At 43.2% G+C, this 72,089-nt stretch overlaps 1 protein-coding gene across 1 annotated transcript; it reads left to right on the forward strand.

The window, feature by feature from the left end:
• Positions 1-11,422: 11,422 nt before the first annotated feature.
• Positions 11,423-46,667, forward strand: LOC133571917 (uncharacterized). Its single transcript, XM_061924447.1, has 15 exons — positions 11,423-11,480; positions 11,542-11,625; positions 11,693-11,743; positions 11,864-11,896; positions 12,020-12,055; positions 12,126-12,182; positions 12,251-12,322; positions 21,292-21,336; positions 25,779-25,841; positions 25,903-25,965; positions 33,832-33,897; positions 45,751-45,813; positions 45,964-46,020; positions 46,079-46,207; positions 46,339-46,667. The coding sequence occupies exons 1-15, from the start codon at positions 11,423-11,425 to the stop codon at positions 46,617-46,619; spliced, it is 1,158 nt and encodes a 385-aa protein (XP_061780431.1). The 3' UTR covers positions 46,620-46,667.
• The last annotated feature ends 25,422 nt before the right edge of the window (positions 46,668-72,089 follow it).

Below are 72,089 nucleotides of genomic sequence, written 5' to 3' on the forward strand. Positions count from 1 at the left end.
TACCTCCAAATTCTTCAGGACAACCTAAAATGATCAGACCGGAAGTTGGGTCTTGGGCGCAGTTGGGCGTTCCAACAGGACAATGACCCCAAACACACGTCAAAAGTGGTAAAGGAATGTCTAAATCAGGCTAGAATTTAGATTTTACAATGACTTTCCCAAAGTCCTGACTTAAATGTGTGGACAATGCTAAAGAAACAAGTCCATGTCAGAAAACAAACAAATTTAGCTGAACTGCACCAATTTTTTCAAGAGGAGTGGTCAAAAATTCAACCAGAAGCTTACCAGAAGTTTGAGGATGGCTACCAAAAGCGCCTTATTGCAGTGAAACTTGCCAAGGAACATGTAAGCAAATATTAACATTGCTGTATGTATACTTTTGACCCAGCAGATTTGGTCACATTTTCAGGAGAACCATAATAAATTCATTTAAAAGAAAAAACTTCATGAATGATTTTTGTGACCAACAAGTATGTGCTCCAATCACTCTATCACAAAAAAAAAAAAGAGTTAATTATTGGAAATTCAAGACAGCCATGACATTATGTTCTTTACAAGTGGATGTAAACTTACGATTGTGACTGTAGGTATATATGTATATAAGCAGTGTTGGGACTAACGCGTTACAAAGTCGTTAGTTTCGGCGGTAACTAGTAATCTAACGCGTTATTTTTTTATATTCAATAACTCAGTTACCGTCAGAGGTGGGACCAAGTCATTGTTTTGCAAGTCACAAGTAAGTCTCAAGTCTTTGCCCTCAAGTCCGAGTCAAGTCCCGAGTCAAGACAGGCAAGCCCCGAGTCAAGTCCAAAGTCAAGACTGGAAAGTCTCAAGTCAAGTCCTAAGTCCTGCATTTTGAGTTTCGAGTCCTTTCAAGTCCTTTTAACCACAGACTAATATATTAACACAGATTGTGTATGCTTTTCAAACGCTGTATTTATTTATTAAAACAAGTGCATTTTAAATTGCAGGAAAGAAAATTGTGCTGACATTGCACTTTATAATAGCACTATTAACCAGTCATTTTAAACATTAACTCATTCCTTTACAGAACAAACACATTGAAAAATAAAGTGCAAATGTACTTATTTGTACAAAAGTGTTAACATTGAAAAAACATGACATATACGTGAACATAACAAAAAAGTTGTACTTTTTATATGTCAGGGCCCTATGCTGCATTGCATTTGCAAAAGACCAAATTAGCCAAGAGTCTGTCAGTCATTTGTGCACGATGGGGGCGTAGTATGATGCCACCATGGCTGAAAACTCGCTCCACTGGAGCACTGGAGGCAGGCACTGCCAAGACTCTCATGGCCACTCGGAACAGTGAAGGAAGAGTCTTCATGTTCAATGCCCAGAACAAAAGGAGGGGAGAGTTTTTTTTGGGTTGGTGCACTACTTGTACGTGTATCTTGTGTTTTTTATGTTGATTTAATTTAAAAAAAAAAAAATTCTTGTGCGGCCCGATACCAATCGATCCACGGACCAGTACCGGGCCGCGGCCCGGTGGTTGGGGACCACTGAGGTAAACAACCAACAGTATGTCAGAAAGCTAGTTAAAACGGTACACATATTCATAATATAGTATACATTTTAACTGACCTTTATTTTACTATTTTTGTCTTTTTTTTAGGTGGCTAAAATACGCGGTGCTGCTGACCGCCGTCTAACGTTACGTGTGATATATTGACTAACGTAACCCTGCTTAAAAAAATCACTGAACAAAAAGTATGAATAAGGTAGTGAACTGCAACAGATTCCCGTGTTTGCAATAACGTTATAACGTTAGCAGTGAGTTTACAGCCTCACTGATTTAACTACACAGCAAATAAAAGTCACGTTACTTAGCCAATAAACGTTATCTTACATTCAAAACTTACCGTTCTTTGTGCAACTTCAAATGCCGGACGAAGTTGGAAGTTGTTGCCTCTCCATCAGTAATTTTCGAACCGCATGTGTTGCATACTGCAAACCGTTTTGTGTTGACCACCTCGTAATTTTTATACCCAAACGAAATTATTTTAGGTATCATTTTTTGTTCACTGGCGTGTGGTTTGGACATGTCTTCTTCGTTGGTTGTCCTGCAATTTGATTGGATGAATGCTGTGTGATGAAAACAAAGTAGATCTAATTTGATTGGCTGTTGTACTGAGACCACACCAGCTGACACACGCAACGCTGATAGACAAGTACACAATGAAAAATACGGAGCGCTCCCGAATAACTTTTTCATCTTTGGGTTTTGGGGAAAGTAGCAAGTCATGTCAAGTCATGTCAATTCAAAAGGCTCAAGTCCAAGTGAAGTCACAAGTCATTGATGTTAAAGTCTAAGTCGAGTTGCAAGTCTTTTTACATTTTGTCAAGTCGAGTCTAAAGTCATCAAATTCATGACTCGAGTCTGACTCGAGTCCAAGTCATGTGACTCGAGTCCACACCTCTGCATCTTTTACTCCATACTAACAGCGTGTCGACCCAGACACATGTTGTATGAGGCTTCTGCAAACACACGCAAGTTGTTGCAAGACATACTTGAGAAACAGCCATACATGTCACACTGAGGGTGGTCATATTTTATTTTATTTATTTTTTAACACTGTTACAAATACGCGCCACACTGTGAACCCACACTAAACAAGAATGACAAACACATCTCGGGAGAACATCCGCACCTAAACACAACATAAACACAACAGAATTAATACCTGTTTGTTCTGTTGTGTTTATGTTTTTGTTTTGTAGCCCTAACTCTTCCGGGCTACAAACCCCCACCCCCCCGCTACCACCACCCCCCCCCCCCCCCCCCCCCCCCCCCCCCCCCCCCCCGGTAGCTTCCAAAGCACTCCGGCGAAGGACCGAGCGACAATACAAAAGTGTGGTGCACTGGACCCCAGCGGTGATACTCCGACAGAGAGTCGCTGGGCGAATCAGACGTGTAACACGTTAGTGGTGATGTTAGCCTGTTCGGGGCTAATTGTGCTACCATAACTGTAAACTCCACAAATTCATGAATAAAGACATTTAATGATGTATGAAATGATCGTACACCGAGATATTGGTCGCACACCGAGGCATACAATATTTGGCTCCATTGCCAAATATTGTGCTCCATTGTGAAAATAACACAAATAGAGGCTTTCGTGAATCGAGGTTCCACTTTATTTAGATTAGGGCTAAGGTTAAGGTTTTCATTGTATATTAGTTTGACCCCCCACCCCTTTTAAAGGGATGGGCAATATGTGCACTCTAGAGATGCGCGGTTTGCGGACACAACCGCGGAGTCCGCGGATTATCCGCGGATCGGGCGGATGAAATTAAAAAAACTAAGATTTTATCCGCTTGCGGGTCGGGTCGGGCGGATTAATTTTTTTTTTTTTTTTTTTTTTTTTGCGGGTGGCAGTTAAACCAATTCGGAAATATATATACATAGTTAAATGTTGTTACCCACATACGAAAAACGAGCAGGCACCTGCTGCATATGCCACAACAGAAGAAAAAAAAAGAAAAGAGATGGACACTTTTACGCAGCGGAGAAGGGACGCCTCGCCGGGGTCCGGGACCGAGGCCCCTTCCCCCGAGAGGGCCCCACCGGGAGCCGTAGCTGAGGCGATCCGCGAGAAGGGCCCGACGCACGTCCAGGGTCACTACCGCGCCCACCGCACCGACACCCCGCCTCGTCCGCTTTCGCCGCGGCCGGCGTCACGCGCAGCAGGTAAGCAGCTTACCTGCCCGCCACCCCCGTGGCCGGGGGCTCGTAACATGGGTCACTCCGCGTGCTCCGCCCGCGCAGCTTGCCTGCTTGCCACCCCTGTTGCCGGGGGCGCGTAACAGGGGTCACTCCGCGCGTAGTGCGCTCATGAAAGGGGTGGGGCTCACCCTGGTTGATATAGAGAGCAGGACGGTGGCCATGGAAGTTGGAACCCGCTAAGGAGTGTGTAACAACCCACCTGCCGAATCAACTAGCCCTGAAAATGGATGGCGCTGGAGCGTGGGCCCATATCTGGCCGTCGCCGGCAGCGAGACGCGCTTGGAGGTGCGCTCAGCGCGGCTCCCATATGATTGCGCACTGGTGTGCGTCTGGGTCGTGACAGCGTGGCACGCGAATGTCTGTGCATTGGATCAGTCTCCTTTCTTTAACAGGCAAAAGCTTTATAACCTCACCATACCTGCCAACTTTTAAATCAGAAAAACCTAGTAGCCAGGGTCCAAGGGCCGCAGGCCCCGGTAGGTCCAGGACAAAGTCCTGGTGGAGGGTTCAGGGCTTCGCCCCCCGACGCAAAATGACTATTAGCATTCAGACAGGTTAAAATGTTGCTAAAACCATCACTTTTCTATCAGTCACAGTGACTTTTCAAAACAAAAATATTACAGCAAAAATCATATGGGTTGATTGACATGTTTATTCTGTAAGCTAACTTCAATAGTTTGAAATTATTTTGACAGTTAATGCCAGTTATCCTGTCAACCTTTCACAAGACTTCAATTTGTTAATTGAAAGTATAAATAGTATAAACACTTTTTACAGTATGTCGTGCTGTGAAATACAGCCGACAGGATTGTGCATGCATGGTGCAGGAGAACAAAGGACTTCTTTCATTTAAGGTTTGTGATAAACCATCAAACTCATTCGTTAAAAGGACTCTATAGTAATATAAAGCGAATTTTTCTGGACATTATCATGCAAGAAAAGTTTATTTTTGGGATCGCGATCACCGCGTAATGATTTTTAAAGGTTGCATTACATTATTAACTGTCCCATGTGATCAGCCAGTGCGATTGGAAGTCCATGCTCAATTATTGCCTCCGTAAATAAAACTTCGGCATTTATCACATCCAAAGAATCTGTTTGGGCGACGAAAAACGTTGAAAGTTTTCCACTTGTATCGCTAGCAACGGCATTAGACTTGTGTTTTTTTGTCCCAACGTGGTCTTTTACATCGCTAATTCCTCCGTGTCCGATCGAAAAATCTTGTCTGCACAAGGTGCAATTCGCGTAGTTTTCACCCTTTTTTTAATTTTTTTATTAATATTAGATATATAACAACGGGCGGATGGTGGGCGGGTGCAGTTCTGATCAAACGTTACATCGGGTGGATGGCGGATGGTTGACGACTTTCTGCCGCGGTTGCGGATGAAATAATTGCCTATCCGCGCATCTCTAGTGCACTCGTATAGTCAGGAGGAGATGTCTCGTTAAGCGGGAAAAATGTATCTGGTTTGAACCAGGTTTCGCTGAGACCAATGACGTTAAGATTGTTGTCTTTAATGACCTCATTGACTAATAACGTTTTGGGAGACAATGATCTGATGTTTAAAAAGCCCATATTATAGGTAGTGGGCTGTTTTGAGGATGTTTTGTTAATGTTATCCGTAGTAGTGATATTAATAACGTTACGTTTATTTTGTGTAGCGCGCCTTAAATTATTTGGATCACATCTAGGAATTGATATGATGGGGATATTTAGATTTATTGCTTGGTGCTGTGATAGATTGACGGTGTCATAATTTGCCACCTCAGTAGAATGCATGTTATGCACCTCTGGCACAGTCACTACAGAAAAAACATGATGTGAGTTGTGTATTATTCTACGAGAAATGCTGTGTGCAGGAGTTTTCCAGCCTGGCACTGGTTAGTTCTGGCTTAACTAACTCCTCACCCGGACTAACAGACACTGTAATTGCCTGTGTCCGAACTTGCTCTAGTGTAGTTAGTCAAATGTGACTCAAATAGTGAGCTATGTTTCTAGCTAGAGTGATGGCACTTTCCTGGTTAGGGTGAAGGCCGTCCCTCCTCAGCAAGCTCAGTTTTCTCCTGAAAGAGGGCCAATTATCAAAAAATGTTAGTCCCTGTTCTCTACAAAAACTAGCCAGCCACTTATTAAGCGAGACTAATCTGCTATACCTCTAATCATTGCCTCACGCAGGCAGGGGGCTAGAGACAAGTACTCGCTGCCTGGACATCTTTTTAGCGAGATTACAAGTCCTAGCAATGTTACTCTTTGTAATCTCTGATTGTCTCATCCTAGTGTCATTGGAGCCAACGTGTACAACTTTGTTGGCGTAACTAGTGATGCGATTAGCCTGTTGTTCATGTTTACTCGGCCTGTTGCGAGTTAGCTCCCTAAGACTATCTTCAATGTCGGGTGCTCTAGCCCCGGGAATCCACTTAATTATGGCTGGTTTGCTAAACTGTATGTTTTGGGCGGTTTAGCGGGTCTATTTGTTCAACTTTGGCCCTATATTCCTCCGAAAGCCCCAGGTTATCAGCAACGTGAAACCCCAGATAGCTCACTTGCTTTCTGGCGAATTGGCATTTCTTGAGATTCAATTTAAGTCCGTCTGCGTTTAATCTTTCAACCACTTTTTGTAGTCTGTCTAGGTGTTCTTCTTCTGTGTGATCTGCTATAAAAACATCGTCAATGTAGACGGTCGCGTCAAATTTCCATCACGGCTGATTGAAAAACATTTGGGGAGTTCTTGTACCCTGTGGGAGTCTCTCCCAAACGTACGACTTTCCCTTGTGGGTGAATGCGGTCTTGGCTTGCGATGCTTGGCCTGCCTCATTGAAAAGAACCCATTAGCTAGGTCGATACAGGATTTGAAGGGTTTCAGCCGCAAAGTCTTTAAGGTTCCCTGCGGGTTGATCAGGCTTGCCTTGTGGGCAAGGGTTCTGCGGTTGAGCACCTTAAAGTTGATAACTGGTCTCCAACCGCCACCCGTCGCTTCAGGTTTCTTTACAACTTGGATCGGACTATTGGTCTGGGGGTGTAATTCTTCTCTCAACACTCCCAGCGCCAACAGTTCCAGGACGATCACCTCCATTTCTTTCACTGCATCGGGGTTGAGGGGACATTGCCGCACAGGAGGATGCATTTCCCCCCACTATGGAGTGGACATATTTTCTCCCAAATCCCCACAGTCATTCTTGAACTTGGCTACCTTGGCTTGGGAAATGATCTGTTTCAGTCTCTCTTTACCTTCTGGGGATACATCGCTGTCAGCCAGCATCTCTTCCGTCACTGCCGGGATGTCGACCGCCTTGTACCAGATTATTTCCCCTGGTGCTGTGGGTAGTCCTTGCTTGCAGAATTGGCAGTCACTTCTCCCAATTTCTTTTGTTTCTCTTCTGATGTATAGTCTCAAGGTCCATCACCGAAATCAGGTCGTTAGGACCTAGGATCAATATGATCCCTTTCCAGATTGCATAGGGGACTTCAGTAATGGACCCATCACGAAGTTAAAGTTAAGTTAAAGTTAAAGTACCAATGATTGTCACACACACACTAGGTGTGGCGAAATTATTCTCTGCATTTGACCCATCACCCTTGATCACCCCCTGGGAGGTGAGGGGAGCAGTGGGCAGCAGCGGTGGCTGCGCCCGGGAATCATTTTGGTGATTTAACCCCCAATTCCAACCCTTGATGCTGAGTGCCAAGCAGGGAGGTAATGGGTCCCATTTTTATAGTCTTTGGTATGACTCGGCCGGGGTTTTGAACTCCCAACCTACCGATCTCAGGACGGACACTCTAACCACTAGGCCACTGAGTAGGTTGAACGGTGAGGTGTCCTGCTGGTAAAAGGCTTCTACGGGTCATGGACACCTCTGCCCCGGTGTCTACTAGGTAGGGGACTCCATCAATGTTGGTAAAGATATTGTTCCCCACCCTGTAGGCATGTTCCAGGGTGACCCGTGCCTTGGTGGCCATCAGTTCTCCAACCCTCCGCTGGCAATTCTTCTTGCTTCACGGAGTGCACTTTTTTGTAAACTTGTTGTATTCTTCAGGTGACAGGTTCTTCGGTGGTGCTCTGGCTTGGTCTGATGGTGGGCGGGGCCTGTCCCCGGGAGGCGGACGGCTTGCAGCCCGCTGGGGCCGCTCCAAGCGAGGTGGCCCCCGCTGCGGCCGAAATTGCGATCCGCTCCAGTCCCGGAAGGCAGAGGAACTCTCAAGGTCATTGGTGGCACTTTCTCCGCTAGCTCAGCTCGCCTCTTTACTTCATACTGCCGCTTAATGTCCCATTTACGCACCACCTCGTCCATCTGCTCAGTTGTGGTGGTGCTGGGGTCCATTGTCACAAAGTCCATCTCATCCCTCATTCCCTTGGTTAATCTCCGGAGAGTTTTCACCCCTTGGGCCATCGGAACCGATTTCTTTAACGTGTACCAAACGTGCTTCAGCGGTTGTCCTTTCTCGAGCTGCTTTCTTGCCATGTCTAATTTAGAGTCCTCATCATCGGTCCCCTCTATCACCATTCGCCGATAGTGCTCTTCGACCGTGGCCTCAGTACTTGGCCCGTGGTACAAATAAGCCATAGTCTTTGCGCTTCATCGTTGCACGTAGCATTCTTGACCAAGGACCAGCTGCTTTTCAGATATTCTTGCACGTCTTGGTCTTTGTCTCTGGCCGGCACCAAGTGTTTCACCTTTTTCAGTTCAGTGTACACCGCATTAGAGCCGGACGGGTCGGAGGAGGGGGTTTAGCGGATTGTGGAGGATCAGCTTCCTTTTCCTCCTCACTGACCGATATCTCCTGTCCCTTCGCCTCCAGCTCTTTAGCCTCTTTGTACGCTGCCTTCTTCAGCCGCCGTAGCATGACATCATGAGTGATAGCCAAAAAGGATGCTCGAAAGTTACCAGTCAGGGTTTTAGCTGCCATAAGGGAGTCGTATGAGGAGTAATTAGAAAGTTGGCCCACTCACCACGGCTCGCCTTAACTTTTAAAGTCATTTCTTTGTCCAGTTCGCCCTTCCAAGCGTCTGGCACGTAATAGTCTGTCTGCCCTACCTCAGCCATATAGGCTTTTCTTCCATCTTTTGTCTCTATTGCCCCAAGGCTGGGGTCCCTGGCCATCTTTTGTGTAGTCTTTTCCACAGAAAAGGTGGGGACCGCTTTCTTAGCTCCTGCCTACTTCTCATTTGATTATCCTGTTTCAACACCCTTGCGTTACTGATTAACATACATGATTACTTGTGATTACTATCATTGATAACACTCAGAATTATATAAGTGATTATATATCTGGTTTTCCCTAGGCCCTGTGGTTCCGCCATGCGCTTGCCGTTACAAGTGGTGAGACTAGCCTTTCTAAGGACCGTAGGGCTGGGAGGGGGTTTCTACCTATTTTGACACAGTTTAGAGGTTTTTTCTCCTTAAGTCTCTCACCCAGACAGGAGAGTGGTCCTCGAAAGGGACTGGCACACCTACATGCCAGAGAAAACTGGTTTGTAATCACATAATCTTGGTGTGTTAAACCTATTTTATAGATCATATTAAGGTATTTATAAGTTTATTTTGAGCCTAATGATTGAAGAAAACAGACAAATCTATGGCATGGCATCATACTGACTGATGGATCACTTGTGCTACAACACACATGTCACTCCAACATGAAGTCCTACATCCTTCATGACTTTGTGGATTATTTGCAATCTTTGGAGTTGTGTCCAGTTAAAGACCACAGATGAGTCCAGTTAGAAACCAAAGATGAGTCCACTTAGAGACCACAGGTAAGTCCAATTAGAGACCACAGGTGAGTCCAGTTAGAGACCACAAGTGAGTTCAGTTAGACCATGTAAGACCACAGTCCAGTCCAGATAAAACCACAAGTGAGTTCAGTTAGACACCACTGGTGAATCCAGTTAGAGACCTCGTAAGAGCACAGAATAGTCCAGGTAGAGACCGTGTAAAACCACACTTGAGTCCTGTTATTGACTCTAGTTAGAATCCACAGATTAATCTAGTTGGGGACCACATATGAGTCCAGATGGAGACTACAAGTGAATAAAGTTAGAGACTACAAATGAGCCCGGTTAGAGACCATATAAAACCATGGGTGAGTCCAGTTATAGACCACATAAGACCACAGGTGAGTTTAGTTGGATACCATGTAAAACCAAAGGTCAGTTTAGTTTGAGACCTCAAGTCAAGTTAGAGACCATATAAGACCACAGGTTAGTTCAGTTAGAGACCACAAAAGACCACAAGTGAGTCTAATTAGAATCTGCATTATACCACAGATGAGTCCAGTTTGAGACCATATAAGACAACAGGTTAGCTCAGTTAGAGATGACAAATGAGAATAGGTGAGTCCAGTTAGAAAACACATAAGACCACAGATTACTTCAGTTAGAGACCCCAAAAGACCACAGGTGAGTCCAGTTAGAGACCACAAAAGACTACAGGTGAGTCCAGTTAGAAACTGTTAGACAACAGGTGAGTCCAGTTAGAAAATACATAAGACCAGAGGTTTGTCCAGTTAGAGACCACATAAGACCACAGGTGAGTCCAGTTAGAAACTACTTAAAACCAGATGTTAATCCCGTTAGGGACCACGTGAAACCACATTTTAGTCCAGTTAGAGACCACAAAAAACAACAAGTTAGTCTAGTTAGAGACCACAAAAGACTACAAACGGGTCCAGTTAGAGACCAGAAAAGACCACAGGTACATTCAGTAAGAGACCCCAAAAGACCACAAGTGAGTCTAATTAGAATCTGCATTATATGACAGGTGAGTCCAGTTTGAGACCATATAAGACAACAGGTTAGTTCAGTTAGAGATGACAAATGAAAATAGGTGAGTCCAGTTAGAAACCACATAAGACCACAGATTACTTCAGTTAGAGACCCCAAAAGACCACAGGTGAGTCCAGTTAGAAACTACTTAAAACCAGATGTTAATCCCGTTAGGGACCACGTAAAACCACATTTTGTCCAGTTAGAGACCACAAAAGACAACACGTTAGTCTAGTTAGAGACCACAAAAGACTACAAACGGATCCAGTTACAGACCAGAAAAGACCACAGGTACATTCAGTAAGAAACCCCAAAAGACCACAAGTGAGTCTAATTAGAATCTGCATTATATGACAGGTGAGTCCAGTTTGAGACCATATAAGACAACAGGTTAGTTCAGTTAGAGATGACAAATGAAAATAGGTGAGTCCAGTTAGAAACCACATAAGACCACAGATTACTTCAGTTAGAGACCCCAAAAGACCACAGGTCAGTCCAGTTAGAAACTACTTAAAACCAGATGTTAATCCCGTTAGGGACCACGTAAAACCACATTTTGTCCAGTTAGAGACCACAAAAGACAACACGTTAGTCTAGTTAGAGACCACAAAAGACTACAAACGGATCCAGTTACAGACCAGAAAAGACCACAGGTACATTCAGTAAGAGACCCCAAAACACCACAGGTGAGTTCAGTTAAAGACTATTTATGACCACATGTGAGTCCAATTCAAAACTACTTAAAACCAGATGTTAGTCCAGTCAGAGACCACAAAAGACCACAGGTAAGTCTAGACAGACACCACAAAAGACTACTGGTGAGTCCAGTTAGAGACCACAAAAGACCACAGGTGAGAGGAGTGGCATAACCAGAGTGGTTTTGGTGCTGTGGTCAGATGAAGTTCTGAAGATGAGGTCCAAATTGAACACCAGTAAAAGTTCTTTGGAGGACTTGAAGAAGATGTCAGGTGAGCCAATCGGCTGGTTGACTGGTATTTATTGATTGACTAATTGATTGACAATATTCAGCTCTGGCAGCCGATGTTCCCTTCCTGCGCACGAGGTTGAGGGCGAGCGAGCGTGTGGTGGATGAGTTGAGGAGGAAGACCGCAGGTGAACCTCATCATTTTAAAGACCAACCAATCAGAGAAGACGTGAAGTGTCACATGTGTCTTTTCAGCGGTCATGTCTCGACTTTGCCACGTGGAGGATATGGAGAGGCGGCCTTCAGGTCTGAATCGCTTCCTGTTTCTTGTGGTTTTTTTAGCAGAAGCCTCCTCGCATGCTGTTCTATTCTTTCTAGTAGACCAGCCAGAGTTCAAAGGTCATCTGAACTCCAGTCTGCACACAGGTGGACCAGGTGACATGCCGTGGGAAACAAGAAGTGAGTCAGCTCGTTGTCTTGCAGCGAAAAACAGCCGAAGACACAAGGCAGAGTCCCGTCCAGATGACCATTCTTCTGCTGATGACCTTTGACTTTTGATGTCCCAAACTTTGTACCTTTCAGAACCACCCGTGTCCCCGGCACCCCATGTATTGGAAGGTCAGAGGTTGTGATGATGACATCAGAGACGTCAGCGTGGTTCCTGACGGCTCACTTTGTGTGTTTTCAGGTTCTAACGTGACCGCACTGGATGTTCGCCTGCAGCTTGTGGAGAACAACTTGACAGGTTCCTCTTCATCATCAGCAGCTGCGGAATAAGATAGTCGTCATTTGATCATGTTACCATGGTTACAGTACAGACCCAAACAGTGTCCCACTTAGAAGACAGCGTGTTGAGAGGAGAGCGCCACCTACAAGAGATCAGAGGTAACCACACAGGTCTGGACTATGGAGGTCTGCTAGACTCTGTGGTTTCCTTACTAACCCAGAACATTTTGATGACGTTAGCTTGCCGTTGCAGTAAAGTCCCCTGACTGTTTCCTTTTGTAGGAGTTAGATTATGTCAAAGGAGGGTAAAGTAGCCAAAAATTACTCAAGTAAGAGTACTTTAGAACAGATCTGTTCCAAGTCGGGACCCAGGATGGACCTCTCTTCTGTGCATCAGTTGGTGACGTTGCTGCCCTGCTGACTTGTCTACATACAAGAGGAGTCACTGCTGACCTTCCTTGGGACTGGACTCTCACAATATGAAGTCGGGACCCGGGGTGGACCACTCTTCCATGCATCAGTCGGTGACGTCTCGGTGCTCCAACCTGTTGACTTGCGAGGGGTCTCCCTATGGACCCGAATCTCACATTGTGAACCATATCCACTCGGATCTGCCGCTCCTGCCAAGGTTTCTCATTGTCCCATTGGGTTGAGATTTTTTCTTGCCCTGGTGTGGGATTTGAGCTGAGGTTGTCTTTGTGGCTTGTGCACCTCTTTGAGGCATTTGTGATTAAGGACACAGGCACAGGCTCCGGGGACTGCGGGGTCTTGTGGCCTGCTAATCCAATGCAGAGATTTTGCTTTGTATCCCCTCCTGCTCCGGTCCGGCTGCGTCAAATAATAATATAAATCTATTTAATAAAGTCAAATACAAATAAGGCAACAAGAGAAGTATCCTACACTTCTCTTTTGTAAAGTAAATCTGTACAGCAGATATAGATCATCTGCATCTGTCACGGTTGGGTCGCATGTTTATGCGTGGGTCGTTCTCCCAGGATGCAGACGGAAACTGCGGAGGCAAAATGCAGGTAAAGGAAATTGATTTATTCCTCATAAATCATACAGGAGACGAAAATGCAAGATACACAACAAAAGAGATGCGTGCCGATCACAAGGGGAGCTAAGGCAAAAACTTAGCACAGGAATCATGATCAAAGAAGCAGGAATTCATCCAACGTAACTTGTTGCATACAGCAAATAAGGAAGCCAGACTGAGTGTGGCGAAAAACGGGAATGAGTAGCTGTCTGATTAGTGCCCAGGAGCAGGTCAACATCCTGAACACTAATCAGAGGCAGGTGAAAACAATCTGCAGTCATGGTAACTAAAACACAAACCCAGGGGTGCTCAAAAACAGGAACTGAGGGAGTGCAAAACAAAACAAAACATGATCCGGGCAACGGAACATGACAACATCAACAATATGATTTGTCTGAGTAGCTGAACAAGACAAATAAAATGGATTAAGGGCTATATAAATAAACTTTGATTGATTGATTGATCATGTAGAGTAATATTTATTTATAGTCATATTTCTTTAGAGTCATATTGGAGTTCTCCGGCTACTTTATCCAGCTCCTCCTAAGGAAAACCGAGGCGTTCCCAGGCCAGCTCGGAGATATGTCCTGAGTCTTATCTGTGGCATCATGCCAGTCAGACGTGCCCTAAACATTTACCCAGGGAGGCATCCCAGAGACATCCTGACCAGATGCCCAAACCACCTCATCTGGATCCTCTCAATGTGGAGCAGCAGCGACTTTAAATAAGTAAAGTACCCATGATTGTCACACACACACTAGGAGTGGCAAAATTATTCTCTGCATTTGACCCATCACCCTTGATCACCCCCTGGGAGATGAGGGGAACAGTGAGCAGTAGCGGTGGCCTCACCCGTAAATAATTGTTGGTGATTTAACCCCCAATTCCAACCCTTGATGCTGAGTGTCAAGCAGGTAGGTAATGGGTCCCATTTGTATAGTCTTTGGTATGACTCGGCCGGGGTTTGAACTCACGACCTACCGATCTCAGGGCGGACACTCTAACCACTACTGCGCGTTCCTCCCAAAACAAGCTTCTCAACCTTCAGATGAAACTACTTTGAGCCACCTGTAGCCAAGATCTTGTCCCTGTGTTCATAATCCAAAACTCACGACCAGAGGGGAAGGTATGAACGTATTTTGACGGATCAATTGAGAGTTATGACTACCAAATCAGCTTCCTCTTCACCATGACGGCTAATAACAAGGTTTGCATCATTGCAGACATGCCATGTCTGCCTGTCCATCTCACGCTTCAGTCTTTATTCCTTCGTGAACGAGACCCAGAGTTACTTGAACTCATCTGCTTGGGTCAGGATATTGTCCCCCAACCCTGAGATGCCACTCCACCCTTCTCTGGGCGAGAACCATGGTATCAGACTGGTGCAATTCTCATCTCAGTCGCTTCACACCCAGCTGCGAACCAATCCAGCGAGAGCTGAAATTCCTAGCCAGATGAAGCCATCAGGACCACATCATCTGCAAAATATCTGAGACATAATCTACAGCCACCAAACCGGATCCCCTCAATGCTGTGACTGCGCATAGAAATCTGTCCATTAAAATAATTACCAGAATTTGTGACAAAGGGCAGCTCTGGCAGAGTCCAACCCTCACTGGAATTGAGTCCAACTTACTGCCGGCAATGTATACCAAGCTCTGACACCGATCCCACAGGGAGCAGACCACCACAATCAGGTGCACCGATACTCCATACGCTCTGAGCACTCCCGACATAACTTCTCGAGGGACATGGTCCAATGCCTTATCTGAGTCCAGACGAAACATGTAGAGTGGTTGAGGAAACTCCCATGCACCCTAAGGAACCTGTCAAGAGTGTAGAGTTGGTCCACAGTTCCACGACCAGTGCGAAAATCACACTGCTCATCCTGGATCAAAAGTTTGACTATCCGGCGTAGCCTCCTCACCAGTACACCTGAATAGACCTCACAGAGAAGGCTGAGGAGTTGGATACCAAGATAGTTGGAACACACCCTCCGGTTCCCCTTCTTAAAGAGAGGAACCACCACTCTGGTCTGCCAATCCAGAGGTACCGCCTTCGATGGCCACACAATGTTACAGAGTCATGTCAACTACGACAGCTCCACAGCATCCAGAGCCTTAAGGAACTCCTGGCGGAGCTCATCCACCCTGCCACCGAGGAGCTTTTTAACTACCTTGGCAACCTCAGCCCCAGATATAGGAGAGTCCACCACAGAGTCCTGAGGAGGTCTTCCAAGTATTCCCTCCACTAATTCAACACATCCCAGTACTATGTAGTATTTGTAGTAAAAAGTACTCCTTAGTATTTCTAGAAGAAAGTACAACATAGTGTTAGTAGTATAAAGTACTATTTAATCTAGTGGTTAAAAGTACTATCTAGTATTTGTATTACAAAGTACTATGTAGTATTAGTAGTAAAACGCACCAGCTAGTATTTGTATTAAAAAGCATTGTGTACAATTTGGAGTAAAAAGCACTGTGTAGTATTTATAATTTTAAAAAAAAACAGTATTTAGTATTTGTAGTAAAACGTACTATCTAGTATTTGTATCCCACTGTATGAGTAGTAAATAGTAATATTTAGTATTTGTAGCAAATTATAATATCTAGTATTTGTAGTAAAAAATTACTATGTAGTATTTGCAATAAAAAAATATTATCTCGTATTTGTGGTAAAATCTACGATGTAGTATTCGTATCCCACTGCATTAGTAGTAAATATTAATATGTCTTATTTGCTATAAAAAAGAACTATCTAGTATTTGTAGTAAAACGTATTTGTGTCCCACTGCTTTAGTAGTAAATAGAGATATGTAGTATTTGTTATAAAAAGTATTATGTAGTATTTGTAGTAAAAAGTACTCCTTAGTATTTCTAGAAGAAAGTACAACATAGTGTTAGTAGTATAAAGTACTATTTAATCTAGTGGTTAAAAGTACTATCTAGTATTTGTATTACAAAGTACTATGTAGTATTAGTAGTAAAACGCACCAGCTAGTATTTGTATTAAAAAGCATTGTGTACAATTTGGAGTAAAAAGCACTGTGTAGTATTTATAATTAAAAAAAAAACAGTATTTAGTATTTGTAGTAAAACGTACTATCTAGTATTTGTATCCCACTGTATGAGTAGTAAATAGTAATATTTAGTATTTGTAGCAAATTATAATATCTAGTATTTGTTGTAAAAAGTAGTACATCATATTTGTAGTAAAAATTACTATGTAGTATTTGCAATAAAAAAATATTATCCCGTATTTGTGGTAAAATCTACGATGTAGTATTCGTATCCCACTGCATTAGTAGTAAATATTAATATGTCGTATTTGCTATAAAAAAGAACTATCTAGTATTTGTAGTAAAACGTATTTGTGTCCCACTGCTTTAGTAGTAAATAGAAATATGTAGTATTTGTTATAAAGAGTATTATGTAGTATTTGTATCCCACTGTATTAGTAGTAAATAGTAATATCTAGTATTTGTAGCAAATTGTAATACCTAGTATTTGTTGTAAAAAGTACTATTTCATATTTGTAGTAAAAAATTATTTTAAGTATTTGCATAAAACAAATATTATCTAGTATTTGTAGTAAAAAGTACAAAACCAAAAACCAGTGAAGTTGGTATGTTGTGTAAATAGTAAATAAAAACAGAATACAATTATTTGCAAATCCTTTTCAACTTATATTCAATTGAATAGACTAAGACAAGATATTTAATGTTAGAACTGAGAAACTAAATTTGCTTTTGCAAATAATCATTAACTTAGAATTTAATGGCAGCAACACATTGCAAAAAAGTTGGCACAGGGGCATTTTTACCACTGTGTTACATGGCCTTTCCTTTTAAAAACACTCAGTAAACGTTTGGGAACTGAGGAGAGAAATTTTTGAAGTGGAATTATTTCCCATTCTTGCTTAATGTACAGCTTAAGTTGTTCAACAGTCTCCGTTGTGGTATGTTAGGCTTCACATTTTCAATGGGAGACAGGTCTGGACTACAGGTAGGCCAGTCTAGTACCCGCACTCTTTTACTATGAAGCCACGCTGTTGTAACACGTGGCTTGGCATTGTGTTGCTGAAATAAGCAGGGGCATCCATGATAAAAAAACAATTTGAAATGTGGACTCATCAGACCACAGAAAACTTTTCCACTTTTCTTAGCTCAGCCCACAGAGTCGGCGGCGTTTCTGGGTGTTGTTGATCAATGGCTTTGGCTTTGCATAGTAAAGTTTTAACTTGCACTTACAGATGTAGCGACCAACTTTAGTTACTGACAGTGGTTTTCTGAAGTGTTCCTGAGCCCGTGTGGTGATATCCTTTACACACTGATGTCACGTTTTGATGCAGTACCGCCTGAGGGATCGAAGGTCCGTAATATCATCACTTACGTACAGTGATTTCTCCAGATTCTCTGAACCTTTTGATGATATTACGGACCGTAGATGGTGAAATCCCTCAATTCCTTGCAATAGCTGGTTGAGAAATGTTGTTCTTAAACAATTTGCTCATGCATTTGTTCACAAAGTGGTGACCCTCGCCCCCATCCTTGTTTGTGAATGACTGAGCATTTCATGGGAGCTGCTTTTATACCAAATCATGGCACCCACCTGTTCCCAATTAGCCTGTTCACCTGTGGGATGTTCCAAATAAGTGTTTGATGAGCATTCCTCAGCTTTCTCAGTATTTTTTGCCACGTGTGCCAGCTTTTTTTAAACATGTTGCAGGCATCAAGTTACAAATGAGCTAATATTTGCAAAAAATAACAATGTTTTCCAGCTCGAACATTAAGTGTCTTGTTGAAAAGGATTTGCAAATCATTGTATTCTGTTTTTATTTCCCATTTACACAATGTGCCAACTTCACTGGTTTTGGCTTTTGAACTATGTAGTATTTGTATCCTACTGCATTAGTAATAAATAGTGATATCTAGTATTAGTTGTAAAAAGTACTATGTAGCAGACGTGTGGACTCGAGTCACATGACTTGGACTCGAGTCAGACTCGAGTCATGAATTTGATGACTTTAGACTCGACTTGACAAAATGTAAAAAGACTTGCAACTCGACTTAGACTTTAACATCAATGACTTGTGACTTCACTTGGACTTGAGCCTTTTGAATTGACATGACTTGACATGACTTGCTACTTTCCCCAAAACCCAAAGATGAAAAAGTTATTCGGGAGCGCTCCGTATTTTTCATTGTGTACTTGTCTATCAGCGTTGCGTGTGTCAGCTGGTGTGGTCTCAGTACAACAGCCAATCAAATTACATCTACTTTGTTTTCATCACACAGCATTCATCCAATCAAATTGCAGGACAACCAACGAAGAAGACATGTCCAAACCACACGCCAGTGAACAAAAAATGATACCTAAAATAATTTTGTTTGGGTATAAAAATTACGAGGTGGTCAACACAAAACGGTTTGCAGTATGCAACACATGCGGTTCCAAAATTACTGATGGAGAGGCAACAACTTCCAACTTCGTCCGGCATTTGAAGTTGCACAAAGAACGGTAAGTTTTGAATGTAAGATAACGTTTATTGGCTAAGTAACGTGACTTTTATTTGCTGTGTAGTTAAATCAGTGAGGCTGTAAACTCACTGCTAACGTTATAACGTTATTGCAAACACGGGAATCTGTTGCCGTTCACTACCTTATTCATACTTTTTGTTCAGTGATTTTTTTTAAGCAGGGTTACTTTAGTCAATATATCACACGTAACGTTAGACGGCGGTCAGCAGCACCGCGTATTTTAGCCACCTAAAAAAAGACAAAAATAGTAAAATAAAGGTCAGTTAAAATGTATACTATATTATGAATATGTGTACCGTTTTAGCTAGCTTTCTAACATACTGTTGGATGTTTACCTCAGTGGTCCCCAACCACCGGGCCGCGGCCCGGTACTGGTCCGTGGATCGATTGGTATCGGGCCGCACAAGAATTTTTTTTTTTTTTTTCTTTTTTTAATTAAATGAACATAAAACACACAAGATACACTTACAAGTAGTGCACCAACCCAAAACAACTCTCTCCCCCCTTTTGTTCTGGGCATTGAACATGAAGACTCTTCCTTCACTGTTCCGAGTGGCCATGAGAGTCTTGGCAGTGCCTGCCTCCAGTGCTCCAGTGGAGCGAGTTTTCAGCCATGGTGGCATCATACTACGCCCCCATCGTGCACAAATGACTGACAGACTCTTGGCTAATTTGGTCTTTTGCAAATGCAATGCAGCATAGGGCCCTGACATATAAAAAGTACAACTTGTTTGTTATGTTCACGTATATGTCATGTTTTTTCAATGTTAACACTTTTGTACAAATAAGTACATTTGCACTTTATTTTTCAATGTGTTTGTTCTGTAAAGGAATGAGTTAATGTTTAAAATGACTGGTTAATAGTGCTATTATAAAGTGCAATGTCAGCACAATTTTCTTTCCTGCAATTTAAAATGCACTTGTTTTAATAAATAAATACAGCGTTTGAAAAGCATACACAATCTGTGTTAATATATTAGTCTGTGGTTAAAAGGACTTGAAAGGACTCGAAACTCAAAATGCAGGACTTAGGACTTGACTTGAGACTTTCCAGTCTTGACTTTGGACTTGACTCGGGGCTTGCCTGTCTTGACTCGGGACTTGACTCGGACTTGAGGGCAAAGACTTGAGACTTACTTGTGACTTGCAAAACAATGACTTGGTCCCACCTCTGCTATGTAGTATTTGTAGTAAACAGTACTATGTAGTATATGTATCCCACTGCATTAGTAGTAAATAGTAATATTTAGTATGTAAAGCAGTGTAATATCTAGTATTTGTTGTAAAAAGTACTATATCATATTTGTAGTAAAAATACTATGTAGTACTTGCAATAAAAATATTATCTAGTATTTGTTGTAAACAGTTCTATGTAGTATATGTATCCCACTGCGTTAGTAGTAAATATTAATATTTAGTGTTTAAAGAAAATTGTATTTGTTGTAAAAAGTACTATGTAATATTTGAAGTAAAATTACTATGTAGTATTTGCTATACAAAGTACTATTTAATAATTGTAGTAACATGTATTTGTGTCAAACTGCTTTAGTAGTAAATTTAAATACCTAGTATTTGTTATAAAAAGTATTATGTGGTATTTGTAGTAAAAATACTATGTAGTAATTGCAATAAAAAATACTATGTAGCATTTGCAGTAAAGATTACTATATAGTATTTGTATCCCACTGCATTAGTAGTAAATAGTAATATCTAGTATTTGTTGGAAAAAGTACTATGCAGTATTAGTAGTAAAATGACTGTGTAGTATTTGCAATAAAAAGAACTACGTAGTATTCGTAGTAAAACGTACTATGTAGTATTTGTGTCAAAAGTTGGATCTAATGGAGCACACTCTTGTTAGTTTTAGTCAAATATCAATCAATCAATCAATCAATCTTTAATTATATAGTCCTAAATCACAAGTGTCTCAAAGGGCTGCACAAGCCACAACGACATCCTCGGTACAAAGCCCACATACGGGCAAGGAAAAACTCACCCCAGTGGGACGTCGATGTGAATGACTATGAGAAACCTTGGAGAGGACCGCATATGTGGGTAACCCCCCCCCCCCTCTAGGGGAGACCGAAAGCAATGGATGTCGAGTGGGTCTGACATAATATTGTGAGAGTCCAGTCCATAGTGGATCCAACATAATAGTAAGAGTCCAGTCCATAGTGGGGCCAGCAGGACACCATCCCGAGCGGAGACGGGTCAGCAGCGTAGAGATGTTCCCAGCCGATGCACAGGCGAGCGGTCCACCCCGGGTCCCGACTCTGGACAGCCAGCACTTCATCCATGGCCACCGGACCTGTGCCCCCCCCTCAAGGAAAAGGGGAGCAGAGGAGAAAAGAAAAGAAACGGCAGATCAACTGGTCTAACAGGGGGGCTATTTAAAGGCTAGAGTATACAAATGAGTTTTAAGATGGGACTTAAATATCAAAATTGTTATAGTCAGCACTAATCATCGTTGTCACGACAACCAATTGTCATCGTCTGGTTTCTATAGCGACAACTTCAGAGGGTGTGTCTGTGTGTTTGTGTGTTTGTTTACAGCCACTGTGGGGACCTCACTGAACCACACGCAAACACAAAGTGAAGGTAAAGGCGCGTGAGTGTGTGCGTGTGTGTGTGTGTGTGCATGTGCGTGTGTATAGTGTGTGTATGTAGTGTGTGTGTTTGTGTAGAGTGTGTATAGTGTGTGTGTGTGATAGAGTGAGTGTATGTGTGCGTGTATAGTGTGTGTGTATGTGTGTGGGTGTGTATAGTGTGTGGTTGAGCGAGCGTGTGCATGTATAGTGTGTGTGTGCGTGTGTGTGTGTGTGTATAGTGTGTGTGTGTGTGTGTGTGTGTGTGTGTGTGTGAGTGTTACAGTTTTTTCCAATTGCTTACACACTAAATTTTTTGCACAATGTAAACAAAACCACTGTGCAGATTTGCCTAATATCAGGCATAGACTATGCTTCACAGTTTTTGCAAAGTATTACACACAATGCTTTACACCAGTGGTTCTTAATCTGGGTTCGATCGAACCCTAGGGGTTCGGTGAGTCGGCCTCAGGGGTTCGGCGGAGCCTCTGCCGCGGAGGTCAAGACAAAACTTCTTCCTATCGGCGTATTACGGATACCCCCAAACAATGTTCCTTCTAATTTCCATCTGATTTGCAGGTGTGCAATTTGTTGTGAGTTTATGCACTGTGTTGGTTTTGTTCTTTGAACAAGGTGATGCTCATGAACGGTTCATTTTGTGCACTAGTAAAAAAAAAACATATAACTTTGTCTTGAATTTGAAAAAAAAAAAAAAACATTTTATTTTTCACTAAAGAAGGGTTCAGTGAATGCGCATATGAATATAGTGGGGTTTGATTGGCAGACCAGAGTGGTGGTTCCTCTCTTTAAAAAGGGGAACCGGAGGGTGTGTTCTAACTATCGTGGGATCACACTCCTCAGCCTTCCCGGTAAGGTCTATTCAGGTGTACTGGAGAGGAGGCTACGCCGGATAGTCGAACCTCGGATTCAGGAGGAACAGTGTGGTTTTCGTCCTGGTCGTGGAACTGTGGACCAGCTCTATACTCTCGGCAGGGTCCTTGAGGGTGCATGGGAGTTTGCCCAACCAGTCTACATGTGCTTTGTGGACTTGGAGAAGGCATTCGACCGTGTCCCTCGGGAAGTCCTGTGGGGAGTGCTCAGAGAGTATGGGGTTTCGGACTGTCTGATTGTGGCGGTCCGCTCCCTGTATGATCAGTGTCAGAGCTTGGTTCGCATTGCCGGCAGTAAGTCGGACACGTTTCCGGTGAGGGTTGGACTCCGCCAAGGCTGCCCTTTGTCAACGATTCTGTTCATAACTTTTATGGACAGAATTTCTAGGCGCAGTCAAGGCGTTGAGGGGATCCGGTTTGGTGACTGCAGGATTAGGTCTCTGCTTTTTGCAGATGATTTGGTCCTGATGGCTTCATCTGGCCAGGATCTTCAGCTCTCACTGGATCGGTTCGCAGCTGAGTGTGAAGCGACTGGGATGAGAATCAGCACCTCCAAGTCCGAGTCCATGGTTCTCGCCCGGAAAAGGGTGGAGTGCCATCTCCGGGTTGGGGAGGAGATCTTGCCCCAAGTGGAGGAGTTCAAGTACCTCGGAGTCTTGTTCACGAGTGAGGGAAGAGTGGATCGTGAGATCGACAGGCGGATCGGTGCGGCGTCTTCAGTAATGCGGACGCTGTATCGATCCGTTGTGGTGAAGAAGGAGCTGAGCCGGAAGGCAAAGCTCTCAATTTACCGGTCGATCTACGTTCCCATCCTCACCTATGGTCATGAGCTTTGGGTTATGACCGAAAGGACAAGATCACGGGTACAAGCGGCCGAAATGAGTTTCCTCCGCCGAGTGGCGGGGCTCTCCCTTAGAGATAGGGTGAGAAGCTCTGTCATCCGGGGGGAGCTCAAAGTAAAGCCGCTGCTCCTCCACATCGAGAGGAGCCAGATGAGGTGGTTCGGGCATCTGGTCAGGATGCCACCCGAGCGCCTCCCTAAGGAGGTGTTTAGGGCATGTCCGACCGGTAGGAGGCCACAAGGAAGACCCAGGACACGTTGGGAAGACTATGTCTCCCGGCTGGCCTGGGAACGCCTCGGGATCCCCCGGGAGGAGCTGGACGAAGTGGCTGGGGAGAGGGAAGTCTGGGCTTCCCTGCTTAGGCTGCTGCCCCCGCGACCCGACCTCGGATAAGCGGAAGAAGATGGATGGATGGATGGATGGTTTGATACCTCCAACAATGTTAAAGGCCTACTGAAACCCACTACTACCGACCACGCAGTCTGATAGTTTATATATCAATGATGAAATCTTAACATTGCAACACATGCCAATACGGCCGGCTTAGCTTACTAAAGTGCAATTTTAAATTTCGCGCAAAATATCCTGCTGAAAACGTCTCGGTATGATGACGTCAGCGCGTGACGTCACGGATTGTAGAGGACATTTTGGGACAGCATGGTGGCCAGCTATTAAGTCGTCTGTTTTCATTGCAAAATTCCACAGTATCCTTGACATCTGTGTTGGTTAATCTTTTGCAATTTGTTCAATGAACAATGGAGACAGCAAAGAAGAAAGCTGTAAGAGGGAAGCGGTGTAATACGGCCGGCTGCAGCAACACAATCACGGCCGGTGTTTCATTGTTTACATTCCCGAACGATGACAGTCAAGCTTTACCATTGGCCTGTGGAGAACTGGGACTACAGAGACTCTTACCAGGAGGACTTTGAGTTGGATGCACAGACGCGGTACCGTGAGTACGCATGCAGCTGCGGCTTCCAAACATTTGATCGCTTGCCCGTACGTGCGTGCCGCTATGTGCATGTCACGTACGTAACTTTGGGGACTTTGGGGAAATATATGTGCTGTGTGAACTTTTGGGAGGTGAACGATACTTTGGCCTGTGGGGTTGAGTGTGTTGTGCAGGTGTTTGAGTTGTATTGGCGGGTTATATGGACGGGAGGGGGGAGGTGTTTGTTATGCGGGATTAATTTGTGGCATATTCAATATAAGTCTGGTTGTGTTGTGGCTAATAGAGTCTTGTGTTTATTTACTGTTTTAATCATTCCCAGCTGAATATCAGGTCCCACCCGCCTCTCACAGCATCTTCCCTATCTGAATGGCTCCCACTGCCCTCTAGTCCTTCACTCTCACTTTCCTCATCCACAAATCTTTCATCCTCGCTCAAATTAATGGGGAAATCGTCGCTTTCTCGGTCCGAATCGCTCTCGCTGCTGGTGGCCATGATTGTAAACAATGTGCGGATGTGAGGAGCTCCACAACCTGTGACGTCACGCTACTCGTCTGCTACTTCCGGTACAGGCAAGGCTTTTTTTATCAGCGACCAAAAGTTGCGAACTTTATCGTCGATGTTCTCTACTAAATCCTTTCAGCAAAAATATGGCAATATCGCGAAATGATCAAGTATGACATAGAATGGACCTGCTATCCCCGTTTAAATAAGAAAATCGCATTTCAGTAGGCCTTTAAAGGGTCGGGCAAAATGCCCCAAACATGTGATTTCTTATAGTAGGAGTTTTTGCAAATGTGTTTTGTATTTATCACTTTTCTGGGTAACTCACGCCAATAATGTCTTATCATTTGAAGTCTGTGTGAGAGAGATGACAATAAAACTGCATTTTTACAAATGCTTGCTTTATTTTGATGAATGGGCATATGTTTTGACCAAAGTGTGTCATTTTGCAAATAATCTAGGGAATTAAGAAAATGTAATGTTGTGTTCGGAAAAGTATGTAAATCCTTATCAAATCAAATCAAATCAAATCAACTTTATTTATAGAGCACATTTAAAATTTACCACGGGGGTAGCCAAAGTGCTGTACAATGAGCAGGTTAAAAGATAAAACACAACACAACACAAACAGAACACGATAAAAAATAAATAATTAAAATAGAATTAATAAAAACATAAAAACAGGATCACAGCAGGTGTATTATGGGGCGCCATTGCAGGATGGATATCACTCAGTGTTAAAAGCCACGGAATAAAAGTATGTTTTTAAGAGAGATTTAAAAACAGGAAGAGAGGAGGCTTGTCTAACACTCAGGGGTAGGTCGTTCCAGAGCTTGGGAGCAGCAACGGCGAAAGCTCTGTCACCTCTAAGCTTCAGCCTTGTGTCAGGGACCGTCAACAGCAGCTGATCGGCTGATCTTAAGGATCGGGTGGGGCAGTAAGGCTGAAGGAGGTCGGAGAGATAGGTTGGCGCGAGGTTGTTTAGACATTTAAAAACAAATAAAAGGAGTTTAAAATGTATTCGGTAACGCACAGGGAGCCAGTGAAGGGACGCTAAAATAAGGGTGATGTGCTCACGTCTGCGGGTCTTATGAAAAAAGACACACAGTTAGTAAAATTGTGTGTAGGCAAATGGAAAAAACTGGTGTGTGTGTGTGTGTGTGTGTGTGTGTGTGTGTGTGTGTGTGTGTGTGTGTGTGTGTGTGTGTGTGTGTGTGTGTGTGTGTGTGCTTGCAAGAGGAGGAAGCACTGGTGAGCTCCTTGTGTGCAGGTGTAAAAGTGCGCCTGAGTGTGCTGGAGAACCTGCTGGAGGACTTAAGGAGGACCAAGTCAGGTGAGGTCCTTGAAGGTTCTACAAGGAGCAGGCAGTTCTAATCCATTCTTTCACCTTTCAGTCCAATCCAGTCAACTTTCCAGCATGGAAGTGCGACTGGCTGACAGCTACAACAACACTGCAAGTATGCTAATTAGTTAGCCCGACACATCAGATATGTTAGCAAGGATGCTAAGTACACATTAGCAGTGTGCATTTGTGGGGGCGCCGACGTCATGGCAGTGCATAAGGACTGTTCCAATTCAAACAAGTTCCGAGTGTCCTTTTCTCCCATTAGCAGAAAGGTACACTTCACGTCCTTTCATATCTCGAGATCCTTTGCACACTGAACTCTGAAAATCATTTTCAACATGGCAGCGCTATGCGGAGCAGAAAGAGCAACTTTAAAATGTAAGTATATCTTTATTTATTCATTTAAAACAGCTAAAAGCAGACAAGGGGTTGACAATAGTCATTAACATTTGTTTTCAAATACGACACCTCCACTATTGTATTGTTGAGGGTCCTCCGAGCTCTTTAGTCCTGTCTTTACCCCGAGGGAGAGCAATTTATCCGGCCACTGCAGACGGCTTTGTGCCCGGAGCTTTTCTCAACATTGGAAGTAAAGCCTTACATCTCTTAATTTACTTTTTTAGACCGCAAGAAGTTGACTTAATTATGTTCTACTAGTATGTGGCCGGAATAATGAAATATTGTAAATGTGTGCATCAATGTATCGATATTAGCTATTGTTGTTGTTTGTGTATATTTGCATGTTATTTAAAAATGTTTACTATAAATGATTCATGTGTTTAACTTTTCTATTTTGTTTTGCTGTGCAGAGCAATCAAGGAGGAGGACTTGGACAACAACAGGCCAAAAAGATGATTGCCAGATTTATTTTCCCATGGCACAAAATAACACGGTTCAACGTCTTATTGACTGCCTGCACGACATCAAAGTCTGGCTTTCAGCTAACTTCCTGAGCCTAAATGAAGACAAAACAGAAGTTATGTTGTTCGGTCCAAGTCGCTCTCCCTCCCCCAACGTTGACCTCGGCACTCTGACCCCGTATCTCAGCGACTCTGTCACAAACCTGGGGGTAAAGTTTGACTCAGATTTTAAATTCGAAAAACAAATCAGCAGCGTCGTTCAAAAAAGCTTTTATCAATTACGCCAAATAGCGAAAGTGAAACCGCTTCTATCAAGACATGATCTTGAGAAATTAATCCACGCTTTTATCTCGACTCGTCTTGATTACTGTAATGCCCTGTATGTTGGCATTAGCCAGGCCTCCCTCGCCCGCCTGCAGCTCGTGCAGAACTCTGCTGCTCGTCTGCTAACACAGACCCGCAGACGTGAGCACATCACCCCTATTTTAGCGTCCCTTCACTGGCTCCCTGTGCGTTACCGAATACATTTTAAACTCCTTTTATTTGTTTTTAAATGTCTAAACAACCTCGCGCCAACCTATCTCTCCGACCTCCTTCAGCCTTACTGCCCCACCCGATCCTTAAGATCAGCCGATCAGCTGCTGTTGACGGTCCCTGACACAAGGCTGAAGCTTAGAGGTGACAGAGCTTTCGCCGTTGCTGCTCCCAAGCTCTGGAACGACCTACCCCTGAGTGTTAGACAAGCCTCCTCTCTTCCTGTTTTTAAATCTCTCTTAAAAACATACTTTTATTCCATGGCTTTTAACACTGGGTGATATCCATCCTGCAATGGCGCCCCATAATACACCTGCTGTGATCCTGTTTTTATGTTTTTATGTTTTTATTAATTCTATTTTAATTATTTATTTTTTATCGTGTTCTGTTTGTGTTGTGTTGTGTTTGCTCGGTACTCGTTTTATCTTTTAACCTGCTCATTGTACAGCACTTTGGCTACCCCTGTGGTAAATTTTAAATGTGCTCTATAAATAAAGTTGATTTGATTTGATTTGATTTGAAAAAGAAATGACACAAAACCCGTAAATACCAGTTTGGAGGATCATTAAAAACAAAGTGTTTTTATAAGCTGTATAAACTAATAAACTCATGTACTGAAACTGCAGTTGTTGCGATTCATTTTCTCTGCCATCATTGCAAATAATCACAATATTGTGTTATCCCAATGTTTACTGTTACTGGCTATAATGCAAGGAAGTAGAAAAGTACATCAATGGTGAATGACATAATAAAGTAACTGCTAAATAGGATCAATCAATCAATCAATCAATCTTTATTTATATAGCCCTAAATCACAAGTGTCTCAAAGGGCTGCACAAGCCACAACGACATCCTCGGTACAAAGCCCACATACGGGCAAGGAAAAACTCACCCCAGTGGGACGTCGATGTGAATGACTATGAGAAACCTTGGAGAGGACCGCATATGTGGGTAACCCCCCCCCCCCCCTCTAGGGGAGACCGAAAGCAATGGATGTCGAGTGGGTCTGACATAATATTGTGAGAGTCCAGTCCATAGTGGATCCAACATAATAGTAAGAGTCCAGTCCATAGTGGGGTCAGCAGGACACCATCCCGAGCGGAGACGGGTCAGCAGCGCAGAGATGTTCCCTGCCGATGCACAGGCGAGCGGTCCACCCCGGGTCCCGACTCTGGACAGCCAGCACTTCATCCATGGCCACCGGACCTGTGCCCCCCCCCCCCTCAAGGAAAAGGGGAGCAGAGGAGAAAAGAAAAGAAACGGCAGATCAACTGGTCTAACAGGGGGGCTATTTAAAGGCTAGAGTATACAAATGAGTTTTAAGATGGGACTTAAATGCTTCTACTGAGGTAGCATCTCTAATTGTTACCGGGAGGGCATTCCATAGTACTGGAGCCCCAATAGAAAACGCTCTATAGCCCGCAGACTTTTTTTGGGCTCTGGGAATCACTAATAAGCCGGAGTTCTTTGAACGCAGATTTCTTGCCGGGACATATGGTACAATGCAATCGACAAGATAGGACGGAGCTAGACCGTGTAGTATTTTATACGTAAGTAGTAAAACCTTAAAGTCGCATCTTAAGTGCACAGGAAGCCAGTGCAGGTGAGCCAGTATAGGCGTAATATGATCAAACTTTCTTGTTCTTGTCAAAAGTCTAGCAGCCGCATTTTGTACCAACTGTAGTCTTTTAATGCTAGACATAGGGAGACCCGGAAATAATACGTTACAGTAATCGAGACGAGACGTAACGAACGCATGAATAATGATCTCAGCGTCGCTAGTGGATAAAATAGAACGAATTTTAGCGATATTACGGAGATGAAAGAAGGCCGTTTTAGTAACACTCTTAATGTGTGACTCAAAGGAGAGAGTTGGGTGGAAGATAATACCCAGATTCTTTACTGATTCGCCTTGTGTAATTGTTTGGTTGTCAAATGTTAAGGTGGTATTATTAAATAAATGTCGGTGTTTAGCAGGACCGATAATCAGCATTTCCGTTTTCTTGGCGTTGAGTTGCAAGAAGTTAGCGGACATCCATTGTTTAATTTCATTAAGACACGCCTCCAGCTGACTACAATCCGGCGTGTTGGTCAGCTTTAGGGGCATGTAGAGTTGGGTGTCATCAGCATAACAATGAAAGCTAACACCGTATTTGCGTATGATGTCGCCTAGCGGCAGCATGTAAATACTAAAGAGTGCAGGGCCAAGAACCGAACCCTGAGGAACTCCGCACGTTACCTTAACATAGTCTGAGGTCACATTATTATGGATTGTGTGGTATAGACTGTGAGGACTCCTTTTGGATTGTCTGCGTGTTTTTAAAGGTACATGTCCCACTATTACAAACATTACAATACCATCAACTAATATTCATGACAACCATCTCCCATGATCGCTCTAACCACAGGAAAATCAGACGCCGGCGTTGCCGTTAGCTCTTAGCCACTTCCTCTAAAATAAGGTAAAGGACCAAGAAAACACAAAAAAACCCAATCCAACATTCTTTTTTAAGACCTAACCGGGAAGTGTCTCGTAGGCTACACCGTCCCAATTTATATGGCAGGACTCTCGCCAGGACAGACACTTTGTCGACCGTATGGGTTAGGTCCTTGGAAGGATGCAGCCCCTGAATTGACACAATTGACAGCTATCATCTGATGAGAAATGATAGCAATGAAGCTAACTACACATAAGCTAATGGGGAAATGTTAGCAAGGATGTTAAATACACATTAACTAATCAGAAATATTAGCAATGATGCTAACAAATCAGGAATATTAGCAAGAATGCTAAATACACATTAGCTAATCAGAAATGTTAGCAATGGTGCTAATAAATCAGAAATGTTAGCAAGAATGCTAAATACACATTAATACTGCAATACAAAATAGTCTCTCTCTTTATGATGAAATAACATTAGAGGAACTATTACAGCGTGTAAGTGGGATAAAACAAACAACATGTTTACTTGACCCACTTCCTGGGAAACTTATCATATTGTACCATATGTCCCGGCAAGAAATCTGCATTCAAAGAACTCCGGCTTATTAGTGATTCCCAGAGCCCAAAAAAAGTCTGCGAGCTATAGAGCGTTTTCTATTCGGGCTCCAGTACTATGGAATGCCCTCCCGGTAACAATTAGAGATGCTACCTCAGTAGAAGCATTTAAGTCCCATCTTAAAACTCATTTGTATACTCTAGCCTTTAAATAGCCCCCCTGTTAGACCAGTTGATCTGCCGTTTCTTTTCTTTTCTCCTCTGCACCCCTTTTCCTTGAGGGGCGGGGGTGCACAGGTCCGGTGGCCATGGATGAAGTGCTGGCTGTCCAGAGTCGGGACCCGGGGTGGACCGCTCGCCTGTGCATCGGCAGGGAACATCTCTGCGCTGCTGACCCGTCTCCGCTCGGGATGGTGTCCTGCTGGCCCCACTATGGACTGGACTCTTACTATTATGTTGGATCCACTATGGACTGGACTCTCACAATATTATGTCAGACCCACTCGACATCCATTGCTTTCGGTCTCCCCTAGAGGGGGGGGGTTACCCACATATGCGGTCCTCTCCAAGGTTTCTCATAGTCATTCACATCGACGTCCCACTGGGGTGAGTTTTTCCTTGCCCGTATGTGGGCTTTGTACCGAGGATGTCGTTGTGGCTTGTGCAGCCCTTTGAGACACTTGTGATTTAGGGCTATATAAATAAAGATTGATTGATTGATTGATTGATTGAACTAATCAGAAATATTAGCAATGACACTAAATACACATTAGCCAATTTAAAAATGTTAGCAATGAAGCTAACTACACATCACTTAATTTGGAAAATGTTGGCAAAGATGCAAAATGCACATTAAGTAATTAGAAATGTTAGCAATGATGCTAGCAAACCAAAAATGCTAGCAAGTATGCTAACTACACATTTGCTAATCAGAAACGTTAGCATAGATGCTAAATGCACATTAGCTAATGTGTCACTTACAGTTAGGAAGGTCCCCGTGTGACACATTAATAAAAGTAAAAAGTATTTCAAAGTACTTCATTTACTTACTTAAATACTAATCAGTGAGACAAATAAACAAAAGTACAAAGTATATCAAGGTACTTCACTTACTTAACTACTAATCAGTGAGACAAGTAGACAAAGGTACAAAGTATTTCAAAGTACTTCACTTAACTACTAATCAGTGAGACGAGTACACAAAGGTACAAAGTATTTCAAAGTACTTCACTTACTTACTTAACTACTAATCAGTGAGACAAGTAGACCAAAGTCAAAAGCATTTCCAAGTACTTAACTTACTTAACTACTAAGCAGTGAGAAACACAGATAAAAGTAAAACGTATTTTAAAGTACTTAATTTACTTAACTACTAATCAGTGAGACAAGTAGACAAAAGGTACAAAGTATTTCAAAATACTTCACCTACTTAACTACTAATCAGTGAGACAAGTAGACAAAGGTACAAAGTATTTCAAAGTACTTCTGTTATGTACGGCGGGGAAAGGAGACAACACCGCGGTAGGAATCAGTTCAATAGGTTTATTGAACTTGATGAGTAGGTGTGATGTGTATCCTACTCTAAGTGATAGGTGCAAATTGATGTGTAGAATTAACCATGTGAATGTTACCAGAGTTTGTTGTATGTGCGCGTTGGATGTATCAGACCAAAGGGGCAAGGCGAGAAGCAGTCTGTGGGCAGGCAAGCGGTCGAGGGCTGGAGAGAAGCAACGAGGTCCGTGTCCAAGCAAGGGTCGAGGATTGGGGAAGGCAGTCCGGAATCTCCTGAGGACCAACGGAGCGACGAGAGCTTCCAGCACCCAGAAATTAATAGTTTTGACATGGTTTCCTGACAGGGTTAGGGACAGGGGCTCTGTGCAGTGTTTGATGGGTCCCAACGGGCGCCCATTCAGGGCTTGAGCGGGAAGATCCTTGTCCAAGGGCACAAGAGGAATTCCAACTTGCTGGGTGAACCCGTAGTCCATCAAACTCTCGTTCGCTCTGGAGTCCAAATAAGCCCCCACACGCACAGTCTGGGTGTTCCACGCCAGTGTAGCGGGAAACAGAATGCCAAGGTTCCTTCCTTCTTGGGAAACGACGTGTGGCTCACCAGTATCCCCTCTGCTGGTGAGCCTGATCTTTTGGTCTTAACGGGCAGAGACGCTACCTATACCTCCTCTCCCTCTCCTCAGTCGCCAAGCGCGTTCTCCCCACTTGCATGGGCTCAGGAGTTGTTATCAGTGCAGGTGGAGGGAAAGGTTGTTTGCCTGAGGTCTGGTAGGCAGGACGGAGTTGAACCGCAGGGGTAAGGTTGGCGGTCGCATAAGCTCATTCAGTAGCCCGTTCCAAAAGTCTCTGGTCGTACATGAGCGCTAGGTCGATGAGGGCTCTGCAGGATGTGGGTCTGTCCCTCAACAGACCATCCTTAATCTGCTCGGAAAGTCCGCGATGGAACGCGCTCTGGAGAGCTCTGTCGTCCCAACCACTGTCAGCCGCAAGTGTGCGGAACTCGAGGCTGTAGGCAGCCACAGAGCGTGATCCCTGCTGGATGATGTGCATACGCCCTGCCGCGTCCCCCTAATCCTTGGGGTGGTCAAACACCGCCCGGAACTCGGCTCGGAAAGCAGCGTAGTCGGTGCCCAGGCCCACGGTTCTGTCCACGGCAGCAGTGGCCCACTTGAATGCCGGTCCTGTCAGTAGCGCAAAAATAAAAGCAATCTCGGCCCCGTCGGATGAGTAGCCCGAAGGTTGGTGCTGAAAAAGTAGGTCGCACTGCACCGAAAACACTCTACAAAGTTCAAAGTCGCCCTCAAAGGGCCTTGGGCTAGCAATCTTGGGTTACCGGGTCAGGGTGGTGCTTCCAGGTCTAGGAGCAGGGGTGGCAATAGGGCTAGCCACGGGTTCGGAAGCCTGCCTTGGGCTAAGGTTGTCCAACCTAGCATGCAGCCGCTCAGGACCGCTCCCATGATCGCGAGGGGGGAAGACTTGGGTCTGCCGGTGTCGCCTGGTTCCGACACTTACTTACTTACTTAACTAGTGATACTTACTTAACTACTAATCAGTGAGACAAGTACACAAAGGTACAACGTGTATCAAAGTACTTCACTTACTTAACTACTAAGCTGTGAGAAAAATAGAGAAAAGTCAAAAGTATTTCAAAGTACTTCTTTTACTTAACTACTAATCAGTGAGACACATAGATAAAAGTATTTCAAAGTACTTCACTTACTTACTTAACTACTAATCAGTGAGACAAGTGGACAAAGGTACAAAGTATTTCAAAGTACTTCATTTACTTAACTATTAATCAGACCAAACATTTGACAACAACAAGTTGTAATGCACCAATCACGGTTAACGCAAACAAGCAGCATTCACAAAGCTAACATTAGAATATTTGTATACATTTTTGCATCATTAAAGTATTCAAAGTACATCAACTTGCATCTCACAAAAACCTGAAAAACAAAAATACAAGGTTTTTCAACAAAAACTGTGTTTTCTACTTTTAATCTCCAAAAGGGATTAGCTCCGCCCTAATAGGATTAGCTCCGCCCCCTGACACTTTTATCTTGTTCTCCTTCAGGTCAGGCCAAGCAACTTTCCAGTATGGAGTCACGACTCACTCACACCCTCAACAAAACTCACACTGGTACTTTTTTGTTCAATACCATCTTCTTCTGTCATGTATTATAATATATATACATATATATTATGTATTAGGGCTGCTTCGAGTAGCAGGTTATGGTCCAGCGATAGTGACCATCAGCCAGGGCCTTCGGGTAGCAGCTGAGAAGATGTTCTAAGGAGCATCTACCAGAGCAAAGAGAGAGGAATCTGTCACACTCTTCCCCCCACACATGGAGGTTTGCTGGCATTAAAGACTACCTGCAGTAGGAACCGGACACGGTGGAAATCTGCCTGCATAATGTTTGACCAGGTGACTTTGTGCAGGCTCTCCCATCTAGCCAATGCTCCCTGCTGCCAGAGTCCCACTTGCTCTACCTTCAAGCCTGCTTGGATCTCTTCCTGGAGTCAATGGGGTTCTCTCTTTGCCCCAGGCCCAGCTGACTCAGCACTTAATGAAGTAGCTTAAGCCTGCTCTTCCTGTTACTAAGACCCTCATTGGTGCCTATTGCCTTGGGTATGACTGCCACCTCCACTGCTTTTGTTGCCCTCCACTCCCTGCCCGTCCTCACTTCAATCCCGCAGTCCCTAGAATCACTGTCCTGTTGGGCTTCACTTGTGCGGGCCACCTTGGATTCTTCAGGGTAGCTGCTAGGGTGTTACTTGTCCTGTACAGGGCAGCGCTGTTGAGGCTGCGAGAAAGGCTCAGCCATTTCGGAAGAAAGCTGCTGATCTTCCTTTCAAACTAGTATACCTTGGTGAGCCACCCTCCTAGCTCTTCAGTCGACTTCTGGATAGCAGCTGAAGTCAAAGAGCTTTCCCAAACTCGTGACCGAATGGGATTTTAATTTTTGAGATAGAGAACTTGAATGTATCCACCACCTTCCCCCGCTTTAATACCATGGACCAAGACTTGGAGTGTTTGAAAACTAATCTGAGCTCATGTGATGAATCTCCCCAATCCCTGCATCATCCACTTGCTCCCTAGAACTGATGTTGTTGGGATGGTAAAGTCATCCATATAGGCTTTAAAAGGGGGCTGTCCAACACTTGATCTGGAGTCTCTGCATTCCACCTCAGCAGCCTTCACCATCATGTTCATCTCTAATGCCAAAAGGATAACGGAGATAGTACAGCCTGTTAACATTCCTTTCTCAAATGATGCCAGTCTAACCCTACTCAGCCAGAACCTGTAATTATAATAATCCAGGATCAAACCCTTGATCTTGCTGGGAACATGGTGGCGGGGTAGCGCAAGTTGAACTAGTTTGTGTGGGATAGACCCGTAGGCGTTAGTAAGGTGCAACTACAACACAGCAAGAAAGACCGGTGGGACTACACAAGTGTGCTCCTTGCAACCGGGAACTCCGGGGATTACACCCTTCTACACTGAAGAGTCCATCTAGTTGTTCTCAAGGAGGAACTCAGTCAGTCTTCAGGTGTTATGTTCTGTGGTCATGTTTTGTTTGGTTATGTTCTGTTGGTTTTTGGACTCTTTTAGTTCCTGTTTACGCTCCCTTGTTTCGGTTACCATGTCAACTTATTAGTTTTACCTGTCATGTGTTGGACTCACGCACCTGTTGTCATTAATCATGAGACTATTTAAGCCTGTAGTTGCCAGGTAGTCAGTCTGGCGACATTTACCCCTGATACTCTAGATTACTCTGATGACTCTATTTGATACTCTTTTTTTGCTCGGTCCATGCCATAGTTCTTGTTACAATAAGTGTTTTTTGTTTCATGTCCTTAGTCTGTTTAAGTGTGTTTTTTTTACCCTGCGCCAAGTTTGTGTCTCCGCCTTGTGTGCGCCTTTTGTTTTTGTTTGTACTTTTCTGAGTAGAGATTAAATCATGTTCCTACCTTCTTCCGAAGTCCAGTCCTGTCCGTTTGCACCACAGGAAAACGTTCCTCGCAGTGAGCTGTGAAATCCTCGCAGCAAGCTGCAAGGTAGTCCACGTCTTGACATCAGGAGACGATGCCGAAGAATACCTTCCCTTCCACACTCAGTAGAGAGATTGTCCGAAACCAGTTGATGTTTGGAATTGTCCAGGGTCTACCCTGCCGTCTGCCCGACTGCAGCTGGGATAGGCTCCAGCCCTGAGCAACCCCGAAAGAGACAAGTGGTAGAAAATAGATTGTTTTTCGAGTCCTTCTTAAGAAGCCAAACTCCCCCTGCACACCTCCACTAGTTGGCCACTCTCCCCCTTCGGAGGTTTATGAAGACAACTGCCTGAAGAAAACATGGACACTTCCAGTCGGTGATGGCTTACATAAGTATACACGAGTTGACACGTCTCTTACTGCAATGGACATCAGCATTTCCAGGAAGTTGGAGCAAGAAAAATGAAGAAGAGTACTTGTGGTCACTGGAAAAGCCAGACGTGGTGATGTTTTTTCTTGGTTTTTCACAATTCCATCGTTTTGTCACTCGGCTTGGTCCTTCACTTCCAATCCTTTTCTTCTTGTTGATGTTTGAAGGACATAATCAATCTCACTGTACTTTGATAAAACAAAACATCAAAAAGTGGAATAAAAGAGCAAACAGGTTAAATGTAACAAGAAAAAGGTGTAACGACTAGACCACTGAGGTGGTTTATAAGAAATAATAAAATCTTATAATAGACGAATTATCAATCAATCAATCAATCTTTATTTATATAGCCCTAAATCACAAGTGTCTCAAAGGGCTGCACAAGCCACAACGACATCCTCGGTACAAAGCCCACATACGGGCAAGGAAAAACTCACCCCAGTGGGACGTCGATGTGAATGACTATGAGAAACCTTGGAGAGGACCGCATATGTGGGTAACCCCCCACCTCCCTATAGGGGAGACCGAAAGCAATGGATGTCGAGTGGGTCTGACATAATATTGTGAGAGACCAGTCCATAGTGGATCCAACATAATAGTAAGAGTCCAGTCCATAGTGGGGCCAGCAGGACACCATCCCGAGCGGAGACGGGTCAGCAGCGCAAAGATGTTCCCTGCCGATGCACAGGCGAGCGGTCCACCCCGGGTCCCGACTCTGGACAGCCAGCACTTCATCCATGGCCACCGGACCTGTGCCCCCCCCCCCCCCCCCCCCCTCAAGGAAAAGGGGAGCAGAGGAGAAAAGAAAAGAAACGGCAGATCAACTGGTCTAACAGGGGGGCTATTTAAAGGCTAGAGTATACAAATGAGTTTTAAGATGGGACTTAAATGCTTCTACTGAGGTAGCATCTCTAATTGTTACCGGGAGGGCATTCCATAGTACTGGAGCCCGAATAGAAAACGCTCTATAGCCCGCAGACTTTTTTTGGGCTCTGGGAATCACTAATAAGCCGGAGTTCTTTGAACGCAGATTTCTTGCCGGGACATATGGTACAATGCAATCGACAAGATAGGACAGAGCTAGACCGTGTAGTATTTTATACGTAAGTAGTAAAACCTTAAAGTCACATCTTAAGTGCACAGGAAGCCAGTGCAGGTGAGCCAGTATAGGCGTAATATGATCAAACTTTCTTGTTCTTGTCAAAAGTCTAGCAGCCGCATTTTGTACCAACTGTAATTTTTTAATGCTAGACATAGGGAGACCCGAAAATAATACGTTACAGTAGTCGAGACGAGACGTAACGAACGCATGAATAATGATCTCAGCGTCGCTAGTGGATAAAATAGAACGAATTTTAGCGATATTACGGAGATGAAAGAAGGCCGTTTTAGTAACACTCTTAATGTGTGATTCAAAGGAGAGAGTTGGGTGGAAGATAATACCCAGATTCTTTACTGATTCGCCTTGTGTAATTGTTTGGTTGTCAAATGTTAAGGTGGTATTATTAAATAAATGTCGGTGTTTAGCAGGACCGATAATCAGCATTTCCGTTTTCTTGGCGTTGAGTTGCAAGAAGTTAGCGGACATCCATTGTTTAATTTCATTAAGACACGCCTCCAGCTGACTACAATTAGTCAGCTGGAAATTAAACTAAAATTTATCTAGATACTTAAGTGTTGAACGTAAAAATATATATGTATGACTTATTTTTAACACTTTTATGAGTGGGAACTAACCTGACTCTCGCCAGATCCTTGTCGTTCGCTGAGCTCCACACATTGATCTGGGAGTTCTCAATAGGAGATGTATTTCAGAAGGCGGGGCGTTGTAAAAAAAATCATTGTATGTGATTGGATAAACCACTTGTTCGTTATCTCGAATGACGTGCTACTTCAACCACTCACATCGAAATCAACCGGTGACGCTAATGAGCAGTGTTGGGTTAGTTACTGAAAAACAGTAACTAGTTACAGTTACTAGTTACTTTATTTCAAAAGTAACTCAGTTACTAACTCAGTTACTTACACCAAAAAGTAATGCGTTACTGTGAAAAGTAACTATTTAGTTACTTCTTCTACTTATTTTTTTTAAAGCTCCCATTAATGCCCTTTTAGCCTTCATTTTAGTACTCTGCAGCATCGCGTGGACATCGGGGGCATTACCTATGGATTGGCAGACCGGGGTGGTGGTTCCTCTCTTTAAAAAGGGGAACCGGAGGGTGTGTTCTAACTATCGTGGGATCACACTCCTCAGCCTTCCCGGTAAGGTCTATTCAGGTGTACTGGAGAGGAGGCTACGCCGGATAGTCGAACCTCGGATTCAGGAGGAACAGTGTGGTTTTCGTCCTGGTCGTGGAACTGTGGACCAGCTCTATACTCTCGGCAGGGTCCTTGAGGGTGCATGGGAGTTTGCCCAACCAGTCTACATGTGCTTTGTGGACTTGGAGAAGGCATTCGACCGTGTCCCTCGGGAAGTCCTGTGGGGAGTGCTCAGAGAGTATGGGGTTTCGGACTGTCTGATTGTGGCGGTCCGCTCCCTGTATGATCAGTGTCAGAGCTTGGTTCGCATTGCCGGCAGTAAGTCGGACACGTTTCCGGTGAGGGTTGGACTCCGCCAAGGCTGCCCTTTGTCACCGATTCTGTTCATAACTTTTATGGACAGAATTTCTAGGCGCAGTCAAGGCGTTGAGGGGATCCGGTTTGGTGGCTGCAGGATTAGGTCTCTGCTTTTTGCAGATGATTTGGTCCTGATGGCTTCATCTGGCCAGGATCTTCAGCTCTCACTGGATCGGTTCGCAGCTGAGTGTGAAGCGACTGGGATGAGAATCAGCACCTCCAAGTCCGAGTCCATGGTTCTCGCCCGGAAAAGGGTGGAGTGCCATCTCCGGGTTGGGGAGGAGATCTTGCCCCAAGTGGAGGAGTTCAAGTACCTCGGAGTCTTGTTCACGAGTGAGGGAAGAGTGGATCGTGAGATCGACAGGCGGATCGGTGCGGCGTCTTCAGTAATGCGGACGCTGTATTGATCCGTTGTGGTGAAGAAGGAGCTGAGCCGGAAGGCAAAGCTCTCAATTTACCGGTCGATCTACGTTCCCATCCTCACCTATGGTCATGAGCTTTGGGTTATGACCGAAAGGACAAGATCACGGGTACAAGCGGCCGAAATGAGTTTCCTCCGCCGGGTGGCGGGGCTCTCCCTTAGAGATAGGGTGAGAAGCTCTGTCATCCGGGGGGAGCTCAAAGTAAAGCCGCTGCTCCTCCGCATCGAGAGGAGCCAGATGAGGTGGTACGGGCATCTGGTCAGGATGCCACCCGAGCGCCTCCCTAGGGAGGTGTTTAGGGCACGTCCGACCGGTAGGAGGCCACGAGGAAGACCCAGGACACGTTGGGAAGACTATGTCTCCCGGCTGGCCTGGGAACGCCTCGGGATCCCCCGGGAGGAGCTGGACGAAGTGGCTGGGGAGAGGGAAGTCTGGGCTTCCCTGCTTAGGCTGCTGCCCCCGCGACCCGACCTCGGATAAGCGGAAGAAGATGGATGGATGGATGGATTTTAGTACTGTTATTGCACTGGAGAATAATACAATCTGTTGATCAACTTGACATACATTTGCATCACTGAACTCTGCTAAGCAATGTGCTCTACATACAACACACAAAGACAAAGATATGTTTCAAAGGGCCAATTTATTTCAGGCCAGAACAAATTGACAAAACTATTTTAAATAGCTGCAACATAACATACATAAGTAACAAACAGCATAATAACACTAACACTAACACTAACCACGTTAAACCCAGATTCCGAACTAATAAAGGTCTTAACTCATTCTCTTTCTATGCCACTTCAATGTGGAATGCACTCCCAACAGGTGTAAAAGAAAGGGCATCTCTATCCTCCTTCAAAACCGCACTAAAAGAACACCTCCAGGCAACTACAACCCTAAACTAACACCCTCCCTTCCACATAATACCTCTTCGGATTGTAAATAATCAAATGTAGACACTTTTTCTTATACTTTCTGATCTCTCTCTCTGTGTCCACTACTTGCTGTACATATCCTACCAAGTCAGTCCTACACTGTTTCAATGTCCATTTCTCTGATGATGCAATTGTTGATGACTGAAGTGTTGATACCAACCAAACCTAACCCCCCCCCTCCATATCCCACACCCCGGATTGTAAATAATGTAAATAATTCAATGTATATACCCTGATGATTATCTTGTGTGATGACTGTATTATGATGTTAGTATATATTTGATAGTATACAGGTAAAAGCCAGTAAATTAGAATATTTTGAAAAACTTGATTTATTTCAGTAATTGCATTCAAAAGGTGTAACTTGTACATTATATTTATTCATTGCACACAGACTGATGCATTCAAATGTTTATTTCATTTAATTTTGATGATTTGAAGTGGCAACAAATGAAAATCCAAAATTCCGTGTGTCACAAAATTAGAATGTTACTTAAGGCTAATACAAAAAAGGGATTTTTAGAAATGTTGGCCAACTGAAAAGTATGAAAATGAAAAATATGAGCATGTACAATACTCAATACTTGGTTGGAGCTCCTTTTGCCTCAATTACTGCGTTAATGCGGCGTGGCATGGAGTCGATGAGTTTCTGGCACTGCTCAGGTGTTATGAGAGCCCAGGTTGCTCTGATAGTGGCCTTCAACTCTTCTGCGTTTTTGGGTCTGGCCTTCTGCATCTTCCTTTTCACAATACCCCACAGATTTTCTATGGGGCTAAGGTCAGGGGAGTTGGCGGGCCAATTTAGAACAGAAATACCATGGTCCGTAAACCAGGCACGGGTAGATTTTGCGCTGTGTGCAGGCGCCAAGTCCTGTTGGAACTTGAAATCTCCATCTCCATAGAGCAGGTCAGCAGCAGGAAGCATGAAGTGCTCTAAAACTTGCTGGTAGACGGCTGCGTTGACCCTGGATCTCAGGAAACAGAGTGGCCCGACACCAGCAGATGACATGGCACCCCAAACCATCACCCAACCATGCAAATGTTGCATTTCCTTTGGAAATCGAGGTCCCAGAGTCTGGAGGAAGACAGGAGAGATACAGGATCCACGTTGCCTGAAGTCTAGTGTAAAGTTTCCACCATCAGTGATGGTTTGGGGTGCCAAAAGGAGCTCCAACCAAGTATTGAGTATTGTACATGCTCATATTTTTCATTTTCATACTTTTCAGTTGGCCAACATTTCTAAAAATCCCTTTTTTGTATTAGCCTTAAGTAATATTCTAATTTTGTGACACACGGAATTTTGGATTTTCATTTGTTGCCACTTCAAATCATCAAAATTAAATGAAATAAACATTTGAATGCATCAGTCTGTGTGCAATGAATAAATATAATGTACAAGTTACACCTTTTGAATGCAATTACTGAAATAAATCAAGTTTTTCAAAATATTCTAATTTACTGGCTTTTACCTGTATATCTGTATCTGGACCCCGACTTAAACAAGTTAAAAAACTTATTTGGGTGTTACCATTTAGTGGTCAATTGTACGGAATATGTACTGTACTGTGCAATCTACTAATAAAAGTTTCAATCAATCAATCAATCAATCAACAACATAGCTGTAAAGCTGGCTTCACCTAAGGAAGGCACACGTGACATACCGTATTTTCCGCACTATAAGGCGCACCGGATTATTAGCCGCACCTTCAATGAATGGCATATTTCAAAACTTTGTCCACCTATAAGCCGCCCCGGACTATAAGCCGCGCCTACGCTGCGCTAAAGGGAATGTCAAAAAAACAGTCCGATAGGTCAGTCAAACTTTAATAATATATTAAAAACCAGCGTTCTAACAACTCTGTCCCAAAATGTACGCAAATGTGCAATCACAAACATAGTAAAATTCAAAATAGTGCAGAGCAATAGCAACATAATGTTGCTCGAACGTTAATGTCACAACACACAAAATAAACATAGCGCTCACCTTCTGAAGTTATTCTTCATTCGTAAATCCTTCGAATTCTTCGTCTTCGGTGTCCGAATTGAAAAGTTGGGCAAATGTGGGATCCAAAATGGCCGGTTCCGTCTCGTCGAAGTCATCGGAGTCAGTGTCACTGTTCAGCAGTTCTGTGAATCCTGCCTTCCGGAAAGCTCGGACCACAGTTGTGACCGAAATATCTGCCCAGGCATTTACGATCCACTGGCAGATGTTGGCGTATGTCGTCCGGCGCTGTCTGCCTGTCTTAGTGAAGGTGTGTTCGCCTTCGGTCATCCATTGTTCCCACGCCGTTCGCAGTCGTGATTTGAATGCCCTGTTGACACCAATATCCAGCGGTTGGAGTTCTTTGGTTAATCCACCCGGAATGACGGCGAGTGTTGTATTTGTGTGCTTCACTTGTTTTTTGACACCATCTGTGATGTGGGCGCGCATAGAGTCGTATATCAACATGGACGGAGCTGTGTGAAAAAAGCCACCCGGCCTCTTCACGTAAACTTCCCTTAACCACTCGCTCATCTTTTCTTCATCCATCCATCCCTTCGAGTTAGCTTTTATGATGACGCCGGCTGGAAAGGTCTCTTTTGGCAAGGTCTTCCTTTTGAATATCACCATGGGTGGAAGTTTCAGGCCATTAGCATGGCAAGCTAGAACCACAGTGAAGGACGACTTCTCATTCCCTGTGGTGCGAATATTCACCGTACGTGCTCCCGTTGTATCCACAGTGCGGTTCACAGGAATATCAGTTGCTGTGAAATAGTAATCCGTGTGAGGATGGAGAGATTGCGTCTTTTCATGAACCGGATCCTTGTCGCTTAGTAGGAGCCATTTTGTGGTCTTTCCAGATGTAAACAGGAAATGAAACGTACGGTAATATCCGCGCGCTTTTTCTTCTTCTACGCGGGCGGGTGGTTGCTTACAGTAGAAGAAGAAGCGCTTCCTGTTCTATGGGGGCGGGTGCTTACCTTGGCGGTTGCTTGCGTAGAAGAAGAAGCGCTTCCTGTTCTACCGGGAAAAAAGATGGCGGCTGTTTACCATAGTTACGAGACCGAAACTTTATGAAAATGAATCTTAATATTAATCCATATATAAAGCGCACCGGGTTAAAAGCCGCACTGTCAGCTTTTGAGTAAATTTGTGGTTTTTAGGTGCGGCTAATGGTGCGGAAAATACGGTACACAAAGCCTAACCAGGCAGATTTGAATTGTTGTTTTGGGCAGTAGACGGGATCTTTGATCCAAGACACAACTTACATTTAACTAAAATGTTCTTTTCTTTGTGCTCGACAAAAGAAAAGAAGTGAGAATATCTCATACTTGCCAACCCTCCCGAATTTCACTGCCTCTCCCCGGGACAACCATTCTCCAAATTTCTGCCGATTTCCAGCCGGACTTAAGGCACGCCCCCTCCCGGTCTGTGCGGATCTGAGTGGGGACAGCCTGTCGTCACGTCCGCTTGGCCAACCAAAAAGTAACCACAAAACACTATACCGTATAGGCGTATAGTGTTCTGTGGTTACTTTTTTGTTGGCCAACGGTTGTATTGCGCTCGAGTCATGAATTTGATGACTTTAGACTCGACTTGACAAAATGTAAAAAGACTTGCAACTCGACTTAGACTTTAACATCAATGACTTGTGACTTCACTTGGACTTGAGCCTTTTGAATTGACATGACTTGACATGACTTGCTACTTTCCCCAAAACCCAAAGATGAAAAAGTTATTCGGGAGCGCCCCGTATTTTTCATTGTGTACTTGTCTATCAGCGTTGCGTGTGTCAGCTGGTGTGCTCTCAGTACAACGGCCAATCAAATTAGATCTACTTTGTTTTCATCACACAGCATTCATCCAATCAAATTGCAGGACAACCAACGAAGAAGACATGTCCAAACCACACGCCAGTGAACAAAAAATGATACCTAAAATAATTTTGTTTGGGTATAAAAATTACAAGGTGGTCAACACAAAACGGTTTGCAGTATGCAACACATGCGGTTCGAAAATTACTGATGGAGAGGCAACAACTTCCAACTTCGTCCGGCATTTGAAGTTGCACAAAGAAGGGTAAGTTTTGAATGAAAGATAACGTTTATTGGCTAAGTAACGTGACTTTTATTTGCTGTGTAGTTAAATCAGTGAGGCTGTAAACTCACTGCTAACGTTATAACGTTATTGCAAACACGGGAATCTGTTGCAGTTCACTACCTTATTCATACTTTTTGTTCAGTGATTTTCTTTAAGCAGGGTTACGTTAGTCAATATATCACACGTAACGTTAGACGGCGGTCAGCAGCACCGCGTATTTTAGCCACCTAAAAAAAGACAAAAATAGTAAAATAAAGGTCAGTTAAAATGTATACTATATTATGAATATGTGTACCGTTTTAGCTAGCTTTCTGACATACTGTTGGTTGTTTACCTCAGTGGTCCCCAACCACCGGGCCGCGGCCCGGTACTGGTCCGTGGATCGATTGGTATCGGGCCGCACAAGAATTTTTTTTTTTTTTTTTTTTTTTATTAAATCAACATAAAAAACACAAGATACACTTACAAGTAGTGCACCAACCCAAAACAACTCTCTCCCCCCTTTTGTTCTGGGCATTGAACATGAAGACTCTTCCTTCACTGTTCCGAGTGGCCATGAGAGTCTTGGCAGTGCCTGCCTCCAGTGCTCCAGTGGAGCGAGTTTTCAGCCATGGTGGCATCATACTACGCCCCCATCGTGCACAAATGACTGACAGACTCTTGGCTAATTTGGTCTTTTGCAAATGCAATGCAGCATAGGGCCCTGACATATAAAAAGTACAACTTTTTTGTTATGTTCACGTATATGTCATGTTTTTTCAATGTTAACACTTTTGTACAAATAAGTACATTTGCACTTTATTTTTCAATGTGTTTGTTCTGTAAAGGAATGAGTTAATGTTTAAAATGACTGGTTAATAGTGCTATTATAAAGTGCAATGTCAGCACAATTTTCTTTCCTGCAATTTAAAATGCACTTGTTTTAATAAATAAATACAGCGTTTGAAAAGCATACACAATCCGTGTTAATATATTAGTCTGTGGTTAAAAGGACTTGAAAGGACTCGAAACTCAAAATGCAGGACTTAGGACTTGACTTGAGACTTTCCAGTCTTGACTTTGGACTTGACTCGGGGCTTGCCTGTCTTGACTCGGGACTTGAGGGCAAAGACTTGAGACTTACTTGTGACTTGCAAAACAATGACTTGGTCCCACCTCTGGTTATTGGCGTTATTATTGAGAGAAATATTGCATATTTTGTGTTTTTGCCTTATAAAAACAATGTTGTCTTCGTCAAAAAGGGGCTAAAACAAACAAATAAAAGAATAATGAAAACCTATAATCAATGTATGGATCTTAAGTTGATCTTGAGATTTAAGGAATGAAAGTTATTTGAAAAAATATATCAATTATATTGAACAGTTTTATGAGTGGGACCCTTTTGGGTCCCTGAGAATTTTAGTGGCATTTTTTTTTACTGTCATTGTGTGTGTGTGTGTGTGTGTGTGTGTGTGTGTGTGTGTGTGTGTGTGTGTGTGTGTGTGTGTGTGTGTGTGTGTGTGTGTGTCAGTGTTGCAGCACAAGTTGAACATTACTGATCAGAAGATGAACGTATTGAAGACGACAACAGAAGGTCAGTGTGTGTCTGTGTCTGTGTGTGTGTGTGTGTGTGTGTGTGTGTGTGTCTGTGTCTGTGTGTGTGTGTGTGTGTGTGTGTGTGTGTGTGTGTGTGTGTGTGTGTGTGTGTGTGCGTGTTGCTGACGTGCTGTTTTTCCTGCCACAGAGCTGATGTTGCGCGTGCGTGTTTTGGAGCAACACAGCCAGCGGTCAGATGACAAAGGTGCGTGTTGAAAGGTGTGCGGTGGGCGTTGTGTTGACGTCAACGATGTCGTCACCAGGCGAGACAAAGGTGGCCTTCGCCGCCGCACTCACCGACTCGGGGTCAGTGGGACCCTTTGACCAGGAAACTACGTTGATCTTCTCCAAGGTTTTCACCAATGTGGGCCAAGCTTACGACGTGACCTCAGGTGACCATTGGACGTATGTGTGTGTATGTACATGTACATGTGTGTGTGTGTGTGTGCGTGTGTGTGTGTGTGTGTGTGTGGGTGTACGTGTGTTTGCGCAACAACGTCACCATCACCTTCACCGTGCGCAGGTGTGTTCACGGCTCCCATCGGTGGCGTTTACGCGTTCAGCTTCACGGCGGCCGACTTCCTGAAAGGCTACATGGGCGTCGCCTTGTACCGCAACCAGCAGCCAATCGTCTTCAGCCTTGACCTCAACGACCACGGAGGCTACGCGTCCGTCGCCAATGGAGTGCTGCTGGGGCTGGAGGCGGGCGACCGCGTGCGCCTGAGTCTGCCCGCCAGCTACCGTCTCTACGACGATGCCCGAAACTTCAGCGTCTTCAGTGGCTTCCTGCTCTTTGCGCTTTGACTCATCGACTGCAAATAGACAATCTTTGTAAACAGGAAGTTGTTTCAAAACGTGTCACATTGTTTCCATGGTTACACTAAAGTTTGTTCAAACGGCAGTCTGTGGTTTTTCCTCTTTCTTCACACAGAAAGCCACATTTAAAAGGAGCGGGTCTAAGTGTCCTCGAGGGGGAGGTACTCCCTTTTGACCGCAGCAGAAGTGTGTACTCCTCCAGCAGCCTTGCCTCCAAAAGCCCCCCGCCGAATCCCAGTGTCAAGCTCTGCCCCCATGGCCTGGAGGGCTTCTGATAGGTGCTGGATCATATGACTCTGAAGGTTTCAAACCTGCATCGTCCCTTGGCTCTGCGTCGCTGCAAGTCTGAGGCCCCTACCCTGGCATGGTGGGGGTCGGGGATGGGTGGAGCTCCAGAAGGGGTGGTCTTGATGGAAAGGGGTGGGGCAGGATGGTTACCATGCCAACTTGGGGAGGAATAAGAACAGTTAGGGCAGTGCTAGCTTGAGGGGGCGTGGCTTGAGGGGTAACCACACAGGAGAACCCGGCCCCCGTTTCCCCCACCGGGAGGTCCAGGGAGGCTCGGTCGAGGGCGACTCCCAACGAGACGGAGCAGGACAGCTTAGCCACGGAGCTAGTCATGCGGCTTATGTAGGAGCGCGAAACCCCTGACCCAGATGGGTAGAAGAACTTCCTGAGCGTCGTCATGGCAAGGGAGAAAGTGTGGGCCTTGGCACGGCAGCGGTGAGGTGGCGGCAGGGGCCAGATGGGAGGCTGGTGAGACGGACCGGAGGTGAAAGGTGAAAGGCAGTCGCTGCAAGTCTGAGGCCCCTACCCTGGCATGGTAGGGGTCGGGGATGGGTGGAGCTCCAGAAGGGGTGGTCTTGATGGAAAGGGGTGGGGCAGGATGGTTACCATGCCAACTTGGGGAGGAAAAAGAACAGTTAGGGCAGTGCTAGCTTGAGGGGGCGTGGCTTGAGGGGTAACCACACAGGAGAACCCGGCCCCCGTTTCCCCCACCGGGAGGTCCAGGGAGGCTCGGTCGAGGGCGACTCCCAACGAGACGGAGCAGGACAGCTTAGCCACGGAGCTAGTCATGCGGCTTATGTAGGAGCGCGAAACCCCTGACCCAGATGGGTAGAAGAACTTCCTGAGCGTCGTCATGGCAAGGGAGAAAGTGTGGGCCTTGGCACGGCAGTGGTGAGGTGGCGGCAGGGGCCAGATGGGAGGCTGGTGAGACGGACCGGAGGTGAAAGGTGAAAGGCAGTCTGAAAGAGATCCAGCAGTAAAACATGAGTTGTCACTTCCGGCCTGTGCATGTGTTCTGATGGTACCTGGCTAAACCAAATGGGACTGGTTCACTAAGGAAGTGTCAGGCTGGAAGACCAAACACACTTACTTTCTGCACACCCTTCTTGCTGTGAGAGGGTTGGAGGTTTTGCACCTCATCTTCCAGAGAACGACTTTCATTTTGGCTCTGGTCCTGGTTTTGGTCCATCAAAAGATGAACCTCAGAGACCAGAGGACAGGACTTCTTCTCCCTGGCTTCCGACCCAGTATGAGACCAAGGTACGGCCTGACTGAGGAGCAGAACCGGACGAGAGCACAAATGAAAAGAGAACCATAGTGTAAGTTGTAAAAGTTTGGCTCGTATCTTGCAGCAGAGTTCTGGGAAAGCAACCTGGACAAGATGCTGAGGCTCTCGTTGGAGATGTGAGCGCTTCTGCTCGGTCCATCTGCCAAAAAATAGAAACATGTGGCACGTGCACCTTTGGACTTGGGGCAGAGTTACCTGTCACCTGCAACGTGATGAAGTGTTTCTTCTTCAGGAAGGCCTCGTGGTCCAGCCTCCACCTCCTTCTCCAGCGAGTTGCCGTCCTCACTGAAGTGTTCCGTTTCTGACAAGATACAGGTCTGACTTTTTGACTTATCTGCACTGGGTCAAGGTCCTGATCTGAGGCCTCACCTTCTGCTGTTGGTTCTGGACTTGAGTTTCTGGAATTTAATCTGGACTCGGTTTGACCCTCTGCCAGGCCGCAGCTCCACTACATGTCCCTTTCACCTTAAAGTATTTGCCGAAAACAGACCGAGTCAAGCGTGTGACGGCCTGGGTTAGGGTAAGGGTTAACCTAACCCGTTGACCTAACCCTCTGTGCATGATTTACTAGTATACTCTTAGGAGTATTACAAGAACTATAGAGTTTGCTTGTTGAAGCCTACTTTAAAGAGCTGAAATGTATCCCCAAACAGTGGTTGCTAAAAAGTATTTAATAGTAATAGTTTTAATATTGACACATCTCGTCTGTGCATATGCTCCTTAGGAGTATTACATATATGTTAATAAAGTACCTGTGAAACTGGGTACTTGTTGAAGTATCCTTTAAAAGGCTTAACCCCAAACAACTTCTTAGTGGTTGAGAAAAAGTGACTCAAAGTAATGTTTTGATATTGACATATATCATCTGTGCATAATTTACTACATTGCCCTGTGGAGTATTACATAATTCATAGTAAAGTACCATTTACACGTAAAAGTACACACTCTATATTAAAGTTGAAATGACAATAGGGTTAGGGTCGGGTAATCCTGACCCTAACCCTACTTTATTAGGTTTAGGGTTATGAAATGTGTCAATATCAAACCGTGACTTTGTATCACTTGTTGGTAGGGTTGATGTGACCTTTATAGAGGGTACTTCAACATGTAAACGGTACTTTATCATAATATATGCAATACTCCTCAATAGGCTTGTTAACCATAAACCGATGCGACCGCATAGTCAGTTGGAGAAGTGGCCGGTTCGGCTACATCGGATGCAGCCCTGTCAATCGATAAGGTTTAGCTGTAAATATTTGGGTTAACCAAGCATAAACGCATAAACCGGTTAACTAGAAATCAGTTTTTGTCTTTAAAACAACTCGAGAGCCAGGGTTGTCCGTGAAAAGAGTGATGTTACGTTACTTCCGTAACTGGAGACGAGAATAGATGTACAGTGGGGCAAACAAGTATTTAGTCAGCCACCAATTGTGCACGTTCTCCCACTTAAAATGATGACAGAGTTCTGTAATTTTCATCATAGGTACACTTCAACTGTGAGAGACAGAATGTGAAAAAAAATCCAGGAATTCACATTATAGGATTTTTAAAGAATTTATTTGTAAATTATGGTGGAAAATAAGTATTTGGTCAATAACAAAAATTCTACTTAATATTTAATATAACCTTGGTTGGCAATAACAGAGGTCAAACGATTACTATAGGTCTTTACCAGGTTTGCACACACAGTAGCTGGTATTTTGGCCCATTCCTCCATGCAGATCTTCTCGAGAGCAGTGATGTTTTGGGGCTGTCGCCGAGCAACACGGACTTTCAACTCCCTCCACAGATTTTCTATGGGGTTGAGGTCTGGAGACTGGCTAGGCCACTCCAGGACTTTCAAATGCTTCTTACGGAGCCACTCCTTCGTTGCCCGGGCGGTGTGTTTGGGATCATTGTCATGCTGGAAGACCCAGCCACGTTTCATCTTCAAAGCTCTCACTGATGGAAGGAGGTTTTGGCTCAAAATCTCACGATACATGGCCCCATTCATTCTTTCCATAACACGGATCAGTTGGTCTGTCCCCTTAGCAGAAAAACAGCCCCAAAGCATGATGTTTCCACCCCCATGCTTCACGGTAGGTATGGTGATCTTGGGATGCAACTCAGTATTCTTCTTCCTCCAAACACGATGAGTTGAGTTTATACCAAAAAGTTCTATTTTGGTTTCATCTGACCACATGACATTCTCCCAATCATCCATGTGCTCTCTGGCAAACTTCAGACGGGCCTGGACATGCACTGGCTTAAGCAGGGGGACACGTCTGGCACTGCAGGATTTGATTCCCTGTCGGCGTAGTGTGTTACTGATGGTAACCTTTGTTACTTTGGTCCCAGCTCTCTGCAGGTCATTTACCAGGTCCCCCTGTGTGGTTCTGGGATTTTTGCTCACCGTTCTCATGATCATTTTGACCCCACGGGATGAGATCTTGCGTGGAGCCCCAGATCGAGGGAGATTATCAGTGGTCTTGTATGTCTTCCATTTTCTGATAATTGCTCCCACAGTTGATTTTTTCACACCAAGCTGCTTACCTATTGTAGATTCACTCTTCACAGTCTGGTGCACGTCTACAATTATTTTCCTGGTGTCCTTCGACAGCTCTTTGGTCTTGGCCATAGTGGAGTTTGGAGTCTGACTGTTTGAGGCTGTGGACAGGTGTCTTTTATACAGATAACGAGTTCAAACAGGTGCCATTAATACAGGTAACAAGTGGAGGACAGAAGAGCTTCTTAAAGAAGAAGTTACAGGTCTGTGAGAGCCAGAGATCTTCCTTGTTTGAAGTGACCAAATACTTATTTTCCACCATAATTTACAAATAAATTCTTTAAAATTACTACAATGTGAATTCCTGGATTTTTTGTTCACATTCTGTCTCTCACAGTTGAAATGTACCTATGATGAAAATTACAGACCTCTGTCATCATTTTAAATGGGAAAACTTGCACAATCGGTGGCTGACTAAATACTTTTTTGCCCCACTGTAGATGCATGGATTGGGTGTCGCGCCAGACTAGCAATCAGTAGATAGTTAATCTTTAAAACAACCATGGAGCAGAATTACTGCCAAAACTACACAAACTCAAAGAAAAATGTAGTAGAAAAACAACTTTCTTAAAGTGAAAGAAGCACGAAGTAACTTTTCAAGCTTGATAAAATATGTTCATAAGTTTTGGACTTACAACTAGGTGGATGACACCTATGTCATGGCCTGAGGGGTCTGTATCGCTTTCACTAGCACTTTGCAGAGGTGTGGACTCGAGTCACATGACTTGGACTCGAGTCAGACTCGAGTCATGAATTTGATGACTTTAGACTCGACTTGACAAAATGTAAAAAGACTTGCAACTCGACTTAGACTTTAACATCAATGACTTGTGACTTCACTTGGACTTGAGCCTTTTGAATTGACATGACTTGACATGACTTGCTACTTTCCCCAAAACCCAAAGATGAAAAAGTTATTCGGGAGCGCTCCGTATTTTTCGTTGTGTACTTGTCTATCAGCGTTGCGTGTGTCAGCTGGTGTGGTCTCAGTACAACAGCCAATCAAATTAGATCTACTTTGTTTTCATCACACAGCATTCATCCAATCAAATTGCAGGACAACCAACGAAGAAGACATGTCCAAACCACACGCCAGTGAACAAAAAATGATACCTAAAATAATTTCGTTTGGGTATAAAAATTACGAGGTGGTCAACACAAAACGGTTTGCAGTATGCAACACATGCGGTTCGAAAATGACTGATGGAGAGGCAACAACTTCCAACTTTGTCCGGCATTTGAAGTTGCACAAAGAACGGTAAGTTTTGAATGTAAGATAACGTTTATTGGCTAAGTAACGTGACTTTTATTTGCTGTGTAGTTAAATCAGTGAGGCTGTAAACTCACTGCTAACGTTATAACGTTATTGCAAACACGGGAATCTGTTGCAGTTCACTACCTTATTCATACTTTTTGTTCAGTGATTTTTTTTAAGCAGGGTTACATTAGTCAATATATCACACGTAACGTTAGACGGCGGTCAGCAGCACCGCGTATTTTAGCCACCTAAAAAAAGACAAAAATAGTAAAATAAAGGTCAGTTAAAATGTATACTATATTATGAATAAGTGTACCGTTTTAGCTAGCTTTCTGACATACTGTTGGTTGTTTACCTCAGTGGTCCCCAACCACCGGGCCGCGGCCCGCTACTGGTCCGTGGATCGATTGGTATCGGGCCGCACAAGAAATATATATATATATATATATATATATATATATATATATATATATTTTTCTTTTTTTAATTAAATCAACATAAAAAACACAAGATACACTTACAAGTAGTGCACCAACCCAAAACAACTCTCTCCCCCCTTTTGTTCTGGGCATTGAACATGAAGACTCTTCCTTCACTGTTCCGAGTGGCCATGAGAGTCTTGGCAGTGCCTGCCTCCAGTGCTCCAGTGGAGCGAGTTTTCAGCCATGGTGGCATCATACTACGCCCCCATCGTGCACAAATGACTGACAGACTCTTGGCTAATTTGGTCTTTTGCAAATGCAATGCAGCATAGGGCCCTGACATATAAAAAGTACAACTTTTTTGTTATGTTCGCGTATATGTCATGTTTTTTCAATGTTAACACTTTTGTACAAATAAGTACATTTGCACTTTATTTTTCAATGTGTTTGTTCTGTAAAGGAATGAGTTAATGTTTAAAATGACTGGTTAATAGTGCTATTATGAAGTGCAATGTCAGCACAATTTTCTTTCCTGCAATTTAAAATGCACTTGTTTTAATAAATAAATACAGCGTTTGAAAAGCATACACAATCTGTGTTAATATATTAGTCTGTGGTTAAAAGGACTTGAAAGGACTCGAAACTCAAAATGCAGGACTTAGGACTTGACTTGAGACTTTCCAGTCTTGACTTTGGACTTGACTCGGGGCTTGCCTGTCTTGACTCGGGACTTGACTCGGACTTGAGGGCAAAGACTTGAGACTTACTTGTGACTTGCAAAACAATGACTTGGTCCCACCTCTGGCACTTTGTGACTTTGAGGAGGGGGGCAAGAACCTTGCCACACACAAAAAACACAAATGACTGACTGACTTGCTTTACAACATACGTCACTCCCCCTTTACCCATTCGTTAAAAAGACAGACGTCGATGCGAACGCCTACATGCCGCCAGAAAAGAAGAACACCAACGTGCAATTACTGCTATCATGGCCGACGCTCCAAAACAACCAAACAAACGAAAAGTTTTGTCTGAGGAGACAAAAAAGAAAATTGGAGGCTCCCGAGATAAAAGGACAGTGAAGGATCAACATTGGCCCGGCTTTCCCTCGCTGGCGTGAACTCAAAGACGAGGAATTTCAGACCAAAGCTGCCTTGAGTCTGTTCCTGCTAAACTAGTAAGTGACTTCCCATGCTCAAATCAAAATGCTAATGGTATCCTGCCTTCCTTAAGCACACTTGTACACGAAGGCAGTAAGTTCAACACCTTCCGCTCATCAAAACTCTGAACACCAGGTTGACTGATGGAGGCCAGGTTTATTGACAATTGCAAGGGTAAAACTGTAGGACACAAACGTTGTAAATATAAATGCATGAATTAAATGAACTTAATAATGTCATATCACAGACCACAGATTATCAAGTATTGCATTTGAATTAAATCTAAGTTTAACTTTATCACACACCACTGTATGTGTTGTTATGATTAATAATATCCGTGACATATGAGCTTTTTACTGTTTAAATTGTCTTAAGTAACAGTACAACAAACGTCCACTAGATGGCGGCAGATGACAACAAATGAAAGTTAGCCGACATGAACAGGTAATGCAATCAGCGATCGTCTAACATCATAAAACACACACATTTCACAGCTAAATATGACTCATTGTGTACTACAAACATTAAATATGGGTACATACCAACGATGCCACGAACAGCATAAGATGTGATAGTTTGCTGAGAAACACGAGGAATGAGGCGGAGTTGTGCGCACCTGTCTGAAATACTTCCTGAGTCTAAACACGTGACCTATCTGCGTGTTTCTTAAAGGTACAGCTCACTTAACAGAACCAACTGAAATGACTCGAAAATAAACACACACTAAATAAAGTCATCTTAATAACCGTGGCAGAACACTCCCCGCCTGGCATTATCAAATGTCATCACTTAAATGTCCCTACAGCTCTTATTGTTCCTAATCAGGAGCAAGAAGGAGGACTGTCTCTGAAATGGGACGCAGGAAGAGTTTAGTCCCATCTTTCCTGTAGACCTTGATCTCCACTTGCCGCACCTTACCGTCTTTGCTTGGAAAAACTTGAGTAATCAAGCCCAGAGGCCACTCGTTTCTTGCAAGCTGGTTGTCTTTGAGAAGGACAATACTCCCAAGCTGAAGGTCTGGGGTGGAGGCCATCCACTTTCTCCGTGGTTGAAGTGATGCAAGGTATTGTTTCTTCCATCTACTCCAGAAAGTTTGGGCAAGATGTTGGACTTGACGCCACTGGGACTTGTGAAGGTCTTTGATCCAATCACCGACTGGGGCAGAAGGAATACTCACCTTTTGGGTGAGGAGGGTCGCTGGAGTAAGGATGAGGGGGTCGTCCGGGTCAGTCGACACTGGGATCAGAGGTCTGGCATTAATGATTGCAGCAACCTCTGCCATCAGTGTAGTGAGTGCTTCGTGAGTGAGTCGTGAAGCTCCCAGCTGGAGGAACATGGAGTCCAGAATCCTTCGTGCTACTCCAATCATCCTCTCCCATGAACCACCCATATGAGAGGCGTGAGGAGCGTTGAACTTCCATTCACATCCTTGATCCAAGAGATACTTCTCGACCGAAGCATTAATGATGTTTGAGAAGATCTTCAGCTCTTTACACGCGCTGACAAAGTTAGTTCCTCGGTCTGAACGAATAAGCTTCACAGGGCCCCTAACAGCAAGGAAACGCCGAAGAGCGTTGATGAAGCTTGACGTGTCGAGAGATTCTATTACCTCGATGTGGACAGCTCGAACACTCATGCAGGTAAATAACACTGCCCACCGTTTACTCTGAGCAAAGCCACCTCTTGTACGTCGTGAAGACACAGCCCACGGTCCGAACACATCCAAGCCAACATTTGTGAATGGAGGTTCAGTAGAGAGGCGATCTTCCGGAAGGTCGGCCATCTTCTGTGTCTGATGGGGGCCTCGTAGTTTATTATCGGGGAGACGGCGCCTTAGTGACTTGAAAGGCAGCGGAGCTACCCAGCTGTTGTTTTTATCTTTCTTTAAATTGTTTCTCATGATTTTCAAGAAAGAAATGTCCTCAATTGATGGAGAAACTTTGTCATCATCCCTTGTCTGTTGAAACACTGTGGAGCCCAACTCCTCAGCTTCTCGACTGCATGTAGGAATCCCTGTTGTCTGTATCTTAGGATAGTCTTTGTACTGAAACTGACTGCACCTCTGTTTCACCTGCAGGGTGTTTGGGCATGGTTGAAAGATGGAGGGGCGTTTGCATTCTGCTGTCTGGGTATAGAAGGCATTTACACTGTCTGGCTTGTACACACCTCCCAAGCAGACATTACCAACTATTACCCATCCCAGGTCGAGTTTCTGTGCATAAGGAGCATCTCGAGGGCCGTTCAACTGTTTGCGAACTTTGTGGGCTGCGATAATGTCTCGCCCTAGGAGAAGCAGAATGGGTGTACTCTGTTCGAGCTCTGGGATGAATTGAGCAATAGACTTCAGGTGGGGGTGATTAGATGCAGCATTGGGAGTTGGGATCTCTGATCTATTGTTAGGGATGTCGTTGCATTCAACCAGACTTGGTAGAGGAAGACTGACTTTCCCGTCCATGGATTCGATCTGGTAGCCTGTAGCTCTTCTCCCCATGGTTTCTGTTACTCCTGAACAGGTTCGGAGAGAGTATGGAGAGGGGGATCCTTGGACTTTGAAGGTGTCGAAGAACTCAGACCGGGCCAAGGATCTGTTGCTGTGTTCGTCAATGATAGCGTAGACCTTTATTGCCTTCTCTTGACGGTTGACGGGGTAGATTTTAACCAAACAGATTTTAGAACATGACCTGTCGTTTTGATCACCACCACAGACTGTAGTGCAGCTGCTGGCAACTTCTGAAGGTGTTGGCTCCCCGCCATGCTTTGAAGAGGGGTATGGCTCCTCTGTCTGTGGTGCTGGTCCTGGATGAAGAGCAGAGTTATGTTTCTCACTCCCACATTCAGTGCATGTGGCCGTATACTTGCAGTCTCTAGCCATGTGTTTTGAAGATGTGCAACATTTAAAGCAGATCTTGTGTTCTCTGAGGAATGCTTTCCTTTCTTCTATGGGTTTATCTCGGAAAGCTCGACATTTCCTCAGAAGGTGGGGTTTTTTATGAATTGGGCAGTGACGTTCGGGGTTCTCAGCTTCATCACTGTGTTCTGTAGGAGAGACGTCCATCTTGTGGACTGATATTTCTTTTGGTTTGGTTGTTCTAAAGGTCTTGTCCGTCATTGCAATGTCAGCTTGAACAGCAAAGTTGAAACTAGGGTCATTTCTGATTTTAGCCTGATGGAAAATAAAGTCCACAAATACTTCAAAGGGAGGGAATGAGACTCGACAACGTTCTTTGTAATCGGACCCAACAGACAGCCATTTCTCTTGCAGACTAGAGGGCAACTTATGGACAAGAGGACTTATTCCTCTGGCTGTGTCGAGGTAGTGAAGGCCGGGAAGAGTTCCATCTGTCTTGGCCGCCTGCAGTTCCATAAGAAGGTCACTGAGCTCATGAAGTTTTGCATAGTCTTTGTAGGTGATTTTGGGGAAGTTGCTGATGCGTTGGAAGAGTGCCTCTTCGACAACTTCAGGGGCTCCGTAGCATGCGTCCAGTCTGTCCCATATCATCTGAAGTCCTCTTTGAGGTTGGCTAGTGTTGACAGCTCGAATACGTTTTGCATGTTCTCCTGACTCTTTCCCAAGCCACTTGACCAGCAAATTCATTTCCTCGCTGCATGTTAGATGAAGTCCTCTTACTGCGTTTTGAAAGGACTGTTGCCAAGCGCTGTAACTCTCCGGCTGGTCGTTGAATTGGGTCATACATGTAGTAACCAGTTCACGTCGAGCGAAATATCTGATGACATCACTCATACCTGATCTGTCATGATGAGCATTATGAGGAGTGTTACTGGACATGGCGGGATACTGAAAACCATTATTACTTGATCCCTGTGGGTTATGATAACCTTGAGTATTCTTGAAGGGTAGGGGCGTGGTCATAGAGGGTTGTGGCTGATTTACAGTTACTCTGCTTGCTGCTGTTTGTGTGATGTTGGAAGCAGCTGGCCTATCTACTTCTATGGACTGGGGAGCATGGTGATAGTTTCTTGGTGCTGGGTCTAAACATAGATGGCTGCTTTCATTTTGAGAAGGAAAATGAGGATGTGGATGCAGTGCCGGGGTTGAATGTGTGTGTAGCTGACCAACACTGTCCTGGATGAAGGGGTGAAGAGGGGCGTTGGATTGTGTGCCTCGCTCACGAGCACCATCCTGAGCGTATTCTTCTAATGCTAAAGACGAATGTTCTTTAGACTGTTCAGTGACATATTCTCTGGTCCGCCCTAGAGGATCACAGGGAATCTCTTGAAGTGGTAGCTTCCTGCTACTTCGCACACTGCCGTCCATGCTTAACGCTGCTTCTAGCGCCTTAGCCTCCGCTTCAGCTACAGCTGCATCTCTTTCTAGAGACAGTTTCATCATTTGTGCTTCTAATTGGGCTTTTTCCATTGCTAGGATCATGTCTTTTTCTGCAAAGTTCAGTCGTGCTTTTGCTGCCTCTGCGTTGGCACGGGCTAAAGCCGCAGCATTCCCTGCAGATGATTTTGTGGAGCGTGATGTGTAGGATCTAGACTTCAGCGACGGCTCCTTTGAATCCATGATGTATGTTCAGCGTGAAACTGTGTTATCTTATGCGATGAAGTCGTTGTTTTACTATCCTGCCTTCCTTAAGCACACTTGTACACGAAGGCAGTAAGTTCAACACCTTCCGCTCATCAAAACTCTGAACACCAGGTTGACTGATGGAGGCCAGGTTTATTGACAATTGCAAGGGTAAAACTGTAGGACACAAACGTTGTAAATATAAATGCATGAATTAAATGAACTTAATAATGTCATATCACAGACCACAGATTATCAAGTATTGCATTTGAATTAAATCTAAGTTTAACTTTATCACACACCACTGTATGTGTTGTTATGATTAATAATATCCGTGACATATGAGCTTTTTACTGTTTAAATTGTCTTAAGTAACAGTACAACAAACGTCCACTAGATGGCGGCAGATGACAACAAATGAAAGTTAGCCGACATGAACAGGTAATGCAATCAGCGATCGTCTAACATCATAAAACACACACATTTCACAGCTAAATATGACTCATTGTGTACTACAAACATTAAATATGGGTACATACCAACGATGCCACGAACAGCATAAGATGTGATAGTTTGCTGAGAAACACGAGGAATGAGGCGGAGTTGTGCGCACCTGTCTGAAATACTTCCTGAGTCTAAACACGTGACCTATCTGCGTGTTTCTTAAAGGTACAGCTCACTTAACAGAACCAACTGAAATGACTCGAAAATAAACACACACTAAATAAAGTCATCTTAATAACCGTGGCAGAACAAATGGTAATGCTAACTATCGGAAATCTGCGTGGCAGCAATAAATAGCCACCAGCGTGATAGTTCCACATTACTCCCATTGAAAAAACTCTCCCGCTGGTCTTTCTTTGCTTCGGACCTGCATCCGCCCCGATACATTCTTGGTAATCGCAATTCAAGATGGTTTCTTGATAGTGTCTGCTTTTTAGCATCAGCATTATAGACCTCATATTTGTGACAATGTTACAGTCAGTGTGACACTATACAGGTAAAAGCCAGTAAATTAGAATATTTTGAAAAACTTGATTTATTTCAGTAATTGCATTCAAAAGGTGTAACTTGTACATTATATTTATTCATTGCACACAGACTGATGCATTCAAATGTTTATTTCATTTAATTTTGATGATTTGAAGTGGCAACAAATGAAAATCCAAAATTCCGTGTGTCACAAAATTAGAATATTACTTAAGGCTAATACAAAAAAGGGATTTTTAGAAATGTTGGCCAACTGAAAAGTATGAAAATGAAAAATATGAGCATGTACAATACTCAATACTTGGTTGGAGCTCCTTTTGCCTCAATTACTGCGTTAATGCGGCGTGGCATGGAGTCGATGAGTTTCTGGCACTGCTCAGGTGTTATGAGAGCCCAGGTTGCTCTGATAGTGGCCTTCAACTCTTCTGCGTTTTTGGGTCTGGCATTCTGCATCTTCCTTTTCACAATACCCCACAAATTTTCTATGGGGCTAAGGTCAGGGGAGTTGGCGGGCCAATTTAGAACAGAAATACCATGGTCCGTAAACCAGGCACGGGTAGATTTTGCGCTGTGTGCAGGCGCCAAGTCCTGTTGGAACTTGAAATCTCCATCTCCATAGAGCAGGTCAGCAGCAGGAAGCATGAAGTGCTCTAAAACTTGCTGGTAGACGGCTGCGTTGACCCTGGATCTCAGGAAACAGAGTGGACCGACACCAGCAGATGACATGGCACCCCAAACCATCACCCAACCATGAAAATTTTGCATTTCCTTTGGAAATCGAGGTCCCAGAGTCTGGGGGAAGACAGGAGAGGCACAGGATCCACGTTGCCTGAAGTCTATTGTAAAGTTTCCACCATCAGTGATGGTTTGGGGTGCCATGTCATCTGCTGGTGTCGGTCCACTCTGTTTCCTGAGATCCAGGGTCAACGCAGCCGTCTACCAGCAAGTTTTAGAGCACTTCATGCTTCCTGCTGCTGACCTGCTCTATGGAGATGGAGATTTCAAGTTCCAACAGGACTTGGCGCCTGCACACAGCGCAAAATCTACCCGTGCCTGGTTTACGAACCATGGTATTTCTGTTCTAAATCGGCCCGCCAACTCCCCTGACCTTAGCCCCATAGAAAATCTGTGGGGTATTGTGAAAAGGAAGATGCAGAATGCCAGACCCAAAAACGCAGAAGAGTTGAAGGCCACTATCAGAGCAACCTGGGCTCTCATAACACCTGAGCAGTGCCAGAAACTCATCGACTCCATGCCACGCCGCATTAACGCAGTAATTGAGGCAAAAGGAGCTCCAACCAAGTATTGAGTATTGTACATGCTCATATTTTTCATTTTCATACTTTTCAGTTGGCCAACATTTCTAAAAATCCCTTTTTTGTATTAGCCTTAAGTAATATTCTAATTTTGTGACACACGGAATTTTGGATTTTCATTTGTTGCCACTTCAAATCATCAAAATTAAATGAAATAAACATTTGAATGCATCAGTCTGTGTGCAATGAATAAATATAATGTACAAGTTACACCTTTTGAATGCAATTACTGAAATAAATCAAGTTTTTCAAAATATTCTAATTTACTGGCTTTTACCTGTATTTGACGACATTCAGCATCAAACCTTTAACCTTCAGTTTCAAAGTTCATTTTTTTCAAATGCAAAACGTTTAGCTCGGTAGAGTAAACCCCCCTGATGGACTAATTCTTTAATGATACCCACGGAAAATGTGTGGAAATAAACAATACCAGGTTTTAATGTGTAGAAATATGGGGATAGTTGTTGTACTCAATACGGCCACTGGATGACACTATAAGACCAGGTGTGTGGGTTAGCCTTATGGTATACAGCAGTGGTTCTCAACCTTTTTTCAATGATGTACCCCTTGTGAACATTTTTTTAATTCAAGTACCCCCTAATCAGAGCAAAGCATTTTTGGTTGGAAAAAAATAGATAAAGAAGTAAAATACAGCACTATGTCATCAGTTTGTGATTTATTAAATTGTATAACAGTGTAAAATATTGCTCATTTGTAGTGGTCTTTCGTGAACTATTTGGGAAAAAAAGATATAAAAATAATTAAAAACTTGTTGAAAAATAGACAAGTGATTCAATTATAAATAAATATCTCTACAAATAGAAGTAATCATCAACTTAAAGTGCCCTCTTTGGGGATTGTAATAGAGATCCATCCGGATTCATGAACTTTATTCTAAACATTTCTTCCCAAAAAAAAATCTTTAACATCAATATTTATGGAACATGTCCACAAAAAATCTAGCTGTCAACACTGAATATTGCATAGTTGCATTTCTTTTCACAGTTCTTTTTGACAGACATTTAAAAAAAATCTCACGTACCCCTTGGCATACCTTCAAGTACGCGTACCCCCATTTGAGAACCACTGGCATACAGAGTGACTGTTTTAGTGTGTACACACATACATACATACATATATATATATATATATATACATATATATATATATATATATATATATATACAGTGGGGCAAAAAAGTATTTAGTCAGCAACCGATTGTGCAAGTTATCCCACTTAAAATGATGACAGAGGTCTGTAATTTTCATCATAGGTACACTTCAACTGTGAGAGACAGAATGTGAAAAAAAAATCCAGGAATTCACATTGTAGGAATTTTAAAGAATTTATTTGTAAATTATGGTGGAAAATAAGTATTTGGTCACTTCAAACAAGGAAGATCTCTGGCTCTCACAGACCTGTAACTTCTTCTTTAAGAAGCTCTTCTGTCCTCCACTTGTTACCTGTATTAATGGCACCTGCTTGAACTCGTTATCTGTATAAAAGACACCTGTCCACAGCCTCAAACAGTCAAACTCCAAACTCCACTATGGCCAAGACCAAAGAGCTGTCGAAGGACACCAGGAAAAGAATTGTAGACCTGCACCAGACTGAAGTTTGCCAGAGAGCACATGGATGGTACAGCAAAGGATTGGGGGAATGTCATGTGGTCAGATGAAACCAAAATAGAACTTTTTGGTATAAACTCAACTCGTCGTGTTAGGAGGAAGAAGAATACTGAGTTGCATCCCAAGAACGCCATACCTACTGTGAAGCTTGGGGGTGGAAACATCATGCTTTGGGGTTGTTTTTCTGCTAAGGGGACAGGCCGACTGATCCGTGTTAAGGAAAGAATGAATGGGGCCATGTATCGTGAGATTTTGAGCCAAAACCTCCTTCCATCAGTGAGAGTTTTGAAGATGAAACGTGGCTGGGTCTTCCAGCATGACAATGATCACAAACACACCGCCCGGGCAACGAAGGAGTGGCTCCGTAAGAAGCATTTGAAAGTCCTGGAGTGGCCTCGCCAGTCTCCAGACCTCAACCCCATAGAAAATCTGTGAAGGGAGTTGAAAGTCCGTGTTGCTCGGCGACAGCCCCAAAACATCACTGCTCTCGAGAAGATCTGCATGGAGGAATGGGCCAAAATACCAGCTACTGTGTGTGCAAACCTGGTAAAGACCTATAGTAATCGTTTGACCTCTGTTATTGCCAACAAAGGTTATATTACAAAGTATTGAGTTGAATTTTTGTTATTGACCAAATACTTATTTTCCACCATAATTTACAAATAAATTCTTCAAAAATCCTACAATGTGAATTCCTGGATTTTTTGTTCACATTCTGTCTCTCACAGTTGAAGTGTACCTATGATGAAAATTACAGACCTCTGTCATCATTTTAAGTGGGAGAACTTGCACAATTGGTGGCTGACTAAATACTTTTTTGCCCCACTGTATATATATATATATATATATATATATATATATATATATATATATAGGTGGCGACTTGTCCAGGGCGTACCCCGCCTTCCGCCCAAATGCAGCTGAGATAGGCTCCAGCACCCCCTGTGACTCCAAAAGGGACAAGCGGTAGAAAATTTATATTTGGTGTGTGTCATTAGCTGACTGCACTAAAGATGTTTTGTGATGTTGTCCCACATATGTTTGCATGAGAAACATAACAATGACAATAATGATAACCATTAGGATAATGATAAATGAGCATATGAACAAGAAGACATAATGAACCTTTATGAGCAGAGGAAAATGATGATCATAAATAATAACATTAAGGATAATGATGAGAATAATGATAATGATGAGGATAATGATAATGGTGAGGATGATGATATTGATGAGAATAATGATGAGGATGATGATATCCGTGGGGATAATGATAAGGATTACGATAATGAGGATAATGATAATCATTAACAATAACAGTGAGGGAAAAAATGATAATGATGATGATTAAGAGGATTAAGAGGATAATGATAATCATAAACAATAATAATTAGGATAATAATGAGAATAATGATGATGATGATGAGGATAATGATAATCATAAACAATAATCATGAGGATAATGATGAGAATAAGGACAATATTAGGATGATGATAATAATGAGGATAATGATAAGGATTATGATAATGATAATGGTGACCATAATGATAATAATGATGATGATTTTGAGGATAATGATAATCATAAACAATATTAATGAGGATAAGGATGAGAATAATGATAATGATTAGGATGATGATATAAATGAGGATAATGATAAGGATTATGATAGTAATAATGACGAGAATAATTATAATGATGACGATGGTGATATTAATGAGGATAATGATAAGGATTCTGATAATGATAATGATGAGAATGACGATAATGATGAGGATGATGATAATTATAAACAATAATTATGAGGATAATTATGAGAACAATTATAATGACTAGAATGATGAGGATAATGGTAATCATAAACAACAATGAGGATAAGGATTAAAATATTGGTAATGATTAGGATGATGATATTAATGAGGATAATGATAAGGATTATGATAGTGATAATGATGAGAATAATGATAATGATGACGATGGCGAGGATGATGATCATCATAAACAATAATAATGAGGATAATGATGAGAATAACGAAAATAATGACGATGATGAGGGTAATGATAATCATAAACAATAATAATGAGGATAATGATGAGAATAATGATAATAATGACGATGATGAGGATAATGATAATTATAAACAATAATTTTGAGGATAATGATGAGACTAATGATACTGATAAGGATGATAATATTAATGAAGATAATGATATTGATGAGAATAATGATGATAAGGATGATGAAGATGATGATGATGATGAGAATAATGATAGTTAGTGAACAAATACATGTTTAGATTCTACGTCAAAAAAGTCAAGACCTACAATAACACCGTCAAACAGGTCAGAACCAGGGGCGCGTCCAGACTTGGTTTTCTGGGGTGGCACCTAGTTCTGCTTGGGTTGCGCCCCTAAAACAGTTAGTGTACCCCAGGAGCAGCTGTGGCTACTATAGTAGTTCCCCACAGTTAAAAAGTATGGAGTAAACCTTCTTGCTGACATGAAACAATATTGCAAAATATTGAGCTGGCAACAAAATCCTAACACAGTATGTTGACGTTCCTCTTTAATAAAGTACAAATTCCAAAACCTTTATTTACATTTAAAATACTAACACAGTATGTCAACGTTTGTTCCTCTTTAATAAAGTACAAATTCATAAACCTTTATTTACATTTAAAATACTGACACAGTATATCAACGTTCCTCTTTAATTAGGTACACATTCATAAAACTTTATTTACATTTAAAATGCTAACACAGTATGTCAATGCTCCTCTTTAATAAAGTACAAATTCATAAACCCTTATTTACCAGAGGTGTGGACTCGAGTCACATGACTTGGACTCGAGTCAGACTCGAGTCATGAATTTGATGACTTTAGACTCGACTTGACAAAATGTAAAAAGACTTGCAACTCGACTTAGACTTTAACATCAATGACTTGTGACTTCACTTGGACTTGAGCCTTTTGAATTGACATGACTTGACATGACTTGCTACTTTCCCCAAAACCCAAAGATGAAAAAGTTATTCGGGAGCGCTCCGTATTTTTCATTGTGTACTTGTCTATCAGCGTTGCGTGTGTCAGCTGGTGTGCTCTCAGTACAACAGCCAATCAAATTAGATCTACTTTGTTTTCATCACACAGCATTCATCCAATCAAATTGCAGGACAACCAACGAAGAAGACATGTCCAAACCACACGCCAGTGAACAAAAAATGATACCTAAAATAATTTAGTTTGGGTATAAAAATTACGAGGTGGTCAACACAAAACGGTTTGCAGTATGCAACACATGCGGTTCCAAAATTACTGATGGAGAGGCAACAACTTCCAACTTCGTCCGGCATTTGAAGTTGCACAAAGAACGGTAAGTTTTGAATGTAAGATAACGTTTATTGGCTAAGTAACGTGACTTTTATTTGCTGTGTAGTTAAATCAGTGAGGCTGTAAACTCACTGCTAACGTTATAACGTTATTGCAAACACGGGAATCTGTTGCAGTTCACTACCTTATTCATACTTTTTGTTCAGTGATTTTTTCAAGCAGGGTTACGTTAGTCAATATATCACACGTAACGTTAGACGGCGGTCAGCAGCACCGCGTATTTTAGCCACCTAAAAAAAGACAAAAATAGTAAAATAAAGGTCAGTTAAAATGTGTACTATATTATGAATATGTGTACCGTTTTAGCTAGCTTTCTGACATACTGTTGGTTGTTTACCTCAGTGGTCCCCAACCACCGGGCCGCGGCCCGGTACTGGTCCGTGGATCGATTGGTATCGGGCCGCACAAGAATTAATTTTTTTTTTTTCTTTTTTTAATTAAATCAACATAAAAAACACAAGATACACTTACAAGTAGTGCACCAACCCAAAACAACTCTCTCCCCCCTTTTGTTCTGGGCATTGAACATGAAGACTCTTCCTTCACTGTTCCGAGTGGCCATGAGAGTCTTGGCAGTGCCTGCCTCCAGTGCTCCAGTGGAGCGAGTTTTCAGCCATGGTGGCATCATACTACGCCCCCATCGTGCACAAATGACTGACAGACTCTTGGCTAATTTGGTCTTTTGCAAATGCAATGCAGCATAGGGCCCTGACATATAAAAAGTACAACTTTTTTGTTATGTTCACGTATATGTCATGTTTTTTCAATGTTAACACTTTTGAACAAATAAGTACATTTGCACTTTATTTTTCAATGTGTTTGTTCTGTAAAGGAATGAGTTAATGTTTAAAATGACTGGTTAATAGTGCTATTATAAAGTGCAATGTCAGCACAATTTTCTTTCCTGCAATTTAAAATGCACTTGTTTTAATAAATAAATACAGCGTTTGAAAAGCATACACAATCTGTGTTAATATATTAGTCTGTGGTTAAAAGGACTTGAAAGGACTCGAAACTCAAAATGCAGGACTTAGGACTTGACTTGAGACTTTCCAGTCTTGACTTTGGACTTGACTCGGGGCTTGCCTGTCTTGACTCGGGACTTGACTCGGACTTGAGGGCAAAGACTTGAGACTTACTTGTGACTTGCAAAACAATGACTTGGTCCCACCTCTGTCTATCTGTCCATCCATGTTCTTTCCATGGCCCCGCTGTCCCTCAAGCAACTAAAATGCATGCATGCATATATTACCAGTGACGTGCGGTGAGGTTGATGGCTGGTGAGGCACTGACTTCATCACAGTCAGATTTACAAACATGTGAACCCTAAAGAGTATCTTATTCACCATTTGATTGGCAGCAGTTAACGGGTTATGTTTAAAAGCTCATACCAGCATTCTTCCCTGCTTGGCACTCAGCATCAAGGGTTGGAATTGGGGGTTAAATCACCAAAAATGATTCCCGGGCGCGGCGCGGCGCCGCTGCTGCCCACTGCTCCCCTCACCTCCCAGGGGGTGATCAAGGGGATGGGTCAAATGCAGAGGACACATTTCACCACACCTAGTGTGTGTGTGTGACAATCATTGGTACTTTAACTTAACTTTAACTTTACACATACAAACTGTAGCACACAAAAAAGCACATTTAATAAAAAAAACGTAATTATGGTCTTACCTTTACTTATAAATGAAGTCCATGCGCAGCTCCTTTTGAACAAAAGCATCGATAACTTGTTTATAGAAGTCTTCCTTATCTTTCTTCAGTTTTAAAAGTCTCTGTGTCTCGATGGAGATCTTCCTTTAAGTATTACCTCCTGCTTCGATTGAAAGTCCAGTTTAGAAAACTGTTTTATTTTAGATATGTAATCCTCCATGTTAATAGTCCAGGCAAGAGGAAAAAATAAACGATCGCTGCTAACTGTTGCTGCTTGTTGTCACTTCTTCTGCAGCCGAGTAGTCGCAAGAATGATCTCTGGGATCACTAGCGCCCTCTACCACCAGGAGGCGGGATTACTGCGAGCCTCACACAGTGCGTCTTCGCAGCCGTTTTATGATTGCTCAGCACAAGAAATACGTTACACACATACAGTTGTTGACAAAATACACTGTACATTATATACCTCAGCTAACTAAACTATGGAAATGTATAATATAATTCATATAGCAATACGGTCTCACTGCACAGCAGACCAGCAGTTAGCCGAGTCATTGCGCAATCCATGGTGAGGCTCAACTCAGTGACGTGCCTCAACTGGCTGGTGACTCACCGCAAGTCTCTTCTCAGTATTTGAACGGCAAATGTGAAAATTCAGCCATTTTGAATAAAAATAATATAAAACTGGTGACGTTAAATGGAAAATAACTTTATAGTATAATCACTGGATACATATAACAATTTAATTTTCTTTTTTTCTTTTTACATTTTTTTTCTTTCCATGATGGCACGTGAGGCCCCGCCTCACCTGCCTCCCCTGACTGCACGTCACTGTATACAGGTAAAAGCCAGTAAATTAGAATATTTTGAAAAACTTGATTTATTTCAGTAATTGCATTCAAAAGGTGTAACTTGTACATTATATTTATTCATTGCACACAGACTGATGCATTCAAATGTTTATTTCATTTAATTTTGATGATTTGAAGTGGCAACAAATGAAAATCCAAAATTCCGTGTGTCACAAAATTAGAATATTACTTAAGGCTAATACAAAAAAGGGATTTTTAGAAATGTTGGCCAACTGAAAAGTATGAAAATGAAAAATATGAGCATGTACAATACTCAATACTTGGTTGGAGCTCCTTTTGCCTCAATTACTGCGTTAATGCGGCGTGGCATGGAGTCGATGAGTTTCTGGCACTGCTCAGGTGTTATGAGAGCCCAGGTTGCTCTGATAGTGGCCTTCAACTCTTCTGCGTTTTTGGGTCTGGCATTCTGCATCTTCCTTTTCACAATACCCCACAGATTTTCTATGGGGCTAAGGTCAGGGGAGTTGGCGGGCCAATTTAGAACAGAAATACCATGGTCTGTAAACCAGGCACGGGTAGATTTTGCGCTGTGTGCAGGCGCCAAGTCCTGTTGGAACTTGAAATCTCCATCTCCATAGAGCAGGTCAGCAGCAGGAAGCATGAAGTGCTCTAAAACTTGCTGGTAGACGGCTGCGTTGACCCTGGATCTCAGGAAACAGAGTGGACCGACACCAGCAGATGACATGGCACCCCAAACCATCACTGATGGTGGAAACTTTACACTAGACTTCAGGCAACGTGGATCCTGTGCCTCTCCTGTCTTCCTCCAGACTCTGGGACCTCGATTTCCAAAGGAAATGCAAAATTTGCATGGTTGGGTGATGGTTTGGGGTGCCATGTCATCTGCTGGTGTCGGTCCACTCTGTTTCCTGAGATCCAGGGTCAACGCAGCCGTCTACCAGCAAGTTTTAGAGCACTTCATGCTTCCTGCTGCTGACCTGCTCTATGGAGATGGAGATTTCAAGTTCCAACAGGACTTGGCGCCTGCACACAGCGCAAAATCTACCCGTGCCTGGTTTACGGACCATGATATTTCTGTTCTAAATTGGCCCGCCAACTCCCCTGACCTTAGCCCCATAGAAAATCTGTGGGGTATTGTGAAAAGGAAGATGCAGAATGCCAGACCCAAAAACACAGAAGAGTTGAAGGCCACTATCAGAGCAACCTGGGCTCTCATAACACCTGAGCAGTGCCAGAAACTCATCAACTCCATGCCACGCCGCATTAACGCAGTAATTGAGGCAAAAGGAGCTCCAACCAAGTATTGAGTATTGTACATGCTCATATTTTTCATTTTCATACTTTTCAGTTGGCCAACATTTCTAAAAATCCCTTTTTTGTATTAGCCTTAAGTAATATTCTAATTTTGTGACACACGGAATTTTGGATTTTCATTTGTTGCCACTTCAAATCATCAAAATTAAATGAAATAAACATTTGAATGCATCAGTCTGTGTGCAATGAATAAATATAATGTACAAGTTACACCTTTTGAATGCAATTACTGAAATAAATCAAGTTTTTCAAAATATTCTAATTTACTGGCTTTTACCTGTATTCTATTCTATTCCCAAAAAGAACATCAGAAGTCTACAAATATTACAAAACTCTGCTTCAGAGTGGATTTTAAAATTATTTTATTAGTTTTTAAATGTCTTGCGCCTTCTTATCTATCTGACCTGCTTTTGCCATATCACCCCTGGCAGATCATGTGGTTTGGTATTTGGTAAAGCCTTTGAGCTGTATACTGCTTTCCTTGTCCATGATGTTCCCCGCCTTCCTTGTCCAGGGTGTACTCCTCCTTCTTTGTCCAGGGTGTACTCATTCTACCTTGTCCAGGGTGTACTCCTCCTTCCTTGTCCAGGATGTACCCCGCCCTCTGCCCAAATGCAGCTGGGATAGGCTCCAGTACCCTATGACCCCGAGAGGGACATGCGGTAGAAAATGGATGGATGGATAATGATGAGAATAATGATGAGGAGGATTAAGATGATGAGAATGATGATGAGAATGATGAGAATAATGATGATGATGATGATGATCATGATGATGATAACGATGATGATGATGAGGAGGAGGAGGACGATGATGACGATGATGATGATGATGATAATTATAATGATGATGATGATGGTGATGATGATGAGAATAATGATGATGATGATGATGATGATGATGTGGATGATGATGATGATGATGATGATGATGATGATGATGATGATGAAAATGATGATGATGATGATGATGATCATGATGATGATGATAGGGATGATGATGATGATGATGATGATGATGATGAGAATGATGATGATGGTGATGATGATGATGATGAGAATTATAATGATGGTGATGATGATGAGAATAATGATGATGATGATGATGATGATGATAATGTGGATGATGATGATGATGATGAAAATGATGATGATGATGATGTTGATGATGATCATGATGATGATGATAGGGATGATGATGATGATGATGATGATGATGATGATGATGATGAGAATGATGATGATGGTGATGATGATGATGATGATGATCATGATGATGATAACGATGATGATGATGAGGAGGAGGAGGACGATGATGATGATGATGATGATGATGATGATGATGATGATGATGATGATGAGAATAATGATGATCATGATGATGATAACGATGATGATGATGAGGAGGAGGAGGACGATGATGATGATGATGATGATGATGATGATGATGATGATGAGAATTATAATGATGATGATGATGGTGATGATGATGATGATGATGATGATGATGATGATAATGTGGATGATGATGATGATGATGATGATGATGATGATGATGATGATGAAAATGATGATGATGATGATGTTGATGATGATCATGATGATGATGATAGGGATGATGATGATGATGATGAGAATGATGATGATGGTGATGATGATGATGATGATAATGGTGATGATGAGAATGATGAGGAGGAGGAGGAGGAGGAGGAGGGGGAGGAGAAGGATGATTTTGATGATGATGATGATGATGATGATGATGATGATGATGATGATGATGATGATGACTCACGCATGCTGACGAGGACCAGAGGGTGGGAGCACATTACACCAGTTTTAAAGTATCTGCATTGGCTACTCGTCTGCTTCAGGGTGGATTTTAAAGTTATTTTATTAGTTTTTAAATGTCTTGCTGACCTGCTTTTACCATATCACCCCTGGCAGATCCTGTGGTTCGGTATTTGGTAAAACGTTTGAGCTGCACCCCGCTTTCCTTCTCCAGGGTGTACCCCGCCTCCCTTGTCCAGGGTGTACTCCTCCTTCCTTGTCCAGGGTGTACTCCTCCTTCTTTGGCCAGGGTGTAATCCTCCTTCCTTGTCCAGGGTGTACTCCTCCTCCCTTGTCCAGGGTGTACTCCTCCTTCTTTGACCAGGGTGTACTCCTCCTTCCTTGTCCAGGGTGTACTCCTCCTTCCTTGTCCAGGGTGTACTCCTCCTCCCTTTTCCAGGGTGTACTCCTCCTTCTTTGACAAGGGTGTACTCCTCCTTCCTTGTCCTGGGTGTACTCATCCTTCCTTGTCCAGGGTGTACCACGGCTTGTGCCCAAAAGCAGCTGGGATAGGCTCCAGTCACCCCATGACTCCGAGAAGGACAAGCAAATGATGGTGATGATGATGATGATGATGACAACGATGATGATGATGATGATGATGATGATGAAGATGATGATGATGATGATGATGATGAGGATGATGATGATGATGATGATGATGATGATGATTTCAAGCTGGCTTCCTAGTGTGTAAGGTGAATCAGTGGCAGACACACATTAACCTGTACCAATAATACAGTAATACAATGATACATTTTAGTAATATTTCAATGAAGTTGTGAACATTTTAGTAATAATTTAATCATGTTATGAACATTTTTAGTAATATGTCAATCAAGTTATGCACATTTTAATAATTTTTCAATCAAGTTATGAACATTTAAGTCATGTTTCAATCAAGGTATGAACATTTTAAGAATGTTTCAATAAAGTTGTGAACATTTTAGTAATATTTAATTCAAGGTATGAACATTCTAGTAATATTTCAATCAAGTTATGAACATTTTAGT

Source organism: Nerophis lumbriciformis, linkage group LG29 (genome assembly GCF_033978685.3).
Source record: "Nerophis lumbriciformis linkage group LG29, RoL_Nlum_v2.1, whole genome shotgun sequence".
NCBI classification, from domain to species: Eukaryota; Metazoa; Chordata; class Actinopteri; order Syngnathiformes; family Syngnathidae; genus Nerophis; species Nerophis lumbriciformis.

Excerpts from the sequence above, each read along its gene's own strand:
- LOC133571917 (XM_061924447.1), top strand. The coding sequence starts at position 11,423 with ATGAGGTCCAAATTGAACACCAGTAAAAGTTCTTTGGAGGACTTGAAG. Across the intron at positions 11,897-12,019 it reads CATGCCGTGGGAAACAAGAA|AACCACCCGTGTCCCCGGCA; the intron begins GTGAGTCAGCTC and ends TGTACCTTTCAG. Across the intron at positions 25,842-25,902 it reads CTTAAGGAGGACCAAGTCAG|TCCAATCCAGTCAACTTTCC; the intron begins GTGAGGTCCTTG and ends TTCACCTTTCAG.